This window comes from Gambusia affinis, linkage group LG09 (genome assembly GCF_019740435.1).
Source record: "Gambusia affinis linkage group LG09, SWU_Gaff_1.0, whole genome shotgun sequence".
NCBI classification, from domain to species: Eukaryota; Metazoa; Chordata; class Actinopteri; order Cyprinodontiformes; family Poeciliidae; genus Gambusia; species Gambusia affinis.
The window spans coordinates 12,043,745-12,115,236 of NC_057876.1; the positions used below are offsets into that span (position 1 = coordinate 12,043,745).

Genomic DNA, 71,492 nt, shown 5'->3' on the forward strand with positions numbered 1-71,492 from the left:
TTTATGCTGTGCACAAAATATTAGTGGATGAAAAAAATCCAACAATCAAAGAGAACATAAAGACAAATACTTATAGGTATTCTACTATTATGATTATTAACCAGCTGAAGTTGCAACACTTCATTGCTTTTTTTTTTGTCAAGCTGGAAATAGAAGTCAGCCTGAACTGATTGACATCGAAAGCAAAGGGGCCAATCGCTCTGACTGGAGCTTCAGACTGTGACCTGAAACTATAAAGACTGTTATCTTTGCTAAATCTAACATCCACCTTACCACACTCCACCACTTCTGATAAAGTGTACATGCACTTTTGCAGCACCAAGTGACAACAGTTTGAGCTCCATCTGGAGGCGAATGTTAAATGTATCAAGACCTACTACAGTTTATTTAAAACTATGACACAGGACAGGACAAAAGGGCCCTCTAAGCATTTAGTGACTGGAGACTGTGAAATACAGTTCATTTACATTTTTTTCTAACTTAAATATTTCTGATCCAGCAATTTTTAATTCCAGACCAGTATAATCTGAGAAAATAGGATCATTTATGAAGGAAGAAAAGATGCTGTTACGACCCAAGGTCTAGGACTTCAGGGGTTGGCAACGTAAAAATTTTTACAGAGAAAAATAAAAGGTGGAATTTAAAATGAAACAAAGAAATATTTCAAACAGTACACTTTAACCCAATTAATACTCAAAAACAGGACCGACAAAACTATTGGGGGAAGTAAGGGAGCGGTCAAGTGTAGCTTCAGCAACTAAATAACCAAACAAGTCACTCTAAAACTAAAAACAACCCAAAGGAAAACACTGAAGCAGCACCAAACTTTCCAAACACAAGCTTCTAGATTGAATTAGAGTCGGTCAGTTTCAGAATCAATCTGCTAAACAGAGTGGGTCAGCAGAACAAAAATACTCAAAAGCTGTCCTAAACAGTGTTCACAAACAAAGTGGCAGTCGGCTGCACAAAACCTCTTCCTAAAGCTGATTTGATGAGCATTTTATAGTGTGCAGGTGGGCCTCATCATCGTCTGATTGGGTTGGTGATCTGCAGCTGGTCCAATGGGGTTACTTCTCTTCAGCCTCCAGCAGCCAGTGTAGAGTGTGCTACCACGCCTGAATCTGCAATAACAAAAAGAGGCTGCACAGCCTCTGGGGGCCAGGGGCCTGAACAGGTGTTCACTTCCTTCCCTTTTTAAGACATGAATAAACTTGGGGGTAGTGTAGTCTGTGGTTCAACTTTTGTTGTACATTTCCATAACTGAAATTTTCTTTCATCATAATGAAAGATTTGGATATCCAGAAGTGACAAATTCCTCAGAATTTCAGATACCTCAAAGTCCTTCTTCCTTGGATGAATGCCATCATTTTCCCCCCTCTTGTCTTGGACAGCAACTCAGGTAAAGCACTGCTAGCATTGTCTCTGTTGTAGGAGTAGCTTGACAAAAGGAATGTAACATTTTCAGCCTTTTTGTAGGATTGTCTGTACGCTGTGGCTCTTGATGTGCTGACCTCAACCCCAGTTCACTCCTGGGGAACTTTACAAAATACTTGAGTGGATGTTCATTGACATTCCTTCTTGTGGTTATCAAGTTTACATTAATATGTTTGAATACATCACTAAGTGAAAAAAAAGCTCCTTTTTTTAAAGCAATGTCCTCTAGTGACCTTCTTTTCTTGTCTGAAATGTCAGCTTTATCAGTAGTCTTTCTGTCACTCAGGGTCACCTAACACCACCACGGTTTAGTTGGCACGAATAAAAAAGTAACAAGATAAAATGGGAAAGTCCCAGTCATGCTGAATGAGTGGACATGCCTCTGATTACATACCATCAAAAAAATAGACCATGATTAATATATTTCCAAACGTTTTCCACCTTTAACTTGACACCTGACAACTTGACAAAAAAAAAAAACATGTTAAAAATAAAAAAGCTGCAGTAACCCGTTTCATAAAATTTAGCAGACAGGATCAAAAGCTTGTGAGCATGCATGTAGGATGTTTTATGTTTAGAGGGAAACAAGCTCAACTTCTGGGCACCATCTCCAAACTTTGAGTTTGGCATAGAAACAACTCTGAACATCCTCAAAAAGACCATTCCCATATGTGGGGACAGATTGATTTGGGGTTATTTTTCTTCTGTTTAGGTCAAAACTGTTTGACCTAAACAGTTTTGACCTAAACAGTCAAAACTGTTTAGGTCAAAACAGTTTTGACCTAAACCTTTGGGAATAAGCTTGAAATGTGAAGGTGAAAAAACATCTAATTTTCAGCATGTCTTTGAGTCCCTGCTTCAAAAACACATTGAAAAGGGGCTCAATGACGTTTCTGGCCAGCCACATTCAACAGAAAAACCGAGGGAGGGTCACAAATTTTCACTGACGAAAGTTGTGAATAGGAAAAGAGGTTGAGATGTTGAAAGACTCCTATCTAGAAGACTTGAATCTGAAGTTGAATCGAAAACTGCATTAACAAAGCATAGAGAATGTGTGTGTGTGTCATGCTACAAAGGTATTTCACTTTTTCTTTTTTTTTCAATCTAGTAAATTTGTGTAGAATTGCACATGATAAATGCCACATTGTATGCTTTGAAATGTTTATCGTGTTACATCCCAGAAACTGAATATTTTGACAGGTGTGTGAAGGATTCAATGAGCCTATGAATCATCAGTAATATAACAAAATTGAATAGAATTTCACCTATGAAGATATATTTATTTTGCGAATATATCTATTTCTGTAGCTGATTAGTAGTAAAAAGCATTGCAATGTAAAGTGAGTGTGTGGATAAGATATGGTATGTTGCCACTGATTAAAAGTTACACACAATTAATTACCCTAGGTTTTTTTTTTTTTACAGTATTGATTCGATTTAATGTGGCTTATGTCTGCATAAAACATGACCTTCAGGAAAAGTGTCATTTTTCAGTTCTTCATCAGCAAGGTGAAAATACATGATTTACTAATGATAGTTTAGCTGGTGTCTTATCAATGGGTTTCTCAGATTGAATGGGACTTCCAGCACTTTCAGGCTCTCAGATCACTGGGTTTAAGTATAAAAACAATATGGAAAAATAGACAAAGACTGGGCATGATATGTCCATGAAGGAATCCCGTTATGTCTGAATGACTAAGAAGAGGACTACTGCGAAACCCGGCTTGAATCACTAGTCTATTGTCAGAGTTTATTGTGTGACAAATTGACTTTCCTTATCCAAACAACACTATCATCTTTGCTCTACTTTCAGTGGAAGCTTTTGCTTCCTTTGGGCTCAGCCAATCACATCCTCAGAGCCCCTGACGCTGCCAGCCAATAGGAATACTCGCGCGGTACAGACTGGATGCGCCATTTTACTGCGTCCACAGTCATCCGGCAAGATGGTCCCTTGCTTTGTTTCTTCTCAGCGGAGTTATTTCGGCTTTTAGCCCTAAATTTTAGCTTCACCACCATCGAAATTTAGTACATTGGGTTGAGCGGGGTTTGCTGAAGTAAAACAATACCTCGCTGCCGTACGTCAGGAAATGACGACTGCTGAAAGCAGGTATGGAGGTTGTTTATACTGTTTGTTTTAGACGAGCCATCTTTGCATTGATTAGTGTGTTGGCTTCGTTAGCAGCAAGCCGGGCCATGGCAGCCTTGATGCTAGTTAGCACGCTAGGCTAACTGTGTGCTAACCGTTAGCTGCGCAGCCGGCAACATTGAAGTCCACAGAGATAGAGGGTTGAATGCTTGCATGCATACACCCGAAATGTAGCTCAATACAACAAAAAACGTTTTAACATAAATTATTAATGAAATGTCTGGATTTTTGTTGCAATGTCGATAGCTTAATGCAGCATAGCTAATAAGTATGGATGCTACACTAGTTCCAGGCTGCAGGGCGCGGGTTCGTACCATGTTATGTCCACGTAAAGGAAATGAAGGCCTGAATGCATGTCCATGCAGAGGACCTTGCATGCAGAACCACCAATGCAATAGGGCCAATCTCAAATGAGCCAAGGAAATTCTGTTTTCAGTCTTAACCGAGTGCTAAACACGCAAATTGACTCGACGTCACGATGGTCATGGGTTTGTGGGCTGTCAAAACTGGGACATGTTTTAGTTGGACATAAATAAGCTGCAAACGACGGAAGAACAGAAAACCGGGCCTGAACTTAAATTTTAATCATAACAATTTAATTTTTGATCTCTATACTGAGCGAGAGTTGCACTCATTTAATGGCATGCAAAGTAGGTCGATGGTAAACAAAATGTGATGCTTCTCCGTCTCAAGTACTTCCTACTGTAAGACACTGGATAGAAACTTGACCTATATATAGAATATAAAATCTTTTTGATTATAGTCAAACTTTGGGGAAAAACAGCTTTGATGTTTAGTTTTTATAAGATTTGACACGTAGGTGGTGAGTTCGTTGTCATTTTTTTTATTCATTTACTTGGTCTTTAAATAACTTTAATTGGTCACATAAAACAAGTCTCTTTGCTTACTGCTGATTTCATGTTGGAAATGGATGTTTCTTTGCTACATTTGGGAAAGTGTAATCTTGCCATTGCCTTTTTACACAATTCTGCTCTATTCTCATCTCCCAATTCAAAGCCTGTTGCTCAAGGGGATAGTTTTTTTTTTTTACCAGACTAGGGAATGTGTAAAACAAGCAAAAATAACCCAAAACAAAACAAGGGAGTCACTGATCAGGCCATTCCTAATCGATACTGATTTCAGTTTTCTTAAAAGCCAGACCTACCAATTCTGAAGTTATCCAACTTTTATCCAGTTTTCCTTCATTTTGTCATTAAAGGGAAGAGTGTGCTGCAAAGTTTAGATTTGTTGCATCTGATGAAGAATATAAAATAGCTACATTTTTTTTGGTGACTTGACAGCATTATGTGTCATCACTGCACACACAGAAAAAAAAAAGTCTGATGTCTCTCCAGGTAAAATGAGTCTGGCTTCTTCTGAATCAAACCTAGATCAAATGGAACAGAAAGGAGAGGAGGTGAGTGTGCCATTTGTAAGTTTTAACCCTTGTTGTAAACATATTTTTCATTGTTTATAAACTTAAAATAAATTTATGGTTTCTGCGCAGCCTGGGAGCTCATCAGAAAGCATGAAACAGTCTTCTTCTCGAAGCAGGAGGTTAGAAACTCACTTTTAATTTATGAATATGGCTTTTATTTTGCTGTTGTATTTTTATGGTGCAGATACTGCTTAAAGTACTAAAGATGCATGTCTACACACAATATAGGAAGCCCACCAATGTAACAAAGCACACAGAACAGAAAGAATCTGACGCCTTGACTAGTAGCGAAAACGAAGGTGCCACTTCTGACAGTAACACAGGTAGCGGATCTAAAGGTAAGAGTTGTGCAGTGTGAGTTAGACTCATTGTAAGTTCCGCTGTAGCTGGAATGAAGTGGGATCTCTGTGTTTCTGCCGTTTTATTTTCTCAGGCACGTTAGTGATGAAACCGATTGGGAATGAAAGCAAAGGTGCCATGAAGCTCAGAGTGGATTTCAAACAGAAAAAAACAGGTGATCTTCTGCTTTTGTTCAAATGTTTGAGCATAAGTCTGATACATTGATATTTGAAAATAAGTAACCACTTAATTTGTTGGTCACAGATGATACTCTGGAGAAGAAGGTCAACTGCACAGCCTGCGGAAAACAAGTAAACCAGTTTCAGCGTAACTCTGTGTACGAGCATCCTATGCTCAAAGTACTCATTTGCAAGGTATTCAAATTTAACTTTATCTCAATGGCCTTCTTAAATATTTGTACTGTTTACGCATTGCTGATTATAGTAATTTCTATTTCTGTAGTCATGTTTCAAGTACTACACAAGCGATGACATCGGCCGGGATTCTGATGGGATGGATGAGCAATGCAGGTGAAGACAATCGGAAGAACACTTTTGTGACATGCTGAAGTAAAAAATATATCGGAATGTTAACAGAAAAAATAAATAAATAAAAAGGACTTTCACCTAATTAACTATCACTCTTAGTTACCAAGCAGAGATTGGTGAATGCAAGAATTATGTGACCAGCTCTGTGTTTGTTCAGTCCATTCTGTTCTAACTAGACAGTAACTACTTTCTAATACTTAAGGCTTCTTAAAAGGATTTTGATAACCAACATTTCTGGCTCAGATCAGCTGCAGTGTAACTATTAGCCGACCTTCGAAACCTTGAAAATAGACGGGAGCTTTTTCCCTATTTCTAAACTCCCTAAATTCCAGCAGAGTAAAAATACAATAACCTTTATATAAATCTAACTACAGCTGCAAGAGGCAAAGTAAATACTTTTTTTCAGGTTGTACAAACAATTAAATATACTTTCTAAAATTCCTCTTACACAGAATTAAACAGATGCGTTACAATGCCTTGCGAAAGTATTTACACCCCTTGACCTTTTAATTTCAACCACAAACTTCAGTGTATTTAATTGTGAGTTTAATTTGATAGACCAACATAAAGTAGTGCCTACTTGTGAAGTGGAAGTAAAATACGACAAAGTTTTCTGCTTTAAACATTTCCACCACTTTCTCCCTGACCTGTCGATTGTTCTTTTGTCTTCATATTTCTGCAGCTTTTTAGCAAACCTGTTTTGCCTGCGAGACGCACTGTATAGATGCTAGTGTTGGTAGCACTGGAAACGACTCTGTTTGAGAAAAGATCTGTATCTGCAGCAGTGAAGTATTAGGCCTCCTGGATAGTATAAGGTAGTGTGCAAATTAACGCAGAAAAATTTGCATCTACCTAGAGCTCCATCAGCTACTGGATAGTGAAGAAATGATCAATACACAAGCCTTGGCTAGTAATGTAACAATTGTAGCAATCTAATGGGATTCAAGATGACCAGAAACAAAAATATTGAACAAAACTGATGCTGAACATATTTGCATGAGCCAAATCCTTGTCTGAGTGTAAAAAATTGTTTTAGAATGGAATAGTCCTTTATGAGTCTGGCTTCTTCTGAATCAAACCTAGATCAAGTAGGAGAGGAGGTGAGTGCCATTTGTAGTCAAGTGGCGCTGACATATGTAATAACAGAAACATTATTGCTCAGTTAATTTAACTCTAGAAAGGTATATAAATATTAATGCCATTAAGTTTTAAGTTATGTACTTGCCTCCTAGTAATGCTCAAATGAAGATGATCAAAATAATTTCATACTGTATTTTAAAAATATTTTTCTTTTCATTAGAAAGAACCCCATTCCTTAAAAATAGTATTGAAATTGGCAATGAATATTTATCTTAATTAAAGTTTAAAATTTTAGTGTTGCTATGTTGGATTGCTCAGAGGTGAATTAATTGGATGGTTTTTAAATGTTGAAATTTTATTTTGGGAGTATCAGAATAAAGTAGACTGAATATAAATGTGTGCCAAGTCTTTCAGATTGTTCCTTGTAAAAAAAAATTAACTTTTCATCAACTTTACTATTATACATTGCTTGTGTTGGCTTGTCTCATAACCCAATAAAATGCATTGAAGTTTTAGTGGCAAGGCGAGGAAATGTCACCCAGTTTAAGAGGTATAAGAACTTTTGCACAATACTACAGTGAGAAGTTTTAGAAATATACATTTCTGTAATGAGGGGTTGAAGTCATGGTCAATTCTCTTCCCTGTACTGGTTGTCATGCGATTGATGTCAGGTTTAGTGTATTTAGATCTTTCAAAAATGTTTTAAAAGCAACATGTAGAAAAGTTTACCACAGTTTAAAATTTACCTTGAAATGTTGTTTAAACTTTGTCCTCAGATGGTGTGCTGAGGGTGGGAAGCTAATCTGCTGTGACTACTGCAACAACGCTTTCTGCAAAAAGTGCATTCTGCGCAACCTGGGCAGGAAGGAACTGTCCAGCATCACGGATGAGAACTCCAAGTGGCACTGCTACGTGTGCCGGTCCGAGCCCCTCCAGGATCTGGTCTCTAACTGCCACAGCATCATGCAGAGGAAAGAAGAAGTGGAAATGAAGCAACGAAAAACTGATAAAGCTGAGGAGCGTGAAGAGAAAAAGAAAGAGAAGAAGAAATCCTCCAAGGAACAGAAAGCAATTGCAAATGGAAAAGAACACAGTGAAGGCTTGGGGACCATGACTTTCTCCTATAAAAATTTGCAGATACCCAAAGATCTAATCAAGAAGACAAAGAAGCTTGTTGAAACTACAACCGGGTTAAATAACACTTTCATTCAGTTCATCCAGCAGGCGACCGACGACCAGGCAGACACTACCATCAGGTATCGACATTTGAAAGCCTTCAAGGCTGTGCTCTCAGATCTGAGGAAAGCCCACAATGCCTTGGAGGAGGCTTTGAAGCCCGAGTTCAGAAACATGGAGCTGCAGAATGGTACTGAAGGGCAACATGCGAGAAAGACTGGCAATGTTGTGGAACCTGCAGAAAACAATGAGATGGATTGTTCTGCAGATTCACTTCCTGGTGAGGACAGAGAGCAGTATAATGAAGTCAAGCCAATTTGTGACACAGAAGAAATGAAGGAGACTAAGCAGTCACCTGATGAGAATGATTTAATTTGTAAATCTGACAAAACCAAAAAGGTGTCAAAGGACCAGGATAATATAGCAGATTTAGTTTGTAAAGCTGAAACGGGGGAGACGGTTGAAGAGCTGCCTAATGAAATAGAGGTTTCAACAAAAGAGTCGCTCAAAAAGCCGTCTATTGAAACAGATCCAGTTGATGAAGCAGAATCGATGGACGAAGGGGTGAAAGAGTTGGATAACCAGCAGGTCATGAAGTCAAAAGACGAAGTGTCCAATAAGCCTGAAATGGAAGACCACCAAACAGAAACAAACATCCCCAAAAAGATAATTAAAAGCGAGGTCTTTGACAGTGAGCCAGTGTCGACTGCTGAAACATCCCTAGATCACGACATTATGTCTGTTCCTCCTTCAGTCCCTGAGGAGCTTTTCCAGATGGTGGAGAGCCTCGCTGATTCCTCCATGCTCTCACAGTCCAATACCAGTTCAGTGAAAGAGGTGGATACGAAGTCAAATGAACATCCTCCAGAAACCCAATGCCCCCAACCCAGAGTTAAGAACCTGATAGTCAAACTGACTCCTGTACCAGTTATCAAAAGGAGCAGTTCTAGGTCAAAGGACAAAGAAAAGGATGCAGAAGAACCGAGCAAGAGTAAGGACAAAGATGATGATAAGAAAGACTCTGATTCTAGTCGAGCAGAAGAAGCCGACAGCCCACCACCAACCCGCCGCTCCAGTAGGGTGAAGACCACTCCTTTAAGGAAGCAAGGAGAAAATAAAAGCAAGAAGGACTCCTCTGAGTCAGAATCTGATGGCGACGCCAAGGCCAAGCCATCAAAGAAATCCAGTAACACTAAAAACGAGACCAAAAGTTCAGAGAAAACATCAGAGGACTCTGACTCAGACGAAGTTCCTCCTGCTCTACTGGAGAAAGCTGCAACAGGCAACAGCAGCACAGACGAGGAACAGGAAAGCACAACGGCGAAAAAGCATCTCTTCAAATCAGACATGTCCTCAAAGGACACAGAGAAGCTAACCAAACGCAAACGCAAGTCCGAAAGCTCAAGTTCAGATGCAGAGAGTAAAGACAAGAAGACGTCCAAGAAAAAGAAGCAAGCCGGTTCGGACAACTCGTACTCTGATTCAGATGGAGAGAGTAAAAACAACAGGACATCCAAGAAGAAGAAGAAGAAGCAAGCCAGTTCGGACAACTCGTACTCTGATTCAGATGGAGAGAGTAAAAACAACAGGACATCCAAGAAGAAGAAGAAGAAGCAAGCCAGTTCGGACAACTCGGACTCGGATTCAGATGGAGAGAGTAAAAACAAGAGGACATCCAAGAAGAAGAAACAAGCCGGCTCGGACAACTCAGACTCCGACTCAGATGTGGAGAGTAAGAGCAAAGCAGTCACAGCTAGAAGGAGGTCTAGCCGCGTCAAGAAACAGGAGAACTCCAAGGGCAATGAAAAAGACTTGTCTGACAAGAAGCAGAAGCGATCTTATGAAAAGAAGCGGAAGGGAAAGAGCCCAAAAGCTGCCTCCAAGCTACAGTCTTCATCCGAGGAAGAAGAGGAAGAAGAGGAGACTGGAGGCGACTCCGGAGAGGATAGTGACCAGCAAAAGATCAAGCCCATTGTGGAGGATAATGTACTTGGAGGCAGTGGAGTCTTGAATCAGTCCTCAGGTAAAGTTGTTCAGTGTAGAAATGTTTACATCTGGTTTCTACTTTTATGCAAAGACGAAGCCTTTCCTTATCGCTGCTTTCAGTTTCCACAGTTTCTTTCAGTCTCATAGAGCCTCTCCGGTTTGCACTAAAACTTTTCATTTTTTACAGAAATGCCATGATTTTAGTTTTTCCCCCCACACAATTTCATGTAATTACAAAATTTCATGGCAGTGAGCTGAAGTACATTTTACTCTTATAGAACTTCATAGTAAAAGTGTTGTTGGCTTCATTGGGAAGTAATGGTGTTTTTTGTTTCGTTGCTAGGAGACGAGGTAGACACTAAAGGTGATTCTCAAGTTTTTGAAGACGACGACGACGACCCCGAAAACAGGTACTGGGGAAATGCATTGAAGATATGTAATAATTACACGCAGGTGACCTCTATTTACTCTAGGTGACCTCAGGTGACCTCTATTACGTAATTTGGGAAGGAATTAGTTGGAATGGGTTTTATTTATGGGTATCAAAGTATTGGGGTATGTCTTTTTCTACACACTTAAGATACCCCAAATGTTCAAACCATGTAGATGTTGCTGCCTTTGTTGAAAGTCATTTATCATTTTTCTTTCCATTTCATAATTATGCACCAGTTTGTGTCAGTCTGTTGCATAAAATACAAATAAAATGGTTTGAAGTTTCTAGATGTACTGTGACAAAATCAGAGGAATGAAAACAGTGAGGCAGTGCTGGTTCTAATTGAAGCTGCAGGTTAAGTAGAAATGTTAAACCTTTTAGTTGGGTGCTCCTGGTTCAGATGGCTTATTGCTTTATTTAACTTTAAACATTCAAATGCTGAAGAATAAAGTTGTTTTTATTTCCCCGGACTCCTTCAGTTAGGCAGCTTTAACTGCTTGGACCCAAACAGTTTCTCTGCTGCAGAATTTTGTAATATTAATATTTCAGTAAGTAAAGGTGTTTTTTTGTTTTTTTTTTTTCTCTTTTTTCCCCCACAAATAACCAAGTGGAATGACACCTACAGTACAGACCAAAGGTTTGGACACACAGTTGTGTCCAAACCTTTGGTCTGATCACTTGTAGACTAATTTGTCTACAAGTGATCTCTTCAATTAGGGAAATGTTTGCTCATTAAAAGTGTACTTAGTAGTTCTAACTTACTTTAAACCAACCGATTAACTATGTTTCTACTTTAGACTTTGATAGTTTGTGGGTCTAAAAGCAACACTTTGTGCTTGTTTTTGCTTGTTAAAATGCATGACATCTTAATGGGGCTTTTGTTTCTCTTTTTCTCAAAGGATTGCAAAGAAAATGCTTCTTGCGCAAATAAAGTCCAGTTACTCTTCAGGAGCAGAAAGCTCCTCTGACAATGAAGAGGAAGACACGAAAAAGAAAACCTCCAAGAAAGCTAAAAAAGAAAAAGAGGATGACGAAGAGGAGCAAGGTAGAGTACAAACTGAAATATGCTAGTGCAGAAATATTCAAGACCAACTGCCTCCTATCCTTTAACGATCTTTGTTTCTGTCCTGAAAGATGATGAATTTACAGAAGACTCCGAGTCTGACGTTGATGTGAAGAAGCGCGGCGGTCGGCACAAATTGCTCCGTCATAAGCTGTCCTTGAGTGAGGGTGAATCTGGAGACTCGAGCAAGGAGAAGAAGAGCAAGGGCAGCAAGAAAAAGTCTTCACGTAAAGGTAGATTCTGGCTTTTATTAACGGGACTCTCCAACTGAGAAACCAGTAAGTGACTTTGTTGCGTTGCTATAAATCAGTTGGCAGCGACGACTCTGAAGACTCAGACTTTGAGAAGTCAGCGTCTGGTTCTGCCTCGGGGATGAGCGAGGAGGTCAGTGACTCAGAGGTGGACAGCAAGCGTCGAAAGACCAGGTGAGAAAGTGGGATCTTGTTCAAGCAATTTACTTTCTGTTGATCAGACCCGTTTTCTTACATTAAAGGAAAAAAAAACAAAACATGGTTCCTCTTTTTATTTCTGTAGATCAGCAAAGAAGAAAGAAGATGAGAATCAGAGGAGCTACAAGCAGCAGAAAAAGAAGCGACGTAGAATCAAAGTTCAGGACGACTCCTCAAGCAATAATGAGAAGGTATTTTAAATGCAGCCTTATAAAATTTCTCATTTCTGGAAGGATTACTTTGTGGTGGAGGCAAACTCGACCAAAGTTTACTAGTCAAGTCATGCAGAGCTTCTAAACGTTATTTAAACTTACCCTGCAGTGTGTTTTGAGAGTTATTGGACCCATAAATGGATCTTGGGGGATTGCTCCCTCACTGATAATAAGGACTAGCTCTTTGCACCTCAGGGCTAAAGATCAAAGAGCTGAACTTGATGTCCTTTTTCACAGAGCGGAGAGGAAGATGATGAGGATCAAGATGGAGAGGGGCGCAAAGGCCGGAAAAAGATCCGCAAAATCCTCAAGGACGACAACTTGAGGACGGAGACGAGAGATGCTCTGAAGGAGGAAGAGGAGAGGAGGAAACGTATCGCTGAGAGGGAGGCGCTCAGGGAGAAACTCAGAGAGGTAAGCATGCACATTCCTGCTGTTTTGGGGAAAACACACCTTACAAATAAGGTGTGTGCTGTGACATTTACCATAGCAAGATAACATGGTCAAAAACCTGTAATGGTAATATGAGGTGTATTGTCTTTGAATATTACAACTAAACTCAAAACTCTGGGGGAAGCATAGAAATTAATATGGAAAAATATTTAAGTTTTTAAATTTATTTTTCAAAAAGTAAAAAAAAGGCTTTTAATATTTTTATGTTGAATTTTTCTCATGTTTGTGTAATTTCATGCTCATGCAAAAAATAAATAAATAAACAGGGGTGCCCAAAGTCAGCCCTCGAGGACCGACTTTGGGCACCCCTGTTTTACCTCAAGGTTTTTAAACTGGGTCCAATGGGAAATGGAAAACTGAAACTCTGATTTACTAGGATTTTTACAAACTAAATGTTTCACAGAATAAAATTAGTGCTGTAATCTTAATGAGAAAAGCTCAAACTTTAACAGGTCAACAATCTGTTTCTTGTGGGCATCAATTATTGGAAAAAGATTGTTGTAAATAGAATGTAATACTGCTACCACAAGGTGGCAGCAGTGGGAGAGCCGAGTGGTTCAAAATTTACAAGTAGAATCTCACTAAATACAACTCCTGAAAGTACGACTGGACTGTCAAGACAGCTTTGAAATGCTACCGGAGTAAGAACTAGATTTTTTTTTCATTTTTATCTTTTAATCATTTTCATCAATTTGCACAACTTGCTTGAAGGAACAATTTACAATTGGGGAAAATTTCAGGAGGTGAATACGATGGTTTCTCACCACTATGACCAAAAAAATCTAATATGAAAAAAGGTGTTTGTGAGACTGTCTCTCTGGGTAAAATTCAGTAGGACAGGTCGCTATGGACTACTTTTATTAATAGAAATTAACCCAATCTGTGGGTACAACTGGTACATAAACGTTGCAGTTTTTTTCAACTTGGAACATGGTTAATATCATCCAGGAACTACTGGCCTCTGTGCTTTACCTTTTAATAGAAAAATGTTTTAAAAGCACCATTCTCACTTTCACAAGAGGAAGTTATATTTGGTGCTGTTAGCTAATTGTCATCAGTTTTAGCTCAACACTGGAACTAAGCTAATGTTCCTAGCTGTATCAGTCTGCCTGATCAGCTCATTGAGTCCTATATATTTTTTTTTCTTCTGCAGGTAGGAGAGCCGTTAGTGATAGCATCACAGAACCTGTCCTGGAAAAAATCCAGTCATGTCCCATCAGTTTCTCAGAATGGTTTAATTAGCCTTTCAAAATGGCTTAGAAAACCTTTCTTTTTCTAATTATTAGATTTTTATCTTCCTGTAATCCGCCTGCAGGTGGTTGTAGTAGAAGAAGCCTCCCAGGTGGCCTGCCCCATCACCACCAAGCTGGTCCTGGATGAAGACGAAGAAACCAAGGAGCCGCTGGTCCAGGTGCACAAGAGCCTCGTCACAAAGCTCAAGCCTCATCAGGTGGACGGTGAGTGAATGCCGTTGGGATAAAAATTGGAATTTCAGGCCAGTTTGAAACGATTCCCACTCAGTGTTTTGTGCTTGTTTTCAGGTGTTCAGTTTATCTGGGACTGTTGCTGCGAGTCTGTGAAAAAGATTCAGAAGTCTGCAGGCTCTGGCTGCATCCTGGCTCATTGCATGGGTCTAGGAAAAACTCTACAAGTAAGAAATGGATTCATTTGTCTGGATTTTACTGAAGCTGCACTGATGTTAAAAGCTACATTTACAGGACATTCAAATTTGTATCTTTAAGATGTTTAACATAAAGAAAGCTACATTTGTCTTAATTTGTTTCTCCAACATTAAATGCGATCTTCACTGCATGAGATTGCTAGAGACTTTGTTGTTAATGTCACACTGGATCCAGTTGCTGCACAGAAACTTCTCCAAGTAATTCGCAGAGTTGCATTTTTCTTACCACGTTGCTACATATTCCAAATACACAAGACAGAATACCTCTGATAAGGTGCTTTTTTTTTAAAATCTCCTAAGCTGTGCGATGTGGCCGTTTTTAACTGTTCCTGTCTTGGCCTGTAGGTGGTGACATTCCTCCACACCCTGCTGCTTTGTGAAAAGCTCGACTTCAGCACAGCTTTAGTGGTTTGTCCCCTCAACACTGTTCTTAACTGGCTCAATGAGTTTGAGAAATGGCAGGTGGGACTGAAGGATGAGGAGAGCCTCGAGGTAAGAAATGTTCCTGTTTATTTATTTTTTTGCTCCTATTGTCAGCCTGGCAAAAAACATGTTTACAGTTGATGATTTATGTATTTCTGCCCCACAGGTAACAGAGCTAGCCACAGTTAAGAGGCCTCAGGAGCGAGCCTATGCTCTCCAGCAGTGGCAGGAGTCGGGCGGCGTTATGATCATAGGTTATGAGATGTACAGAAATCTGACGCAGGGACGAAACATCAAGAGCAAGAAGCTAAAAGAGATATTTCAGAAAACGCTTGTGGATCCAGGTACGATTTGTGTAAACAATAATTTAAAAAAATGTATCTCTTGTGGCTTTATTATGGCTGGAAGGTTGGTGGTTGGCATGGAGATGTGAGGTAACCTAAATTTGAGGTTCTCTAAGGTCCTGATTGGATTTAACAATAAGGTCAAAGCAAATTCCTTTGATTTGATTTAAAATTACATGAAAAGTGCCATCAGAATTGATGGACCATAATCTGTTCTAGTTTTTGACAGTAAAGCACTTGAAATTTTTTTAAGGAATCTTTACCTAAATTTGACACATGCAGAGGTTATGTAGGAATTTTCTTTGTGAAGTATAGAAGTCTTTTTCTAACAAATTTCTTAATTCTGCATGATTCCATATTTTACAGTGATTTTGTGCCCAAGTCCATAGTTTGTTTTGTGGCCTATAAATAACTTTGTTCTGGGTCAGAATTTGAGGATTTTCTGTTTTACTGTAGCCTAAAAAGATGTCTCTTTAAACATGTGTGAAGCTGATGATGTATAATTGTCCTAATTTTAGGTCCAGACTTGGTGGTCTGCGATGAAGGCCACATTTTGAAGAATGAGGCTTCCGCCGTCTCCAAAGCAATGAACTCCATCAGGACGAGGAGGAGGATTGTCCTGACTGGAACCCCTCTGCAAAACAACCTCATTGAATGTGAGACATTTTTGTTTCTTTGAGACCAAAATTGAGATTTAAAAACCTTTTTCTCTGCATTTTGCATGAGGATTAAAAGTTAAAGTCTGTTGCAGCGGCTCAAACTGAACCGGACGTTTCTATAAATTTCTCCTCTGTCCCCTCGTGCTTGCTCAATACTAATGCATTTTAATTAATTTAAGGTGTAATGTGTCTTCTTCAGACCACTGCATGGTGAACTTTATCAAGGAAAACTTGCTCGGGTCGGTCAAGGAGTTCAGAAACCGCTTCATTAACCCCATTCAGAATGGCCAGTGTGCCGACTCGACGCTGCATGACGTCCGGATTATGAAGAAGAGGGCGCACATCCTCTACGAGATGCTGGCCGGCTGCGTTCAGGTAAGAAACTCTCAAACAACGGACTCGGCCTCTGCTCGACCTTTCTCCTTTTCACCTCTTAGAATAACATTTTGTTCCTTCTCCCGCTCAGAGAAAAGATTACTCAGCGCTCACCAAGTTCCTGCCTCCCAAATACGAGTATGTGCTGTCGATCAGAATGACCCCGCTCCAGTGCAAACTCTACAGACATTACCTGGAGCACTTCACAGGTGAGAATGTTTGGGAATCTTTTTAATCTTTTGCAGCAGGGTATCGTGTTTCCAATAAAAGTTCTCTTTACCTGATGTCAGTTCCACAGAGAGGGATTTCAAACGAATGCAAAGCCCTTCTGGACGCTCTCTCTTTTGTCATGCATTAAGTAGTTTAGTGGACTTCTCTGTCAGATTGTGGCCCAGGACGTGTGTGTGTGTGTGTGTGTGTATATATATGTATTAGAGTTGAAGTGGCAGCTGGCACTGTGCCGCAGGCAGGTTTTAAGCCCACTTTCCCACGTTTCTCCCTAATGAAGAGCTCTGGGAGAGAGAGGGGGACCAGAGGAAGGGGGGAGATGGGGAGGCATAAAAAGGAGAGAAATCTAGCTGAAGTAGGGGCCAGAGGTTTTACACCAAAACCAAAAACAAAGAACAGGAGAGCTTGGTATGCAGGGGGGGATTGGTGGTATGCGCCCTGGCTCGTTAGGCTGAGATGTCCACAGTGCTGATGTTGTGGCTGCGGACCCTTCACAGTGGGGTCTTCAGGCCAATTTCAGCTGTAAACTGTAACCTTTCGCTTCCTGGGGGCACTGCAGGCCATCTTGTGACATAGAAGAAATGGGGAAAAAAATCAGAACAAAAAATTGGATTTTATAGTTTCAGGCTGGAAATAAAAGAATCATTTTGGTTTGTTTGCTTGTGAGCAGATTGAGATCATGCTACATGTGAGGTGAACACACATTCATCTTCCTGCTTGTGCTTTTTTTGTTGTTTTGTTTTGTTCTTCTTTTCCCCCCTTGCGTGCAGGTGTGGGGAATGCTCTGGAAGGGGGCCGGGGCCGAGCGGGAACCAAACTCTTCCAGGATTTCCAGATGCTCAGCAGGATCTGGACCCATCCCTGGTGCCTTCAGCTGGACTACATCAGTAAAGAAAACAGGGTACGGCTGGGAAAGAAAAGCATTCAATTTTATATTAAAAACTGGGTACAAATCACACGTGGACAGTGGGGAAGCTGTTGAAAGTGTTTTACTGACGGATCAAATTGCCCTTGTGTTCTTTAACACCAGCACATATAAAAGTTTGACACAAGTCCTGTTTTGGTGCAGGGCTACTTCGATGAAGACAGTATGGATGAATTCATCGCTTCAGAAACTGAGGAATCCTCCATGAGTCTGACCTCAGAGGATGAGAAGGCGAAAAAGTAAAGTTGGATTCACTCCCCCCCCCAATCACTGTCTGTACGCCAGCTGTTTTCTCTATGACTTTATCAGTCCCTCTTTGTTTATTGACGGTTGTGGCCTTTTGTTTCTGCACAGCATTTTTCAGGTCCCAGAGTAAAATCTCAGTTGGGTTGATATCTAGATTTGATTTGATTCTTTTTTTTTTTTTTTTTTTCTTTCCCCCATGCCATTCTGTACTAGATTTGCTGCTGTTTGTAGAAAACTCAACCATCAACTCTTCTTGAGTCAAATGTGAGCTGACCTGTCATAAATCTTTTTGGGCAGCAGAAAAATTATCCCAGTGTCTTTTTAAGCACTTGATTTAGTTTTGAGTGCTTTTAGAACCGCAGAGAAAGAAAAGATGTACTTTTTTTTCCTCTTTCTTGTTAGCCGTTTTGACCTCTCTCATCTTCCTTAACTTTCTCGTATCTTGGATCAGTAATTCAACCTGACTGTTGCGTCTTCCACTGCTCTCCATTTCCAATAGGAAAAAGAAGCAGGGAAAAGGGAGGAAGAAGGGCTCTGACGACTCGGACAGTGACGAGGTGGAGGTCATCAAGGAGTGGAACAGCAGCTCTCGTGGCAGGAACGGAGAAGGTCGAAGTCAACCTGAGCCTGTTGAAGAACGTACGTTTGTTTTTGTTCATCCTTGCTGTGAGATTAGACCCAGAGTGTAATGAAATAATGCGATTATTGAGGCACAGAGAGCATGGCCTTGTCTGAAACTAGTAACAAAGATGTCCACCATCTTCTTTTAATTATTTGTGGTCCTGAGCTGAGTACTCGGGACAGATGAGACGAGAGCTTCATAAAGAAAAAAAAAACCCGTTGATTGCTGCAGCTGTCTAATAACACAGATGTTGATGTCTGATTTGCAGTTTGTGATTCGGCACTAAACTAAAGGGGTAATTCACCGAGTGTTTTTTATGTTTTTGTTTGAAGGATTCTGGACTGCTTTTGATAATGTCTTGTTTACCATCTAAAATACTTAAGCCACACCTGGATTTTGTCGTTTTGGCCAGTCATCCACATTCCCATTTATAACACTTTCCACGTGCAGCACAGGTGGCACTCACCAAAAAGGAAGCAAACATGTCGTTTCCAAGCAAATGCGTGGTTGAATTGAGGGATTAATTGCTGCAAAATGTTACGCTCGCACTTCAAAAAGGACAGAATATATTTCACAAATGCAAGTCGGCGTTGTTTTTTTAGGGAATGCTCTTCTGCGCCAGATAGTTCTGCTGTCAGTTGTTGAATACAGGATTATTTTATCTGCAGGGAATGTCCTGCACCTCCTAGTAAAGACATAAACTTCAGTAAGAAGTACTTGATGTCCGAATTCTTTTAAGACGTCTGATGTATACAGATGGAACTGAGCCTTAATCTGTGTTTCTACCCCAAGCAGCCCGGGCAGCCAACTCTACGCCAGGGAGTCCCTGCTCTGCCGACTGGTACAAGGAGTTTGTGACAGAAGCTGACTCTGAAATCCTGGAGCACTCAGGAAAGATGATGCTGCTCTTTGAGATCCTGCGCATGGCTGAGGAAGTAGAAGATAAAGTGTAAGGATGTTTCTGCTATGTGGAACATAAAAAGCATGGTTTTATTGAATCCCAGTGTTTGTGGATGTTTTAAATTAACATTGAGGCCGCTTTTGTCGTCAGGTTGGTGTTCAGTCAGTCGCTCATCTCTCTGGACCTGATAGAAGATTTTCTAGAACTTTCCTGCAGAACAGATGAGGACGCAAAACTTTCTCCTTACAAAGGTTACCTTTCACTCGTGTTTCTGTTGCGTTTTAATAACTGACCGTATGTTTGTCTATGGCTACCTGTTCTATTTAAAAGCTGCTGAAATTACATAATATTTCTGATAGTAAACTGCTACTGACTTTGGTTTAAAGTAGAGCATTAGACTTAGAAAAATAAAGCAAACTTAAGAGGATGCTGAAGCTTTCCAGCATGTATTTTGCTGGTTGTGGTTTGCCCTTATACACACACACACACACACACACACACACATGCATGTTGCTGCTGTTGTTTTAAGGTCATGTTTCTAATTAAACGTCAGCAGCTGTTTTTGCTTTCATTTTGAAAATGATTAGAGCTCGGCTTTTTTTTTTTTTTTATTCCGCGAAAAAATGTTTGCTCAAGGGTTTGTAATTTTGTAATGAAAAGATCAGAGTGCCGTAATTAAAAACATGCCGAAACGTTGGTTATTAAGGCTGGTGGGTGGAGCAGGCCATCTTCAAGACAAAACATTGCATTTAACCAACGCAGCCATCTCTCTGCGCTCTTATAATTTGTAAGATTTTTATTTATTTGGACAAGGAAAAGCCAAAGTTGATGTCAGTTTTAAATTGTGCATGCCTGCAAAAGAAAAGCGTAGTTTCTAATAATATGTTTTGCTTGGTAAGGTGAAGGAAAATGGTTCAGGAACATCGACTATTACCGCCTCGATGGCTCCACCAACGCCCCCACCAGGAAGAAGTGGGCCGAGGACTTTAATGACACCAGTAACACAAGGTGCGGTGCTTTGTTGATCTTTAATAAACACTAAAACACAAAATATCACATTACTGTAATAATCTCTCTGTCTCACTCAGGGGGCGTTTGTTCCTTATATCCACCCGAGCCGGTTCTCTCGGCATCAACCTGGTGGCCGCCAACCGGGTCATCATTTTTGATGCCTCCTGGAATCCCTCGTACGACATCCAGAGTATCTTCAGGGTGTATCGCTTTGGCCAGGTCAAACCCGTCTACGTCTACAGGTTTCTTGCGCAGGTGAGCTTTTTTCCCTGACTGTTCCGACTAGGCGGGTGATATAGACTTCGTTTTATCACAATATCGGGCATTATTGTTGTGATGTCATTAAAAGTGACGATAAGAACTATTCATTGGATCTTTATTAGCTAGATGTATGACTGACTGTGTGTCACAGTGTATATGAAACATAAATACTGCATTAGAGAAACATTCATGGCATTCATTGATGCCTTCATTGATAAACGGTGGAGATGAGGACAGTTTTAGACACTCTTTGAAGTTGCCAATAATCCCAAGAAAATCTGACCGCCTATTGAAGTCTTTTTTTTCTGTCAGTGCTTCTCATTTCTGAACCTCATGGACCACTTGCCCTGCATGTTTTAGGTGTTTCCCTTCTGCCACACACCTGACTTGAGTAAGTGGGTGATTAACAGGCTTCTGCACCACTTGATGGCATGCAGAGGAGGTCATCATTTGAATCAGGTGTTCTGAAACAGGGACACAAATAAAATACCCTGAGCAGCGGGGTCCAAGGACTGGAATTGAGAAACACTGTTCTATGTCCTTTGTTAGCAGTGCAGTGTTAAGGGGAAGAAATTGCAAGGGTGAAATAAAATTTGGCCATAAGTGCTCTTGATTGAAAGATCTTTTAAACGTTTTAGCCACTTGTTTCTGGTTAACGAGTCAGTCAGCCATAAAAAGACTCCTGAACCCAAAGGACAAATTGGTGGTGTCTACGAATGGAGCAGACCAAGAAAGAGGAAACTTTGTTTCCAGCAAGTTTTTCTCAGACTGTGTCCATTTCTTTAGTTAAATCTTTTTTAATGCATTACCAAGGACTGCTCAATAGAAGGAAAGCATGCAAAATGCAATAAAATTGGTAAATGCTGCTATAACGGCGGATTGTGACAAATGCAAAAATAAAGTATTACCTCTGATCTTCATAAAAAGGTTTTGTTGTTTAGACTGTTTTCTGATCAGAGCAAATTATTTGTAGTTCCTGACATTACCATCTCAAACTCTTCTTAAAAAATGTATACCACCAAATAAATTAGTCATTGAGATCCTGAAAGCATTTTGCTTAATTACTCAAACACTCATGACGGTCTAGGAAGTTGTTGATAAAATGCTTATTGTGCATTCTTACCACAAAATGTCATTTACCTCCAGCAAAGTTTGCACACAGTAGACAATCAACTATAGGAAAATACATTTGTAGTTTCTAATCACATGATGTTCTGATATGGTCCACTCTAAAAAAGAAATAAATAAATAATAAGTACAAGAAAGTCTGACTGCCTAATGATGATATATAAAGAAATTATTTGAAATCCATTTCTGACATTACCATTGTTTTCTTTAGTTGTCCAGTAAATCTTCCATCAGTTTTGCCAAAATAGATATTTTCACAGCTGTCACCAATACTGTCATATATTTGTTCTCCCTGCTTTGATTCCCCTCTTCCAGGGCACAATGGAGGAGAAGATTTATGAGCGGCAAGTGACCAAGCAGTCTCTGTCGTACCGAGTTGTGGATCAGCAGCAGATCGAGAGACACTTCACGATGAACGAGCTGGCTGAGCTCTACACCTTTGAGCCGGACATGCTGGATGATCCTTCAGAGAAGAAGAGCAAGAGAGCAACTCCGATGCTTCCAAAGGTTAGCATGCTTTAACTTTACACTTCACATCTGAAGCAAGCATCTATTTTTTTTTTTTTTTTTTATTAGATCAACTTTTATAAGGTCAAACTTGATGATTTCTTTCCATCTTGTCCAAGAACATAATGCGTTATTAATTTTTTATTTTTTTACTACGAGACGGAAGTTTTTTCAGACCCGCAGCTAATGGCATGGTTTCTCTTTTGAAGTTGAGCATTTAAGTTATAAACTAAACTATTACTTAAACTCTGCCAGCTTGTATCGTAATCAGCCTTTCTGGAGATTTCTGCTCCTTTTTTTTGTTTCCTTTCACACCCCTGCACTCGCCTCCTCTCATTGTAGCGCAGGTGCTGTGTCACTACTTGGGTCTCCTGCGGTTTAATAGGAACACACAAATCCAACATGGGTCATCCAGGCCAGCACAGCTGCATAAATCTGTGTGTTTACTGTTATTTACTAAATAGTCGTCTCATTGCAACACGGCTGCTTTCCTGCTATAAACTTGCAGTCCTCTCTCTCTATTTTTTTTATTTTTTTAATCTTTTTTTTTTTTTTAATCTTTTTATTCATTCCTTGAGGTCTTTACCTTCCGTTGATCCTTGAGTGGGTTCCATCTATTTCCACCCATTACCTTTCGCAGTCGGTGGTTTATTCAAGTCTGTTTTTGAAGTGGTTTTACCTCTGAAATCTGTAAACAGAATGAATAAAAGAAACACTATATCCAGCTTGGTGGCGTTTTAAATGGATTGTAAAAACAGTCAGTCTTTACAGGAAATTTGTTTTCCATTTAGATGATCAAAAGATTTTTGCTGTGGCCTTTTACTAGATCTACTGAGTAACCCAACCTCTTTTCTGCTGTCTTCACAACAGTCCAGATGACCATATTTGAACCTGTCATAGTTGTTGCAGGGGAAGCCGGGGTCGTTTATTTCATTCCTTTAAATAGGCCACTTTCATATTTGGACTAAAAGTTGTTTTAAGGTTCCACATCAAAGCTTCTCCATCACGGTGTCAACACACTCATAACAGTTTACACGTTGCTTCTCAGTTATACATTTATCCGTGACGGTTTCCTGAACTGTTCAATTCAGTTTTAAACAGCTGGTGAAACATGGAGTTCAAAGGAACCAATTTGTGAAATTTCCTGAAATATTTGACTCTTTGTTGTTCTTTAAACTTGCTGATTAAAGAGTAAATTGCTTCCTACAGAGAGTCAGCCTCGTCTTCAAGAAGAGAAATGGGAGAACATTGTCGTCTCTCCAGGATGTTCCAGTGTTTTCATGTAATTGTTGGGGCGTAAAATTACTGATTTTACCTTTTCAAAAAGTTGACGTTGCAAGACATTTTTTGTTTTGTTTTTGCCATTACATGGCTTTGCAAAAAAAAATATTAAAATTTCTGCAGATAACCTTTCGAGAAATTATTTTAACATAATTCATACTTTAATTTTTCATTCATTTTCACGTAACTCTTTCATACAAATAAACTCATCATGTACTGATGAGCTGTCAAAGTGCAAAAGAAGATTTTCACATTGGTCATTCAAGTTAACATGAACTGTCTACACAGTACAAGCAAATCCTGTAGAACATACTGAGATGGTTTTTACAACAAAAGTTACAAATGTTACATAAAGGGATAGTCGGGTTGTGGCTTCATCTGCAGTACTGGGGTTGGTTCTCTGGTCTGTTACAGTAAACAATGAGTTAAGCCAAAAAGTGAAGCTCTTGATTCACAAGCAAGTCTTTACTCTCTCGACTCTCTGCCATCACTACTGAAAAAACCAAGATCCTGGACACAAAGGTTTAAATGTAACGTAATCCATAAAAATGGCACCGATTTGACTGCATTTAAACATGATGTCTATAATTGTGGGATGCAGATGTGTTCACACAGTTGCTGATAAGAGTTCATTAAACTGCTGCATGCAGGAAGCTTGTAGTCCTTAATGAGCCAGTTGATCTTTATGTGCTGTTATATTGAAGACACAGGCTGGTGAGTCTATTAACAGACTGACCTGTTGTCAGTGGGGTAACTGTAGTGTGGCAGCAGGACTACAGTACAGTGGAAGGAATTTGCTATTTGGGATGATGTGAAGATGAGTCAGACACTCTTCTTCACTTGGAGCCAACAAAGTTCAGTAGGAGAAACTCTTTGAGCCACAACAGTTTTGCCCTTTTCACAGAAAATACTGATTTCATTAACAATCCCACCACAGAGACCGCAAACTTTGCTTACAACCAGATTTTTTTCGCTCTTTTTTTTTTTTGCCAGATTTTTTTGGTTTTATTCCATCTTGAATCGGGCAGAAAACCTCACTGATGGTTAATACTTCCTCTCTGTCGCTGTTCGTTTTCTGCTGTGGTTATTTTAGCACCTGTTATCCCACGTCTCCACGCCGCCTCCTCTTTACTCATGTTGCCTCTCTCTCTCTCTCTCTCTCTCTCTGCCAGTACCCCACGGCATCGTTTCCCCACCATCTTCAAGAGCATCTGTTGTTATGACTTTGCACTTTACAGCACTCACTTTGAACACTATCTGCCTCTGGCCTTCCCTGCATGATGAAGGGTCATTATTTTAAACCCCCTCTTAAACATGTCTGTGTGCTTCTCCAAAAAATCTAATTGGAGACAAAGGAAGCAAGCGCACTTCCCCTTAATGACAAAGAAGGTACTCGTAGCCCAGACGCGAGTTTGACAATACCCTGCCCACCCTCTCTGAGATTATATTCCACCTCTTCGTGTTCGTCGTACGTGTCTTTTCCTCATCTGACGTGCCGCCGCATGCACAGTGAGAAGGTGCAGGAGGCGTCCTTCTGAGAATTTTAATCCAGATCTCCCAGCCTCTGCAGATGGTTGCTGCTTCTGCATGCCGTCAGGAGGCTCGGAGCATGCCCGTGTCCTGCTCTCAGCAGGTAATGGCTGCAGTGGTCATTAGGCTGCGACAGGAACACTTAAATGCTGTGGGCAAGCTGAAGTCGAGCCGCGGTGCAGACTGGAGCAATAAACCACTCCGTGCTTGGCTCATTATATGTAGGAAGCCGTCATTGGTTGGAAAAATCTCATTATATACTATTTATCAGTAGTTCATGGGAGGGTTTTTAATGACAGTATTAGAAATTATTTTTAGATCTACTCGACCGTTTCTTCTTCTTAACTGCATTTTGTCACCTCTGAAAGGACATGCCTGATCTTGCTGGGTTGCCGGTGGAAAGAAAGAACTAATGATGGCAAGAGCCAAAGCTTTGTGGCTCAGCTGTTGTGGGTGAGAAAAACCAAGAGGTGTTGTTGGCTCATTTTCAGCTTTCTGGTCTCTTGTGGCTCCACAGATTTGATGCTGGTTCTGAGTTTAGGCTTAAATCAATCCTGCAGTGCTTCCTCATGGTTTTTTCAGAGAACAGTGGTTTATTTTTTGCATTTGTGCAGACTTTTCTGATTGTACAGGTGTGCACCTTTTGATTTAAAAAGCAGCAAAATCCCTCTGTATTACCCATAATGATATTTTTATAGTTATATTGAGTTGTAGTATTTTAAAGCAAAGATGGAATAATTCCAGAATAGCTAAAGATCACATTTTCTAAGGCTCACTTTTAATCACAATTAATTTGTCTGGTATTCGGTGCACAAAACTAAACATGAGCTCTTTTCTCCGTGTGTCTTTAATTTGTGTAGATTAAAATTTATTTGTGTTAACTGAATGTTCGTGTCCACCTTTCTCTTTATCCTTTTGTGGCAAAAACGTTTTTGTCCACAAGAAAGAAAGTCACCAGAAGTATGCTGATGAACCTTTCGGTATTTAACAACTTTGCATTAAGTTATAAACATCAATTATTAGAAAATAACATTTAGTTAACCTCTAGTGGTGTCTAAAAAAAAAAATTACCACCCAACCTTGTTAAATCCTTTCTGAATCCCTCCTGACCTACCAGTCACTCCATCTGGCTGGCTGTTGTGATGAGCTTGTAGAGAAGTAGACCCCCATAATGCTGCTAGCCGAGGCTTGTTTTCATGGAAATCTGGTATGCGTGTTGTCGTTCTTAGGGGATTGTGAAATGCATGATTTTGTGTCTTTGTTAACTGACTGACAGGTGGATAAACCGGTGGACTTGTACCTTGGGCCGGGAGGGTGTGAAAACATTGTGGCTTTGAGTTGAGGGTTGTCCTGAAGCTACAAACAGACGTAAAGCATCAGAGGGTTTTCACTGAGAAAATGTTAGCAGCAGCCATATAGAGACGGCACGTATTACTGGTTTGCTGCTGTTGAACGGCGTTTGACTGCTTGCTACAGATGATGGACATTTTTATTAAACCTGTCTACTGTTGTCTTCATCTCTTGATACGTAAAACAAGTTTAAAGACATTTATTATGGTCTAAACACGATTATTATTAAACTTATGACGGACTAAAGTCGCTTTCAAGAGTGAAAAATGTTTAAGAAATAAAGAGGTGCAGACAGGCTGAGTACAAACTTCAAAGGAAACGGCTGAAGTCTTTGCTATCCACGGTTAGTTTTACATCAAGTTTGCCTCCATTACTCCCCTCTTCACTTTGGATAGTTCATTTAAAAGCACCTCTGTAAAATGTCTCCGTTTTAAGCTGAACTTTATTGTTGTTGGAATGGCCTGATTTCTTCATTTATTACACATTAAATGGTTATTTTGTATTAATGGGGTCAACATGTTTTAGACAAAATGCTTAATAGTGGAAAAAAAAAAAATCTCTATCATGTATTTCTCAGTAAAGAGGGATGTTCTGTTAAAGTACTCGTCAGATGCCTGTGCCAGGCTGTACAGTGTACATGAGGCCCACTTGTGTTTATTTGCAAGTTTTTGTCTTTGTGATGTGAGACCTGTTGTGCTTAGATCAACAGTTTATATCTTTTATAGGGGGGCTCGCAGGATTCCCCCAAGAGAAATGCCTTCTATTGGGAGATCATTTTCATGTTCAAAAATCCTGTTTTTGGAGAGTGTGGGGAGTTTCCAGCAGCAAAATAACTCCTATAGTGGTTAACAAGTCATATGGACAAAAATGAGCTCAAACAAGTGAAGCTGCATGGTTTGCTGCCTAACAACCTGGTTTGTTTATTGCTTTAAACTCTAAAATTGGTATAAATTCAGCAGAGTGTGCTAAAAAAATAAACTGAATCCATTGGCTGCATCACTTTATATGAACCAGGATATCTTCTGATGCCAAATGTGGCTTTTAAAGCGACGTCATGTAAAAGCAGGTGAAAGTTGACTTGAGGGTGAGGTCTTAGCGCCTCCTCTCTGTGCATCTGCCCACCCACTGTCTGTGTCCCCTTCTTCCCCCACACAGCAAATTGATAGGCTTCCCTTTGCATGTTCATGAAGATGACAATGGTGCAGGTCAAGTTACCTACATCATTAGTTCTGCCTCAGGACACACACACACACACGGAGCGCTCCAGGAGAGAAGATGGACCGGACCACCCCAGAGCCATCGCCGGTGGGGATTGCTTGAGTATCCCAGAATGCACTGTTTACCAGCAGGAGCGTCTGTACTGTCATTTGACCTGCAGCTCCACTGACCCATTAACAGTCAGAAACTCTTCTCTTTCACGACTTTGGAGGAAAACGATCTTTTTGCTTTAGCGATAAAAAAGTAGTTGCGTTTCCTGTCTGGTTTTAGTGTAGATTTCAATTTCCCCTTGGTCAAAATGCTGCACTTAAAGAAATATGGACACCAAATACCAGTTGGAGGGTTTATGTTTTCATCTCATTCACCTCCATACTCCTAAACTAAATCTACTGCAACAAATTACCTGCAGACATTGTATATTTACTAATGGAAATGTGTGTAATGTTACTGCCAATGGAAACATGCAATGCTGTAAAGGTTGAGGTTTGTTCAGAAAGATTAGTGAGCAAATGGCCTCCCGAGGAGCAAAGCAGACGGGTCGGGGTAAAATATGTGGAGAGGTTTAAAGCAAGGTTAGGTTATAAAACATCCCAAAGTTTGCACATCTCATAGAGAAATGTTCAGGCATAATCTGAAAGTTAAGAGTATGGCACAAACTGCAAACCTAGAAAGTAATAGCAGCCACCTGAACTTGACAGGCCATTAATCAAGGTGGTTAACTTTGGTTGAACTGCAGAGATCACCCAATGGTTCTGTACATCAATCTGGACTTTATGGGAGAGAGATGAAGAAAGAATTGTTGAAGAAAGCCAGAATTTGTTCTGTCTGGGGGTTTGTTACAAGACCTGTTGGAGATGGACATGCATGCATGTGGACACAGATGTTCTGGTCAGATGAGACCAAAGCGGACCCAAATCTGTGGCGGAACTTGTAAATTGATGTTTTCCATCTAGTTTGACTGAGTTTTATTTACTTATTTTTCAAATTATGGGCAAAATGTCCAGCCAGTCTCTAGATTTGCAGAGTTGGAGTCCCAAAAGATTTGCAGCTGGAGTCGCAGTCATAGCTGGTTCTATGAAGTATTGCTACACTTTCCAGTTTTTCTTTTTAATTTTCTTCTTAAAAACATGTATAAGTTTTTTTGTTTTTTTTCTTCTTCTTTTTTTTTTTTTCACTCCACTGTTGGACACAGACTTGTTGGTCTGTCATAGAGGTCTGCGATCTTTTACAACCTAAAGAGCCATCTTTGCTTTCAGGCCAGTTAAATATAACTAGTTTAGAGCCACTACAGTCACAGTAAATAACCATTTACAGTCATACAGAAAACGCGTGTTGGTAAATGGCTCAGAAACTTTATTGGCCATAAACGTGACATGTACCATTTTATCCCTGATGTTGTGCTTCATCTTACAATTTTAGATGTCATTCTAGGAAATTTGGCGTTATATTTATAGAACCACCATTTTATGCATATTTTTTAGGATTTATATTAAAGATGAAAAATGTAATTTTGCAAGAAAAGGATGGAAAACATATAGATCCCAATCTGACAAGAAAAAAACTGATCTTAAAACATATTTTTGGCACTTTTGATGTCATTCTTTGCAAAAAATGAAGTACAATTACTGCTTACTGCTAAAACCTACATTTATTAAATCTGGATTTAAACACACTAGTTGGTTCTTTGTCAATTTTAGCCAAAGTTACCAAGAGCCATTGTAGAATGTCCAAAGAACCGGCTCAGCAGGTTGAACACCTATGGTTTAATCATGTAGACTCTCAATTGAAGCTGGTTGCAAAGGGATAAAATATGCTAAAGTTCATTGGGTGTGAATATTTTCAGAATTATGTAGCGTGTTGGCCTTATTCTCAGGGGGTAAAATGGGGCCCCACTACCTGTTCAGTGTTCCATCACTCCCACTGCTGGTGGCACTGGCTGCATTTTATTTGACCTTTTCTTCCCCTTTCTTTGAGAAAACAAGCCTGGCCTTTTATCCTAATCGGGCCATCAAACCCCTCTGTGCTTTTATGTCCTAATTAGAGGGTAAAGCTGCAGTGGAGTTGCTCGCTGCATGCCGCTTCCAAATGTTTGGTTGTTTAAGGGTGGCCCGGTTTTGTCCTGATTGAGAGCGATGGCCAGGAAACATAAACACACGTCGCCGAGAAGCACCAGTGGGTTCAAGATCTAAGTCCACGAGTAGCTGCAGCGCGTGTGGGTGAGAAGCTCCAAAAGATAGCTCTTATGAAGTCGTCCTGCCGATCGCCCGGCTCCCCCCCCATCCCCCTCTGCGCTTCGGAGGGTCCGGTTTCACGCCGTCTAGTCTGGTGTTTATTTTAAATTTATTCACCACAGGTTTGCAATCACTGCTTAATTTCATGGCTTGATGTTTCAGTTTTACCCAATGCCAATAGCATTCATGGCTTTTGTTTTTTAAACTAAGTTCACACGCATTCTACTCAAGGAAGGGTGGTGAACGAGCTCTGAAGCCCTGTTTGAATGCTCTGGTAAATGAGCCAACCTGACATTGACGGAGTTTCAGATTAAAGCAAAGCTGACTTGAGCGAAGGGAATGCATCAGAGAGCGTAATTTAAACCATGTTGTCTTAATTTCACTCTGCTGTTGTTTTCAATAACAATGCAGGCATGGAAACCAGAAAACTACAATCCAATTTGCGCCTGGAATTGACTGAACAGATTGTTTTGATTTATAATGAACTCATTTGGATTATCTGACACTGGACCGGCCGATGTCTGATTCTGCTTCTGTGTCCTCTCTAGGATCTGTTCCTCGCCGAGATGCTGCAGAACAGCAAGGACCAGCTCGTGTGTTACCACGAACATGACTCCCTGCTGGACCACAAGGAGGAGGAAGCCCTCAGCGAGGAGGACCGCAAGGCGGCTTGGGCCGAGTACGAAGCAGAGAAGAAGGTGAGAAACATCAGCTCACACATAGCATGGTCAAGAATTAAATTTGTTTGGCGTTTTCCTGGTATGGAGAAATAATATACAGTATTTCTTTTTGTGCTCCAAAACTCGGCATAGATTTTTATTTTTTACTTTATAAATTGTCTAGAAAGGACAGAACTCTGCAAACAAATGGGTAATTTTAAAGCCACAGTCGTCATCTCCTCCGTTGTTGAAAACCCTGACGTCAAAGCGTGCAGTGGAGCCATGGAGAACTTGTTTTTGTTTGTGAATGTTGGATCGCTAGATCTATCATCGCCTAGATCAAGCAGACGACAGGAACTGCTGCTGCTGCTGGTTTGGGTTGAGCTTTTAAAATCTCTAAAGTTGTCTAAGCGGTGCCAAAGCTTGTCAAAGTGAGGATGTCGGTTCACAGAAGGTTAGAAACTCCTCGCTCTCTGTCTCCATTGTTCTCTTCTCCTTTCGTGTGGGGCAATTAGTGGAGTTTATTTGGAGGAGTGCAGAAAGGGGCTAATGTTGTACAAGGGCAAATCTTCCCTCTCCTCGTAATCCTAGATTCTAATTCACCCTAATGATTATTTTTCCAACACACTGTTCTCTCTCTCCTGTCCTGTGTGTGCAAAAGCAGCTTTTCCCTCAGAGCTTTTGTGCTTGTCACTGGAGAGTTCCCATCTGCAGGGAGAACATGGATTCTGGGGTCAAATCATTATTCCTCACATCTCTACCATCTCTCTCATAATAAAGATCCATGTATTGGTTCCTGCAAAAACCAATCACGTTTATGCTGTGGAAACCTGCTTATTGTATGTTTAGGCAGCTAAAATCAAATTGTACAGCTATTCACAAGTAGTTCCTCTGTCATAGGAAAGAATATACTTAATGAGGGCTGATTTGAAAACAGGACTCTAATTTGGCTATTAGGCTGTCGTTCACTGTAACATTGTAGGATGGTGTTGAAACCTAGCATAGTGATATAGGCATTAAAATTAGCTTTACTTGCAATATTTAGTTAAATTATTGAGTTGTTTCTTGAAGAAATCCTGGAATAAAGCCATCTCTTATCCCAACTTGTGCTTAATGAATCGGCTTTTAGTGGAGGGTAATTCAGTCCAGGTTTGCCAAGTCGTGGTTCTATAAATATTAAAACGTAGCTGATCTGAGTTGGTCCAGATGCTTAAAAAAAAAAAAGAAACCATGTAATAGCCCTGTACCACTTTGCTGAATCAAAAGCCAAATTAAGCATCATGTTGTTTTTTTATGACCTGTGAAATATATAGCTAATAAAGCCCTGCTAGGTAAATATTTTCTTATTACATTTCTAGAATGTTGGGAAAACGTAGAAATTTGTGACTGTACGAGTGACATTTTGAACTGGGAAGTGTAGAAGCCCTGAGAAGTGTTTGCTCTTCATCCACTGCAGGCTGTTCATCAGAGGTTCATTCAGTTTTTGGTTTTGAATTTACGAGAGCAACAACTGTATAGAAACCCAACCTCTCACAATGTTATAATGTCTTCTCAGTGCAACGTTCGACTGGTGCTGGCGAGAAAAAGCCACATGTATAAGATCAGATTTACAATGTGAACAAAACGGGGGGGGAACCAAGAATGTGATCTAGCTCTTGAAATAAGATTGAAGCTATGAGTTCTTTGTTCCTCTAACGCACACACCAAAGATGATTTTAACATAATCTGAGCCCAATTTGAAAATTGAGTCTAGATTGTTTTTCACTTCATTGAAGTGATCTCCATCCTGAACCTCCAGAATGGCTGCGTGTTAAAAGTGAAGAGTGTGTATTGTGGTTGTTTGGAGGGTTTGTACTGTTTAGATTTGCACACCTGTCTCTGACCAGGTCCAAAGGCCCCCGTTGTCCCCTCCTTCACACACACACACACACGCAAACACTCAAGCACACACACGCATCCTTCTACATACCGGATGGCCAGATTACAGGGCATGGGGAAAACCATCTGCAGCTGAGACTCAATTACATACAAACATTGGCATTCTGCTGGCCTTTACTGAGACAAGACTGTTTACTTCAGGTCATTACACACACACACACACACACACACACACACACACACACACACACACACACACACACACACACATTTAATACAGCAGGAGCTGTTTGATACTGGGAAACTTGTTGCTCTCACCGAATGAATGTTCAGAATTTAATGCTGTAACATTTTTTCGTCTCCAGATGGATTTTGGAAATTTTTGAAAGATGTGTTGTATTTAGTTTAAGGAGCAGAGCCGTGTCCTTAGTGTCCTAGTCACTAAGGTTATCTTAACCATGATTTGTTTCTCTTTCTGATCTGCTAGCAGTAAAATAAATAGCATTCTGTGTCTAATCAGAATTACATGGTTGAAGTAGTGATTTTGTCCCACTGCTTTTATAGGTTGTTGTAAATGGCTTTTTTGAGACGTACCTCGACAGATACAGCTTCAGTCTTCAGCAGATCCGTGCTGACGTCTTGTTATACAAAGCACTTTGCTGAACTTCTAGAGTAAACTTGCTGTTTTTAATTGCTCTGTTTTGATATGACTCATTGATAACATATTTCTCTAGTTTTAGTTAATTGTGTAAACAAACCTCAGTGTTTTTTTTTATTAGCGTCATGTGACACTAAAGCAAAGAGAGTCACATGACATGGAGACCAGAGGCTGCAGCAGCCTGCATGGTCTCTTTCACTGTGAATGTGATTTTGAAGGGTGGAAAACACTTGGATTGTCGGGGTAAACCTTTCATTTTAATATTTGTGCACACAAAACATTGGCCATGAAAATGCTATGTCTTTGTTGGAATTAATAGCCACTTATTCAATAAAGCGACAAATCTGTTGACGGTTTGTTTTGGTGCTGGTGGTGACATTTGAAGACTGCCGCTAACTTTTTTTTTTCATCCTAACTTTTGTCCAGCTGTGGACCAAACCCCATTTCTAAATCCCTCACACTTGACCAAATGATCACAAAGCAGCCATACCATCTGTAGACTGCGCAACAGAAACGTAACATTTTCCCTAAAATAATTCACTATTTCCATTGTCTTCTAAACGTGTCCAATTTTTTATTGTAGATTGTAAAAAGAAAACGACGTTTAAAATGACTGCTTGTTAGCTCTGAAGAGGCACATAAAGTTAACACCTAAGTTACACTGAAGGAAATTCAAATGTATAACAAAACGGTTATTGAATACCTTGAATACTGCTGTAAAGGTTGTTTTACAGCCACTTCACCTGTATTCAAGGCTGAATACAGGTGAAGGGTTTGAATTGGCAGATGAAACCACATTCATAGTTCTCAGCACATTTAGATTAATATTTAGATCTCCCACACTGTCATTTGTCTGTAAACTATGCAAATCAAAGCCATTCAGAAGCTTCTTGTAACTTTACTGAAAAGTTGGAAACAACATCACACAGGATGCAGATATAAAAAAAAAAGTTACAAATCTAAAGCAAATATCAGGAGGGGAGTTTCATCCTAGATTTGGTATCAATCCCATCATCATCAGTGCTAATGCAAAGCCTTATTAGTGGTCAGCTAAGGGTAAAAACAGGCGCCATGGAGACCAGAAAGCCCTGATCAGGCATCTCAAATCTGATCAGATTTTTAATATTGTTTTGTGAGAAACCTACTCTCTCGTCAACCACAGGGCTCGATAAACAGTTGTTCTCTTGGTCCCTCTAAAGCTCAGTCTAATTGATGGGTACCTCCTCCACGCCCCTCCCCCGCCTGTTTCTCCGCCTTGTTTTTCTCAGGGCCTGTCGATGAGGACCAACTACGCTTCGAACTACGCTCAGCCAGACATGGGCACATCTAACTACTTCTCCTTCAATATGGCAGCTTTGGCCACCATGACCAACCAGCAGCTGGAGGTAAGTAATGAGCCCCATATGCCTCCCCCACAGCACGGCGCCCCACATTCCTCATCCCTCCCCTCCGCCAGCCCCCCCCTCACTCCTAATTGTGACACCAGTCTAGCAGCGGCTGACCAGTTCATAATGTCTGGGGCGGCTAATAATACACAGTCACTGAGGGAGGAGAGATGCACACTGCAAGAGGCAGCTTGGTGTTTAATGCGAGTCAAAAATACTTCAAACTTCAACCAATTTCCATGTTTATAGAAGCTCTTTTTATTTGGAATTGCAGGAAGTGTTGAGAATAAGAATACAGATCTCCATGGGAGACATTTACTGTTGGTTTTGTCACTGTGTGAAGTCTTTGTACTATTCTTATTTACTGTTTTAAAAAAAAAAAGATTAAAAAAAATCCATGGGCTCCACGATTGTCTTCACCCCTTTAGACGTCCACTCTTTGCTGCGGTGAAAATCTCACCTGTTTCTAATTGAATGTTCCTTTTCTCTTCTACATTTCATCCAGGACCTCATAAACCAGGGACGGCAGAAAGTCATTGAAGCAACAAACGCTTTGAAAGCCTTAGCTCGGGAGTCGATGGAAGACATCATTGCCAGAATAGTGAGTTTTAAAAGCCGCCCAAGCCGGGCTTTAAATCGGTGCCGATCACGGCTCCTAATCTTTAATAAACCTTCTCCGTGCAGTGGAAGGACAACCCAACGCTCACAGAGAGCCAGGTCCAGGCGCTCTCGCTGAGGCACCAAGCCACTGTGGAGATGGAGCTCAAGCGCAGGGAAGGCATTTACAGAGAGGTCCTCAACAGGCAGCAAACGGTGAGAGAACGGCTGAGAAAATACTGTGTTGTAGTTTTGAATCTCATACCTTGGCATTTTTACATTTGTAGATTGATCTGAATCCACTTTACCTTGGAATAATAACACTTTTTAACTCTCTCAAATTATTGTACAAAATTGTGTAGATCTAAAGAAAGCTGTAGGTTGGGCTCTTTCACGTGTTCTTTAAAACATGGTTTAGTAATCATTAGATTCCCCAGCGTTATAATGCCATGCAAAATAGACGACAGGCTAAGAACACTTCAGAATGACATGGTTACAGTAGTAACCATTAAACAATACTGCACCCGTTACAAGGTCACTGTGGTAACCGTGTAGTTTGTCATATTAAAAATACAAATTTTATTTGAATTATTTCATAATTGTATATTTTTTTATAAACAAAGATTTCAAAAAAATCTACAACAAATACAAATCTGCTGTTGTATTTTGTGTCCTTCACTCGGATTCCCTTAAATCTAGTGCGTCAAACTCTTTCATTTCAGGCCACATCAAGATCACAAATGTTGGTTGTGGCAGATGTATAGATAAAACTATTAACCTGTTGAACTGTTAAAATATTATAGCTTTCTCTGCAATCAATTTGTACTTCTTAAAATTAAATAATATTGAACATATGATCACACTGATGAAATACGGCTCCATACAGATTGGAACTCGTGTTTCTTTGCAGTTTTCTGGAAGTGTTCTCCAGGTTTGTGGTGTGTAGAAACTGAATTCTCCTTGTCCGTGGCTCACCTTGTTCTGGATTTTAACAAACAACCTGGATGCTCCCTCGCTAGCTGTGTAAAGCAGAGAGGCTTACTTCAAAAAACTTGGAAATGCAAAGATGGCAAAAATATTTATTCATGGCAATGACTATATATATATACATATATAAACAGGCTAAAATATTGATATAATGTATTTTATTTCTACTTCACAATCATGCACCACTTTGTGTAGCTGTGTCACACAAAAACCGACCAAACAAAATCCGATACTTTTACTATCTGTGTACATTTTATGTCTGTGCGCCTGACTTGCAATCAGCTTCATATATTTTTGCTGTAAACGCTGACGTCTCTGTCTGCGTCTCCCCAGCTGATGGTGTATGTTCAGAAGCTGATCACCAACAGGAAGGTGCAGGAGCAGCAGCTGGCCATGGCCAACCAGGCCACTTACCTGAACCAGCTGGCCCTGCAGAACGGCATGATGGCAGGCGGGATGAGCCAAATGAACCTGCTCGGGCTTTACCAGCGCCTCCACGGCATGGGCGGCAATCAAGGCGGCGGCAAGAACCCGGGCCCCTCACAGGGCATGTAGGGTCAGCTCGGGCCCTCTTTCATCCCACTAGTGGACAATCTGGTTCCCAGCAGCCCCCCCTGCTGTCTGACAAACTCGCTGTGAGACCGCTCAAGAGTTCAAACGTAACCCAGCAGAGACTGCTGTCTGCTGGGGCCTCTGATTGAATAGTGTTGTGCTGTGATTCACTGAGAGACAGTAAATATAATGTATACATGACTGTGTTAAAGGTTTGTCCAGAAGGTTGACGGGAAAAAAAAAAAAATGTATATACCACCTTTATGTTATTCAAGATCTGTAGAATCACTTTTCATGTATTTAACAAAACAAACCTGTTTTATCCCCCCCCAATGCTTTTTAGCATTGTATTGTTTTCCCCTTCAAAAAGGGTTTCCTTGTTATTTAAACTCAGTTTTTTATACGGTTTTAAATGCCTACCAACATCCGAGTGGGACCACAACCATTGGTTACAGAACTACAGGACAAGATAAGCTCTGATTATTAGTGATTCCTCATCAAATATCTAACAAACTAGAACAGCTGTTGGTGCTGCAAAGTCCTGCTTATTTCAGGAGGTAGAAGAACCTAAAAACATCAACAATAAGAAGAAAAAAATGGCCTTATATAATTTCCTAAAAAAAAAAAAAAAAAAGAATCTCTGTAAAAACTTGAGATTTGTTGTGAATATTTTCTATTCTGCTTTTAAGTGTTTACATTAGTTGTGGCTGAAAACGTTAATGGAATGCTTGTGTCGTCCAGAACTGCCTGCTGGCTTCGATCTTTTTGTAACATCATTCTTATTGTTACGTGTTGCTTAGCATAGCATTGTGTGTTACTGCTCATTCATTTACTTGTTTGTTTGTTTTTGTTTTTGTTTTGTTTTTTGTTCATTTGTTTCACTTGTGTTGATTTTTTTCCCCCAGTTGGGTGGGTTTGCAGGGCCTTGCGAAGCTCGGGGCCTCTTCAGCTGGGTGTCACAGGGCCCAAACTTTGCTCCGAATCTGTCTTTGACATTTCGAAATATTCCTTTCAGAATGGACTGGACAGGAGGAGCGAACGACTGGAATTCTTATTATACGCGGTTGATTTCGTCCGGTGCTTTGTGAGTAATGCTCTCCTGGACGCTGAAGTTTCACCAGGCAGGGTCCCCGGACGACTTGTATTCTACTTTGGCACATTCTTTCTTCTAAGAGCTTAAACCGGTGTCGCCATTTAGTAAAAAAGAAGGTGGACTGTTCTCACCAAGAGTTGACTTCTATGTTTTGCACAAGCTGTGTTTTCTAAATGTAGAATAAGTTACTTCGCCCATTATCGAAGAATGATCTTGCGTTAGCGGATACATCAATGTGTTTTGCCATTAACGAACTGCTATAATCTTCATAAGTATTTAATATAACATTTAATAAAGTGACCAAAACAATGAACCGTGAGTGTGGGAGTCCTGCTTGTAGACGGCTGTCTGCAGTTCCCCTGGAAGAATGTCGGAGTTGCAGTTTGAGTTACTCCTCGGTCATTTCTGCTCTTCCAGTTTAGTCATTTATTTCAAATTGGGGGGGAGTTTCAGGTGGAGATGTGCAAAAAAAAAAAATCAGTAAGGAAACTTCAAGGGTTCACTCCCAATCTTGAAATGTCAACTTTTTACTTTCATTAGTTTCAAAGTCTGCATCAGTATGGAATGTGGGAAAGAAAAAAAAAAATCTGGACTTAGATTCTGTTATCTAAAAGATTTTAAAAATTAAACAATCTTTCACATCTTAAATTTACATTTTTGTCTTTGAAATGCCACATTTAATCCATAAACATTTGTTAAAACAGTAAACATGGCAATTTTTTTGATATTTGTCATTTTGACCTTAGATTGGAGTTTTGGTCTGGAGACAAATGTGGTTTTGAATCTGGGTCTGGTTTAGATCTCAAACAAAGCACTAAGATTTAGTTTTATGAACAGAACAAAGATATTGAAAATTCACAAAGGTTGCTTTAAGGAATTGAAATTTAGTGCGGTATTATTCATTCCATATTTGGCAAATGTGTTAGTGATTTTAAAGGTGATGTACCGTGCCAGAAAGCATAAAAATAAGTAACCAGTACCATTTTACCATGCTGCTGGATCGGAAGCCATTCCTGGCATCCTCTTGTAACGAGCTTTATAGAGCACGCAAATAATAAAACCCAAATGGCTACCTTTTTTCCTTTTCTTAAATCCACCTTAATCTCACCTGCCTAAGCCACTAACAGTTTTTTTTTTCTAGAGTTCTTTCTATGGATCTCTTTAGCTCCTTCAGAGTTACAACATCTGATTGATGTTTTCCTTGCCCAGCCTGTTTTTTCCTCGGTTTCCCGGCTCTGAAGACCTTCTGTCCTCCAACACGCCTGAATCAAATGAAAAACTAATTACCAGTTTTTTAACTGAATGACTACTGGTGAGTGAATTCATCTTTTTGGTTTGGGCTATATTTTATTTTTTCAAACAGTGCAAATTATATAACGGGACATAGTTTTTGTCAATTCCAACCGGAATTGCTCACATGGTAATGGTCACCTAACGTTTTGCCAACCGCCAATAAATCTCAAGAAGAAGCCGCTTTGATTCAGCGTGTTGGCACGGTAATCCTTGAGGACTGGAGTTGGAGACCCCTGGTTGAAGTGGAGTGTCTAATGGTAGGTTTATAATTATGCTATACTTTGTTGGATGATGGTTTGACAAGTGCTCTGTCAGATGTTCTTGAAACATTGTTTTATAAGCTAACTCTGCTTTAAGCTCTTCCACAACTTTCTCCTTGACCCGTCGTCTGTTTCCCTTGGTCTTCATGATGCAGTTTGTCGCTGATATTCTCTGAGGACGTCGCAGAACAACTGTAGTTCTTCTGAGATTAATTGGGGTGTTTTCACACCTGATATTCAGTAGACTGTTTAATTGGAGACCAAAATTTTGACATTTTCTACATTTTCAGCTACAGCAGTTTGACTTCACACTGCAGTCAAACGATCCACAAACCTTTTGAAAGACCTGTTCTCCTCCTCGCCTGCGGGGGGCACTGCACCAAGAACAATCGAAGCGAACGACATGAAAACCTCCGAAGACATGAGCACAGCTTCCTTCTTCATGTAAACAGAAATGGAGTGGATTTTGCGGTTGTAATATTTCGCTATTGTCCACGTGCTGTTTCTCCCATTAGCGTGTTTGTTTGTTTGTTTTTTTTTTTAATCCAGAATGCCCACTTTCTGCGGTGTTCCGCTTGGCGTTCATATGGTTTTGGTTATCGTCGGAGTTCTATTGCACATTCACACCTCCCCAGTCTTTATAGGCAAACAAATGAGTTTTATTAAAGTGGATTAAATAGGGTTGGCGGGATTTAATTCCCAAAAAAAAATAAAAAAATAAATTGGACTATATATCCTGCATTATGGTCTACTTGGCGCACAATTATGTTGGTCAACCCTGGTTCTCACTGCATATTTTGGTAAGTAAAGTTTTATTTGTACAGCACCTTTCACATATAAGATCACAAAGTGCTTCAAAAAACATGTAGGAAAAGGACATCAAGCATAACATGAAAGTAAATTAGTTGTATAACATTTTTTTAATTAGTTAGCAGCAAGGTGTGCAGCAACAAGGTGTGCGGCAACAAGTTGTCTCCTTGTTGCTGCACACCTGATGTAAATAATGACTGATTACCCTGCTCCAGCAACACTAGACAGCATACAGAGGAGGTCAAGCAGTCTGTGGAATCAGGTGTGCTGGAACAGAGATGCATCTAAAGCCTGTATGATAGGGAAGCCAGGATTGAGGAACACCTGTCTGACACATTACGGGCAGCTATTTAGGTTGCTTATGCCTTGGACTGGCCCTGCCTCAGAGCTCGAGTCGCCAGTTGTTTCTGATACTCTACCAATTAGAGCAAAGACTTTTAAAGAGATTAAACAAGGTTTGAGATGGAAATTGACGAGACGTGTATATCCTGTATTATGCACTACTTGGCGCACAATTATGTTGGTCAACATGAGACATATTTTGAAATACTGCATCGTGTAAGCCTGTTTTATTAGACACACCCTTCATCCTGACACACTGTCCACTTATTTTACATTTCATACTCAAACCTTTCTGTCCCAGTCTCTCCTCCTGTCCATCTTTCATCTATTTTTCCCCTCGCCCGGTATTGTTTTCATTTCTGACTCTGCCAGGGTTTTCCCCCTGCATGTCTTTGACTTTTCCATTCCACCCCACCCCCCCGGGAGAGCTTGCTCTCACAGTGTACTCGTATCTGCCAGTAAAGAGAAACATTACAACTATTGCAGATGTTGAAATGTTGATCCCATCCTATCGCAAGCCCCGGATCACCACCACCAGCTCAGGTCTGTGGCACATCCCCGCTGGCTGTCGGCGCAGCGGGCAGCTGCTTCTGTCCATTCAGAATAAAAAAAGAAAATCTCTGCAGCAGAGGCCCTCTGCAGCGAACAGCCAATCACTTCGCCTAATCCACCCTGATGTGTAAAGCCAATTAGAAGCTGGGATCCAGTTGCAAAAGGAATCTGATTTTGTACGGTGGATGTATCTGGGCCAAAGCCTGTGGAGACAGAAGGAGCCTGTGTGTATCGCTTCACAATAAGAATCTGACTTTTTAAGGGGTTTATGAGGGCAAACTAGCATTGTAGTGGTTTTCGCCCCTGGGAAACTAGTGCATGTTGTTTGGCTTTTAACAACACTTAGTTTGATGTTTTTAAACAGGAACACCACAACCAGATGTTGTTCATAGCACCAGATAACAGGGTTCATATGCAGCCTTGAAAGGCTTGGAAATGTGCAACATTTCATTTCAGTATTTTTATGCTCCAGATAAGAATGAAAAAGACGATCACATCATAAAATAATTTGGGTTTTCCCTCCCAGATAGATAAGTCCCTGAAAGAGTTGGTGCAACAAAACTGGTTGTCCGAGAAGTTTACGTCTACTTTGGACATAATTATCCTAATGTCAGCGTTCTTCGTGTACCAAATCAAATCTTGAATTTAAGAGGCTTAGCCATCTTGGAAACCATATGTTTGACCTGTAGATGGTCACTGACAGATGTTAGAGAGAGAGAGATGAAAATGAGGGAGAAGTATTAATTCCTCTTTTACGTTTCTTACAAATAGGGCTGTGACAATATATTTGCCCCTTTTCAAATGTTTTGGGATTTCTTCCCTTTTGACTTCTTTGCTGTGTAAAACAAGATATTTAAAAAGGTAAATGCAAAATTCAGTTTTCAAAATATGATTTTATTTATTAAAGTGAAAAATTTCCCTAAGCCATAGGTGACAAAGAAATTTCCTTCTAAGCTTAAGTTGTACTACCCCTGCTATTGATTATTTGTGATTACTGGTAATAAATGTTTGTCTCAATGGAGTGATGTAGAGGCCCACTCTTTTGACAAACTGTCAATTCAGCCACATTGCAGGTTTTCCCAGCAAGAATGGCCTGTTGAAGCTCGTTCTGCAAGATATTAATTGGTTTTAAGTTCAGACTTGGACTAGGCCTTTCCAAAACTTACACTTTCTTTTATTTTGTGCCACAGATTTACTTTGGATCATTGTCCTGGAGCATAACCAAAGTGTGCCTGACTTTAAGGTCTTAAGCTGGCCAGACATTCTCCTGCATTGTTTTATGTTGGAAAGCGTAATTCATGGTTCTGTTAATGACTGCACATCATCCAGATCTTGGAAGTGGCAAAGCAGCCCCAGACCATCACACTACCACCACCATGCCAGAGTCTTTATGATGTCTAGATTTAACAAGACTTGCAACATCCAGTCAGATCATATTTTGTCTCCTCTGTCAACAGAAAAAACATTTCCTCAATTCTTGGAGACCAACAATATGCTTTTTACCAAATGTTGGATGGACCTTTGTGTTCTTTGCAGTCAGCAGTATTTTTTACCTTGGAACTTTCCCATGGAGGCCATTTTAGCCCACTCTTTTTTTTCTTCTTCTTCTTGTTGAATCGTGAATTTTGATATGCTGGCCGCACCTAAGAGGGTTCACCGCTGTCCCATGTTTTCTCCATTTGTGGAGAATGGGCCTCACTGTGGCTTTATTGAGGCTTTGGAAATGGCTTTCCAGGCTGATGGATGTTTAATTTTTATAGGCCAGTAGGATGACATGATGTGCTACTTTTTGATATCATTAAACCTTACTAATTTTGTTGGGTTCTTCTTAAGTGATTTCTTAACTTTACAGATCTTAGATGATCAGCGAAAAATGAAATGATTTGAGAACAGCTTTTCAGATTTACTCACGTTCTGTTTGGCTATCACGATTTGTTTTATGATCTAAAACATTTAAGTGTTAAAGAAATCACAGAACTGTAGTCTGTGGTTTTCCACTTACATATTTAAAATCTGAGCAAATTAGAAGCATTTGGTGTAATTTAAAATTAAATTTTTGTATTTATGTTGGGGAAAGTGACCAAAAATAGAGAAACCGACTTTTAAAAAAACCATAACGAATGAAAACGCTAAGGTAATTAGCAGTATTTGAAAATACAATGAAAAACACTTCTTCATACATAATATATCTGGTTTTAATTAGTACATCACACTTTAATCCAAGCAAAAATGGTCTCTCACAGTAAGTTCTCGATAGCAGGACAATTTTATTGTCATGTCTGTTGCAGTTCTTCACTTTTTTTTTTTTTTTGCCTCATTTCAGTAGAATCTGCAGTCCAAATATCTTCACGTTCATTACAAAATAAACTCTTTGCAATAAATAAATATATAGATTTACATTTAAACTTTATATGTAGAAAATAAATATATTGTACATCTCATAAATAGGAACACCCATATGTACACCTCAAGACACTTGCATGTTTTTTTTTCGTTTTTTTTTTTCTCTTTAATAATGTTCGCCGCACTCTGAACATTACAAGTCACCACTCTTTAACCAAACGTATCTGTTATTCCCTTAAACCGCAGTCGGTGAAGTGCTTACGTCCAGAGCCTACTGAATTTACGCTTTCATTTAAATGTGATGAATGTGATGTTTAGGTTCAAACCAGACCCACAGCTGGGACTTTGGATGTTTAGGTAAGTGCTTCATCAGTCCTACAGTCATTGCAAAGATGTTGCCCTCTTTTTCCATCTGAGACGTTCGCCTTGTGGTAGTTTTTAATCTGCATACAGATTGTGAAGTACCTGATTATACCAAACTTAGCAAGCCAAACCCTTCTTGCATGTCATATCAGAAATGTCTGTAGCACTCCTAAAAAGGGAACTTCCTGGAGCTTTTCTAGCCACCAGATTTAGTTTTTCAGGTTTGTCCTTTCACACACAATTAGCCCCCACTCCGTGTGCTGTTGCATGTCACTCAAGTGTCTATGCGAGGAAAAAAAACAAAAAACCCTGGCATCTTGGTTTGGTTTTCCTGATTCACCCCCAGCTGCTCAGTCCTCCACAGAGGAAGCGGTCTCCTCTTCGCAGAAGTCCAAAGCAGAGGCAGACGAAAGACATCCAGGATCGAGCTGAATGTTTATGTCCTGGTCACATGTGACCTCCGTGAGAGCTCAGGGGTAAACAGTTCTCCACAAGATCCAGAATATCCACAACACCCCCACTCTCTAGTCTTCCGCCTCTTCGACTTTGTTTATCTCTGGGTCTCCAGATGTAACCAGTTCTCCCAGTGTGAGCGCTGGTCACCTGTCCTGGAGCAGATCTCTGTACGCCTGAGGCACCTTCCCCATCTACACCGACCGTGGCAAGAAGTGGGTGAGTTTCTGGTGTTTCTTAGTCCTGCCACCCTCCCTGGGTGATCCGTCCTTGTTTAACGCCACGTAGTAGAAGCGTCCCGTGTCCGTGTGCTTATACAGCGTCGAAGCGTAGGTGTTGTACCAGTTCTCCTCAAAATGCTCCCTGAACACGCACTCTGCTGTAAGCTTACTCTGCAGAACAGGAAACATGATGTTAGCCCAAGAGAAGAGACAGAAATGATGTTCACAGTTTTCACTTCTTCACCTTGCAGTCACTAATGTATTTCATTGGGATTTTATATGTCAGAGCAACACACAGTGGTGCATAACTGAGAAAAAAGTTGTGCATTTCCTTTAACTGGGCCATTCTAACAGATAAATATGCTTTGGTATAAAACCGGTGTCTTCAATCCAGATCTCTAGAGCCAATGTCCTGCAACTGATAGACCCGTCTTTGCTTCATCACCCCGGAGTCAAATAATCAAGTTATCAGAAGGATTTTAGCAAGATATGGAGAGCTTAAATAAAGATTGAGGAGGTAATTCAGTCATTTGCTTCAGGGAATAAAAGTCGCAGAGTTCTGGATTTGAAGTCCCCTGATTTAAACCATTTAATATTAGCCCTTACTAAATGTTTAGACATTGTTCTGCTAGATGGTGAAAGCTTTGCCTTGGTCTCAAGTATTTTGCAACGTCTAAAAGATTTTCAGCCCAAAAGTCTGTGTATTTAAATGCATTCATCTATACATCCACTCTATCATAGCTGAAGAAAAGCTTCGCCACAGCATGATGCTTCCAACACCAACTATCGTCGAGGTGATGGTGTCCCCATGGCACTAAAAACTAAAATATGGTTTGAAGTCGCACAATGAATTCTACCAAAATCTTCAACCTTAGCCTTATTTATGGTAGTAGATAACTACTAACCAGACGTCTTATGCCTTTCTTTTATAAAAGCTAAAGGCTGTCTGGTTTACAGTGGTCCTCAGTCTTCATGATGGTGTTTGTTCCCTGTTTTTTCTGAGGCCTTCACAGAGCAGATATTTTCATACCGTTATCGTTTGCAGTCGATCTTGCTAAAGGCTATTGGAGGAAAGAAAGAGTTGCTCAAAACATGTGCTGCGTTTACAGATTTTTGTTCATAAAAACAGTCAAAATCCATGTAGAATTTTTCTTCTAAATCATTGACATGCAGTGAAATTTGTAGTGATAAACTAAGATGAGAAGTTTCAGGGTGTGTGAGATCCCCACAGTTTCCACTCCTGACATGAACTCATTGAAAAGCTTAAACAAAGCAGTACAAGCTCATTTGGGCTGGAGCTCATTATGAAAAAAAAGGGGAAATCATTACATGCAGCTTTTCACTTTACGCTCCACTCTCACTCCTCAGACCTGCTGACCTCTTTCTGTGCATGGAGAACCATTTCCCTCCCTGTGATGCAACGAGAACAGTCGGCATACCAACACACTAAAAGCTTTAGTCTTTACTGACAGAGCAATATGAGCAATGGCTGCAGGTTCAGCAGGCGAGAGGGAGCAGGAAAATGTTAAAGCATGAGGAACATGACAGACGTCAGAGCTGCCTGTCTTTGCGGCCCTCTCTTTCCCATCAGGCTTGCCTTGTGCTGCTTTTACGACTCTTCACTTCTACAAAACTGCTGAAGCAATCTCGATGATTGGCTTTCAGGCTGTGCTTGGCTGCTCTGTGCAGGAAGGCTGTTGTCTGTAAACACAGCCTAAAGGGCACATGACTGGGCCAGCTCCATGCTGACACACATCCTCATGCACACACACCTCATCGGATCAAAAGCTCGTCAAGGTCTGCTGCTTGTGGGACGGAAGCACCCCTCTACCTGTTCAACTTCCCCTCCCCACCCCCTGGACTCCCACATCCAGACAGACATGTCGACATCTTCCCTGCTGTCAGTCAGGTGACTCAGTCAGGTGTGCAATTTCCCCTCCAAACCACCACCTCCGACCTCCACCCACATCATCCTCTCGGGGCCAACCCCCCAGGATGCCAGACTCCGATAACGTGCAGTAACAATATCTGCACTTCCAGCATAATGGCCTACTTAAAGGTAGCCTCTTTTCAAAAAAAAAACGACGAGAGCCGGGGCCGGCCCACGAGAGGCCCCCAGGTAAAGCCCCGGGACACCTGATACAGGATTGCCCTAGCATACTTCCCCTTCCACTGCTTTTATCTCTTCCCTTCCTTATCTCCCTGTCTCGAGGTATGTGTGAGAACTGAGGATGTACACCGACCAGAGGAGGAAGCTTGACCACATTTACATCCAACGTGATTCTGGCCCCTTCTCTCTCCTCTTTGTGGCACATTTAAAACTACAGGAAGACACAGGGTCTGTATCCTCCTTGAACCCTTGCAGACAAAGAACAATCATGAAGAGAAAGGAACACACTTGTTTTGTATCGCTGTGGTTTTAGCATTAGCCACATGACAGCTTTGATTAAGATACAAATAAGCTAGGATTCTGTTTAGAAGACTAGATCCAAGAAATGAAGAAAATCCCATCTTCAAAGCATGACAAGAACATGGTGTGTTTAACAGCACACGGCTCCTAGACAGCCTTGAAAGTATCTTGGATAAGAATGGAAAAACAAAATAGAAAATGGAAACAATTTTCAGGCTTTTTTTCTTTCTATTTCCCATTGTATCATCCATCCAGTTTACATAATCTGAAACGTAATATTTGTGCCTTAAAATTGCTTTACAAGTACCAATAAATGGAAATTTGTACGGAATAGTATGAAATTATGTTGTAGGAAATTGTTCAGCACCCCAGCTGGAGGTTTTGGTTTGTATAGAGCAGTGGTTCCCAAAGATTTTCTGGGGCCCCCTATGGATTACAATAAAATCCCCTCCCAAAAAAAAATCAACTGGGCACAGACATCATTCAACCAGACATAAACCCTTACACATATTTTGTTTTCAAACTCCATTGAAGTATATTTCACTCTTCAGGTTGCAACAAAACACACTACAAACCATCTTTACAGTGAAACACTTTTGTGTAACTGTTTTTGTTTTTAGTATTCATCCATACTGCTTCCCGCGCCACCTAGAGGGGCCTCGCCCCACACTTTGGGAACCACTGGTATAGAGTGAGATTCCATTTTTATCAGTAGAAACTCACCGATCCATAGAGCTCTCCTTTCTCATTCATGCCCAGGTAGAGTCCAGCATCCACCCCTCTGATGCTGACCAGCCCCACTGCCAGGCTGATGAATTCCAGGATACCTGAGGTCAAAAACTGAGACGTCAACAGAAGCCCACAGAACCACTGTAATAATTTTAGGAATCTACTCCCATTACTACAAGTTGTTTCTGTCTGGTACACTATAACACTGGTTATTTAAGTTAAATTGAGGACATTAGCTTGGTTGAAAATGGCTAAACTGTTACAAAGTTAGCTATATTTTTGGACGCTAACCCCATTGCAGCAATTTTAGTAGAATTTATTGCATTTGTTGGTTCAGTCAACCACCATTCCACCAGACAACCATAATACCGCCATGTTTATGGGGGGTAGTGTGAGTTAATACAGTATATCAACATCAATTTAGTAAAAGTGATGAACTACAATTACAGTTTTGGTTGAGCTTCTGTGTTGAAAGAATTTAAGATTATGTTCACGTTTTGAATGCTAAAGTCAAAACTTTAGGCAGCTGTTGCTAATGAACAGCAAACTTGCTCATTGACCTCTTAACTCTGAGCCAGATGTATTGATGATGAACAGCACATTGTGGCCGTCATTGTCAGAGGATATGCTTAAATGCAGTGTTTTGAAGTAGCTACATTTAAAAAACTTGATTGCTATTTCAGTGGCATTGTGTTTAGACCGGTTCAGTGTCAGTGTTAATGGTAAAGTCAAACTTACCAAGTTGGCTTTTCAAACTAAAGGCAGACTTTGCCAAAGAACAGATATCATCAACTAAAACAAGAATGTTTTACATTCAGCTTTCTTGGAATAGATTTCATGTTAGATGCTTTAATACCAAATCAGTTCTTATTTTTTGTTTTCTGTTAACTTGAAAGGCAAACCAAACGGCCTCTTTGGAAATCAAGGAAAAGATTCTGAATTTTCTTAGTATGGAGCTATCGTTTCATTAATTGTTTGTTCTATTTTCTGCATTAATTTAGGTAGTAAAGCATAACTTGACAAATGTTGCCCATTTGTAAAGCATAGATGTATTTAGAACTAAATATTTAGAAACTAACTAATTTATCTGACAATATTAAAATGTGAGAAAATGTAACTAACTTTTTGGCAAATGCACTTTAAATACTGGTTTGAATTTGTTTGGTGTCTTCAAAAGTTAAACTTTACACTCACAAATACTGATAAAAAAAAATCTACCTCAATAAAACAGATGTTCAAATTGTTACAATCATGTTACGGACTAAATTTTGACCCCCAATAACACTTCCTGTCATCAGTGTGAACTGTTAGAATTATAGAGTTTAGAGGAAATGATGAACCCATCTACAAAATTCAGACTCAGCAGAAGCAGAACAGCTTATATTGTGACAATAACTAGGTTTAAAAGTCATGATTGAGTAAATAAGTGAAAAATAAGCTGGAAAAAAACACTATGGTGAATAAGTAAGACTGTCATATTTAAACTAGTAATAGTATAAATATGTAACTTGTTTTTCATTGATTGCAGCTCCTTTCCCATAACTGCTATGACTAACTCACTCCTTTCTAGTCTATCATAATGACGTGAGGTTTTCTGTAAAGTCCGATATTCCCCAGGGACTTCCAGCACAGCCTGGGAAGACACTTTAATGAAGCTGGTAGATGGTTACAGTGAAGGCAACTTCAAAGGCAGGGAGACAAGTGGTAAAATTAAAAGCCACTGGGTGTTGTGATGTAGAGGTTACTCAGAGAGGATCCAGCTGGCTGCTGTGACTGGCAGAGGCCAGCTCTTCCAGCCACCTGGCCTCCATCTCCCCGACCTCATCAGATGACAGAAATCATCCCTCTAATTTTTTTTTTAAGAGAGTGTGTTTCATATCCTCTAATCAAAGTCTCCTCTAGCTTGGCGCAGCGAGGACGACCTTGCATTTTCGGTCATTCTTTCCTCCCTTCTTTCTTCCTTTTTTCTTTTCTTTTCTTTTCTCTCTTTAACTTTAAGTGAAGCCAGACAGAGACAAACACGCGGACCACCCATCCCCTGCAAAACACCGACTTATTTTTTGGCTCAAGCATGAACATTAAACCGTAGCTTGGATTCCGCGGTGGTCACGCTTTAATTCGGAGTTATTCTGTCCCGCAGCGAGCGAGCGAGCCGCGCGGCCCGCACCTGTGACACATGCGGCGCCTGGACATGTGCGCGTCAATGCCCTGTGACCCCCAGCACCCGAGACAGACTTTATTTCACAGGTGACACCCGGGCTTTGGCCCCGCGAGAAAACAACAGCTGAGGCTCAAAACATGTGAGATAGATAGTCTGCCTATTAACGGAACGGGCTTATCAGAGGGGGACGGGCACGCGCACGTGTTGAAGCTGGTTGTCACGGAGACGCGCACGCGCACACTTTATTTAAAGCGTCAAGGGGACACCTGCTCCCGGGTGCCCGCGAGCGCAGAGATTTCTAGAAAAAAAAAAAAGAACCGCGCGGCTGTTCACAGCACGAGCGAGTTCACCGAGGAGGATGCGCCGCCGGTGAAAAAGAAACTTGTATCCAGAACATGGGATTGTTTTACAAGATGAAACTAATAAATCCGTGTCTATTTAAACTCGGACACGTTTCGAACCACATTCAAATGTGTAAAAATACAGTAATAAAAGTGCCTAAAGTTAAGGAAATCATTAAACGTCTATAAATAAAAAGCATAAACACGCCAAAACAGAATTGAGCTTCCAAACGGTGAGACTTTAACTAACTTCAACAAATATCCTAAATGCAAAAGAAACTCACCGAATCTGCTGTGGTCCTGCCGTGTCCCATGCACGGTGCCGTTGGGGAATATCTCCAGCTGAAAGCCAGTCCTGCAGTAGAGCTGACGCCGCCTCAGGATCCCCTTAAGGTGGCCGAAGTCTGTGGGCGACCCCTGCTGCAGCCTGCCTTCGATCTGCCCCAGCCGCTCGCTCAGCCCCGCCGGAGGCTCCGACAAGGGCGCGCTTGCCAGCGCAGGGAAGCTCTGTAAATCCAAGTCGAGCGTCCCCAGAAAACTCCCGACCTCTGCCATCGTTTGCACAGCTGTCACATTAAGCGAAGGCATTTGAGATGTATGTGCAGCGACTTGCGGAGGGAGAAAAGTTTACACACAAGTCCGGTCCATGTACGCAGAAAAAAAGAGCGTCCCCGGCGCGCCTTGCTCCTCCAAAGTCAGGGAAGTCCTCTCAGTTTATTGATAGTCCTTTGCTTTAATCATGAGTTTGATATCTGTGTTTATCAAATGGAAAGACTCTAATATATACATACTCCCCACGCATTCTCACATTGGACACTCAGATTCAAGCCACGCCTGGCTGGCATCCCTTCTTACGCGCATCAGTTTGCTTTACTTAATGTTCACTTTTAGAACAACGTTTTGCAACTCATGACACAAATTAGTTAAACGCTCTTCTTATAGAAAGTTCTCTTTTTTTAATGATCCGATCACTTCAATCCATGCGCAGAAATGTCTCCAGAATGTATCCTCTTCCCTCTTTGCGGTTTTCCGCTGTCTGTTAAAACCGCAGGGCTCATCCAGTGGCAGAAAAACCTGGCAACACGCGGCGGTCCATTAAACTGCGGCGCAGATGCAGAAGTGGAAACTATCATGATGAAAACGCACACATATCAACTGACTGCGTCTATTTAACCGCTAACCCCTTCAGCCACTGAAGCCAAGCCTTCTTTATGTCGGCTTTTGGGTCAGAATCCTGACCCAGTGGGGGTGGCGGGGGGAGAGAAGGAAAACCGCAAAAGAAACATTTACATGAAAGGATTATCAAAGTAACCTGTGCACACGCTCACAGTAATCCAACCTCCTGCACACACGTTTGAGGGACCAAGCACTGCAAGTTGGAGCTTTTCACGGGAGCATTTTCCCCACCTCTTCGCTGGAAGCAGGTGCTTTCTTACCCTCTCTGCACGCAGTTTGCAGTAAAGCGCCAGCAAGCCAGCAGCTTAAACCACTGACTTCTGCGAGGAGGAGGTGTGGGAGGGGGGCGAGGACAATCCAGATTCTGATGATGTGCGGAATTTAGTTTGACTGTACAGAATTAATTTTCAAATTAAAAAAAAGAAGATGTTTTTTGTGATTGGCATAGACTGACCTCCATCTATCTTTTAACTCTCATCGCATTTTCTGTCCCTTCTGGACACACAAAAAAAAAGCATATCCACAGCCTAATACTGCCACCACCATGTTTCACAGTGAACATTGTGTTGTCAGAGTGAGATGTAGTGTCAGTTTTCTGACAGAAAGTTCAGCTTTGGTCTAACTGATCCTCATGTTTGCTTGTGGCCCCTGGTTTGTGACAAACTACTAACATGGCTTCTCTTAGATTTCTTCCTCCCTGACCTGTCTGCTGTGTGGGTTTTTTTTTTGTTTTCTTTTTTTGGGGGGCTCCATGATGCCATTTTTTCACTAATGCTCAAAACTCCAGTGCTTTAACAAAACAGCTGTAGTCATCCTGAGATTAAACTATAAACATGTGGACTCTTATTTAATTTTATTGCACTTATTTGGGATATTGGAGTAAAGCTGGCTCATGATATACATACAAATGTGTGTTTGTAACATGGCAAAATGTTTTTGAATGCTTTTAAGATGAAATTTAGAGCACAGATTTTAAAAGAGCTTTGGAAAAGGGTCAAACATGTGAAAATTGAGAACACAAGTTTGTTTTAGTTTTTTTTTTTTTTTTAGAAAATGAGAGTTAATGTTGTTGGATAAGAATGTTTGATCTGTGCCATCGTGCACATGAAAGAGAGCACTAAGAAACCCATAACAGGACTAATATAATAATCATAATTTATGACTGATTGGGGATTTTTGCACTTCTTCTGTGCACAATGGGACAACAAGTTCCAACTTGTGTTTGTGAAGTTTCAAAAAAAAAAAAAAGAAAAAAAGAAGAAAAACACAGCTGTTTTGTCGAGGCCTTTATTTCTGTGTGATGATCCAAACGAAAACAAACTCCAGGAGTGTTTTAATTAGTTCGCCGCTCCTTGGATATCAGTGACAGCGGGTCCTGATGGGAGGAGGGCGCGATTACATCAACAGCACCGTTTAACTATTAGCGTGTTATTTCAGACCTCCTTCGAGCTGCTTTCTGAAACCCCCGTCCTGAGGGGGAGTTCTCACCTCGGGGCTGCTCATCGCGGGCTGCTGCGGCTTCCCTGCAGAGAAACGTGGATTTATGACGGAGCCTCGCTGCCTGAGAAGGCTGACAAATAGCGAGCTTTAAGTGTGTGTGTGTGATTGTTTTGATGTCACCGTCAGGATTTAGATGAATTTCCTGACTCCTTGTTTAGGGCTAATTTATCAACTTTTGTGGCGGCGCTGCAGTCTATTCTCAAGCAGATGTTGGCGGCTCAGAGTGGAATACACGGTGATGGACCCTCCAAAGCACGCAGGCCTTTTTTCACTACTACTAATTATGCCACTATAAATCTTAGGGGTGTGTCATGGCTGCATTGAAGTCAGAGGAGTGACGGTGGCTTTCAGCTGGTGCGGTATATGAAAGGTGGTGGGGGTGATGGATGCCCCGTGGGCCTCACGCTTGATGAATTGGGCAAGGGGTTGACGAGGAGTCACCGATGGTCAGGCTTTGTGCGAAAAGACACCAGGGCCCTCGCTGCTGAGGAGGATGAAAGGAGGATTCGTCTCAGCTGTAGGTTGGGAGGATTAGAGAAAGCAGATGAGAGGGGCAAAGAAAGAGCAAAGTGAAACAAAAATGGGGGGAAGGAAACCCATCTTCCTTCTGATTTTTGCTCACTGTCCATCAAGTTCATGCAAAACTTAAAACCCACCTCACAGTGGCATTCTGACTTTTAATTTCTTATATCATTGTGACGATTACAACTACATCTGTTTGTGGTCAGTCATATTTAATAGATGACATGGCAGATATACAACGCCAAATAAAAAAAATAAAAAAAAGCAACCGAGAGTTAAAATGTTCCCATATGCTGAGAACCTGCGGAGGATCCGGAGAAGAAGAGAATAACCTCAAACGCATGGCCGCGGCTTTGAAGTTGCTCTCTCATGAGTCACTGAGAGAGTTCACACTGAAAATGAAGTTACACTTGCACTGGGAACTGTGGACTAATAGGAGCCTCACCTGTTTGTTTGGATTAGACAAACTTCACATGTGTCCTCCTCAGAGAGGGGAGCCAAGGTCTGCCTGGAGAAACCGAGCCAGGATTCAGTTGACTCAATAATGAAGCCTTGGGTAGGAGTTGGTTACTGAGGTAAAGAAACCTCTCAGCAGGTTGGGAACAAAACCTAAGCAGCTGTGGCAGTGCCTTTAAAAGTTAGCACACCCCTTCCTCAGTTTTGGTTTTTCTTTTGTCAAACTTTGATGTAATTTATTAGGATGTTCCAACTCGGTGTCTAGAAGTGTGAAGGGTAAGACGAAGGATTCAAGCGCTCAAATATTTTAAGAACAAAAATTGGAAAAATGTCTGTTTGCGTTTATATTTAACCCCTTTATGCTTCCTTTAGAAGCGAGTAAAGCGAGTCCGCCTGTGTTTAATTTGCTCTCTGGGCTGAATAGAGACAAAACCACAAGATCTTTGGTTTTTCAGTTTGTCACTAACGAGATGCACCAAACGTGGAACAAGGTGCTCTTGTCAGATATAGTCAAAATTTAACTTTCTGACCTACAATTTATTTAACTAACTTTGCATGTCAATCTAAACCACACCTTCATTTGAAACACGACGCTGGCAACATGATGCTGCGGAGATGCTTTTCTTCAGCAGAGACGAGGAAGCTGGTCAGGGTTGATTTTGAAAACAAAATACTTTAAACTGGATGAAGGCTCACTTCCCAACAGGACAACTACGCTAAACGTCCAGCCAGAACTACAGTGGAAAAGATTTTGTTCAAAAAGCATATTCATCTGTTAGACTGGTCTAGTCAAAGTGCAAAGCTAAATCCAAACTAAACGTATGTGGCAACATGTGAAAGATGTTCACTTTCCAACTAATCTCATAAATGAGTGAGCAAAAAAAAAAAAAAAAAGCAGTCTGTAAATGGACACAACAGGAAAAGACATACCCTGAAAGACTTCTGGATGAATTTGCAATTAAAGGTGGTTCAACAAAAGTATTTATTCACAGGGGTTGAATAAAAATGCATGCCATTTTTTAAAATTTTTACCTCTAGTAGATTTAAAAAAAACATGTGTCCTTTTCCTTCTGCAATACAAAACTATTCCCACAACATGTAGGGCAATATTTGTACCTGTGAACAAATCCCTGCTCTTTTTCAGCACTTTTGAGTAACTATATAAAGTGCTATACACATACAGGTCATTTATCATGTTTCTTCCACTACCATGTTTTTCAATTGAAATGTGTGCCCATGGCAGTATAGTCTTTTTTCATTTCTTTTACTTTTTTTCCCCCCATAAATATTAAATATTTAACTCTATTTTTTTATTCGGTAGTATTCCCTAAAAAAGACTTCTAGAGTTTTCACAGGACATTTGTTTATACTGAGTCTGAGTTATACACAGTGCTCCATTCCCAGTGATTTATGAGGACAGTCAGTGGTAGTGAGTCAACTCTTGGTGTAAATGGGGCAGAGTACAAAGCATACAACGTTCAGATATTTCTTTGGAATACGTGTAGAAATCTTTTATCATTTTCTCTCAATCTCTTGAGGACATATTGACTACCTTGTGTTGATCCGTGTCATAAAATCCCAGTGAAATGAAATGAAGTTTGTTGTAACTTGACAAAATGTGAAAAGTGTAGTGTGAATACTCTCTTAAACTTTATCAAACCGCATGACATAAGGTCAATATGAGGGGTAAATTGAGAGGTCAAAGTTCAACTTTTCACGTCAAGATACAGAATAAAACATCCAGAATGACTGCAGCTGTTGGAGTTTACAAAAGTCTTTACGGGTTAGGCGCTCAATTTTCCTTCTGATTTGCTCCAAAAAGGTGAAAAATGTCCAGATTCCAACATCTGCCATAATAGCAACAGAAGAGTCAGTGTTTGCCATTAATCTTTGATGAATGCCCAGTTTAGAAGACAACCCCCCGCTTTTCCTAATCCGTCTCTTCTAATCATCAGATCTGGGATCAGGTCCTCGAACCCCTCTTAACCTCAGCCTTAAGAAGGCAGAGAGTAGAAAAAGGGCTGACTCAGTGTTAGCGGCTACCACCAGGTTAACAAGGCTACTAAAGGGGTCAGAGCCCCTCCGCGTCCTCCCTCCCTCCACGTCCGCCGGCCAGCAGAGCTGCACCTCTTCACATTAAGACAGTTAGCTGCAGACCAGTGGGAAAGGGAGGATATCATCTGTTCTTATTTTACCTTTTGTCAAGCAGCATTGGAAAATGATCTTCGCTGTGAGTTATTTGCAGAGCTGGATTCCGTGTTATTTCATTCCCAAGCAGAGACATAACAGAGAGGGTCTCTACTTTCACGCAGGTGGTCCTCCGGCCTTGTTCAAGGGCGCCGTGTGCGTTGGGGCGGGGGCTGGGAGAGGGGAGACACAGACAGATGCATGCGAATTTAGGTAATGGTGTTACATTTCAGCGCTTGCTTTACTTGGCCGGCCCGTGTAAAGATAGTGTTAATTAATTTGTTTGCTTTGCTTTCAAGCACCAACAAATGGAGCCCTCCAGGTTTAGCGAAGCCACTTGAATGCAAAGAACAGCGTCTAAAACCAACATTTGTTGTACAAATTGCTTGCATATGTCCTTGGAATAAAGGGGTGGGGGGGGGGGACTCCTTGTGGCGACACCAACAGAGATGTTGTCTTTTTTTTTTAACTCTAAGGGAAAACCGTAGCGGGAACATTTGAACTCTGTCTCGAGGGTTTTGGTTTAGCAGCTAATTATCCGTACTCTAAACTTGCGGTTTTACTCTTCTCATCAAACAGTTGACTTGAACTGAAGCACAAGACATATTTTATTTTTTAGCTTGAACTTCCCCCTCCGATGGTTTTTCTTGTGTTTTTTTTTTTTAAGACGCTTCTCCTTTTATGGAAGTCACATTTCGAGTGGCGAATGCACATCTGTAAGGCTGTACAGGGTGTGATCCTGGCGTGTGACTCTCATCGGTTCGTGATTTTTGAGCGAGAGGTCACAGATGAGCGGTCGGAGTGACGTTCCACCTGTCTGTCTGCCCACTGGTGCAACGACAGCTCAACTTTCTCAGCTCTGCAGGGCTGCAGTCTGAAGTTTCAGAGTGTATATGCGTGATCATGATCCCGTCTGATGAGGGAACAGGCCCGCAGAGCAAGACTATTTTTCTTACTGCAACACAGAGCAGGAATCTACCCTCAAACAGATGTTAGGAGCCTTTGTAGAGGCTTTGGCACGGAGCCCAACTCTACCTATCTGCACAGCTATTTACATGGCAATCCAGCTGCTCAGCCTTTTTACTCTTCCCTCCACCCTTCTCTGCTCGCTCTGCCTGTGCCTTTAACCCCCCCACTGCCTACCCTTGCCCCAAACCTCGCCTTTTGAAATCAAATACCTGCTCTTATATAAACTTTGATCAATCAAAGGCAGTAATTTGTTTAGCCGGTGAGACAGTGACATACTGGTGCAGGTTCGGTTACTCACAGAAGAAAAAGGCCAGGCTTCCCGTATCTGAGAATATCTCGGGGCTGACGCAAACTTTTACCCCACACTTTATGTTTAACTGGTTTCTTTCTGCAGAAGAGACAAATGTATCCGAAATATTTCAGCTTCGCCAATTTGATTTATTGTCAGATGTAGTTCAAGCAGATGTGGGAGAGAGGGATTTATAATTAGACCGATTCCAGGAATGAGGGTTTATATTTGCTTGCTTACTAACAGGGGCATTAGGGGGTTTACGGCAGAGGTAAAGGGTTCTCAGCAGTAAAGACGGACTAATGACATTTAAATACTTCACTAGCTGCTTATGCAGCACTATTACCTTGCAGCAAGAAGGTTCTGCATTCCTGGAGTTTGCATGTTCTTCCTGTGCATGCATGGGTTCTCCCTGGGTACTCCTTGTTCCTCCCATACTCTAAAGCTGTAACTGTTAGATTTAATAATTACTCAAATCAGATTGTGTGTGTGTGTGCGTGCATGGTGGTTTATCCTCTGTTGCCCTGTGATGGACCGGCGACCTGTCCAAGGTGAATGCCTCCTGTCGCCCAATGATCACTGAAGATAGATGCCAGCCCTCCATGGATGGATTTTTCTTTCTTCCAGTAAAATTAATGTATGAGAATTTAGAAAAAAGCAAACTCAATCATTTACTAACTTGTCAAATTGATTGCAAGTCTCAGATTCTTCCCTAATTGCCCCAAATCTCAGAAACAGTGTTTTCTTCTTCTACCTGTTTACCAGGTCTTACCATCAAACTGGCTTTCTTTCATCAATCTCTTTCTTCTTGTCACTCTTCCATAATGGCCATATTTGTCGAGTGAACAACTAATAGTTGTTCTGTCTACAGATTCTCCCACCTGAGCCGTGGATCTCTGCTGCTCCTCCTGAGCTACCATGAGACTCCTGACTTTTTCTGCAACCTTGCAAAAATGTGCTGCTTTGTGTTAGTCCTTCAAATAAAATCCCGAGAAAATACACTGAAGTTTCTGTGCCAAAATGGGGAAAATGCAACATTTTACCTGCCTTAAATAGTGGTCACCATGCCATACTCTGTGAACCAGAGCACAGCTCCAGCATGCTGACACTCGGCCTCATTTGCCTGTGATTTATCAGGCCTCCTGTGATCTGGGCCAGTAGATAATCTGTCGACAGAAGTGTTGTCAGATTGTGGAGTGAACTTTAAAAGCTTAATTTGTAGGACAATCTCACAAGCGTCAAATAAAATGAAGAGGTGCTCCTAGAAAGTCACAGTAAACAATTTATGACCTCGTCTCATATGTTCTCTAGCACATATTGAACAACAGAGTTATGCTGGCAGAAAACGGTAAGAATACTAGGCATAGATGCTATTTATTAACTGATTTATGAAAGTTTTATAAGCCCTGGAAAAACAACCATATTGAGTTTTACGATCCAGAAGAACACAGTCTTCTCACTCTGCTATGGATCTGTTCCTTATTAAGACGCAGCTCAGTGGCTGCATCATCATAAGAAGATAATTAGACAAGCAACCTTCATGCAAATGAAAGGAAATGAAATCAAAGTCCACTGGGGCCCTGAAGCTGGCCGGCTCGTCAGTAGAGGGTGCTGATGTGTTTTCCCCTCATAGAGCTTCAGCCAACATCTCGGATTGCCTCAGAATCATGCAATGTCACGCCATGACAAATGGAGATACATTAGTTAATTAAAATGGGGAGTTCAAAACGGGGTGACGCAGGTTGTCATTTTTCTTCCCGCCCCACATTCCTCAGAGTCACGATGTAAAAGCGGAGCCAGGTCCAGCTCTGACTCTCCTGGCGTGATTGGTCGACTTCTTTTCTCCGTCTCTGTAATCAAGGCCGCCACAGCTTCTGACGTCGTTTTTTTTTTATTTTTTATTTTTTTTTAATGTTTTTTCTCCCTGCTTTTCCCAGGTTGGTTGTTGACTTAAGTGGACACTCATTTAAAGTGTTCACGGAGATAATTTATTGTCTGAAAATATTACTGGTGTAGGTTTGTATAGGCCTGCACCTAAACAAATGAAATCCCTTGACATTATGCGGTTCAGAAACATTCAGCAGCTTAAACCAATTCGCCATAAATAAAAATACAGAAGGAAGCCAAAAGTGTCAGTGGATTCATAGTAGAGGATTTGCACTTTCAGGGTTAAAGTGGAAACAAAGCAGAAGAAACTCATAGTTCTCCTCCAAGCCAATTTAGCATCTTCAACTTTGATGTTGTCGGGGCAAATAGTTGTTGGGTTGAGACAGTTTCTGCCTTCGCTGCCAGAACCGAGGCTGGAGGCAGAGACAGGTGCACGGCGTTCATCACATCCTGATGGAGGAATCCGAGGGCCAAAATGTCCTTCTCGACATATTGGAAACGTTTGTTAACAGATGGAGACTTGTGCTGGCAAACGTTCCCTAACTTTGGCCAAAAACGAGGGAGGAAGGGAGAGGAGAGCGGGTGGGAAGGAACGTTTAATTTCAAATGGCACGAATGACTCAGATAGAGAAAGAGGAGGGAGGGAGATAAGACATAAATCAATCAATTTTATCGTGTACTTGTCTAGGGTTTAGAGGGCCTTGCAAAAGTATTAACACCTCCAGGGGTTTTTCATCTTTTGTCAGGTTACAACTACAAACTTCAATTTATGTTATCAGGATTGTGAGTGATAAACTAACCATAAGCAGGGAATAACGTCCAGATAGCATTTCACAGTGGATGGTATTGGAGGAAACCGCAATATTCGATTTCCTCAAATTTTACAGCTGGCATCAGTTTTCAATTCAATCTTACAAAAATTAAAGTGAATTCAGTCCAGTCACACAAACATGTGTGTATAGTTCAATTTGATCCCAGTTCAATCAATGCAGAGAAGTTCCTTTTATTATTAAAACTGATCAAATGTTTTCCATCTTAGGAAACTTGAGTGCATCAAGTTGCTTTCTAACAGATTAAATCCTCCTGCATGAAAACCAGTGATGGCATAGTTACTTTGACAAAGTAACTTTAATCGGATTACTGATTACTCCTTGAACAAGTAACTTAGTTAGATTACTGATTACTTGATTTGGAAAGTAACTAAGTTACATTAAAAGTGACTTTTTTTTTTTAGTTACTTTCAGCAGCTGCTAACAACACTGTGAAAATCACATTGATCTTTGCCAAAACCTAATTGTAAGTTATTTTATAATAGTAACGTCAACAATGTGTCTCCACTTATAAGGTTGAACTGAAGGGGAGATTGTTTTAAAAAAAAAAAAAACTTTAGTAATTTGTGCGTGTTTTTGTGCATCTCCCTCGTCCTTCCATTGTTTGCATTTCTGTCGTTGCTGATACTGTCGCATAGAAACGGTGGTCACACGATAAGACGCCTTAGAGGAAATACAATTCAATTCCAAAAGAAAATAGTAACGCACAGTAACTGTAGTCTGACTACTGGATTTGAAATAGCAACGCGTTAGATTACTCGTTACTGAAAAAAAAAATGTTTCGACGTCAGTATGAAAACAACAACAGTGAACTGTTGCTTGCATTTACATAAAGGTCAAAAGGTTCAGTTTTGGTCTTGTGCTGGCAAACGTTCCATGAACAAACATGTTTTTGGGTCCCATAGATGGCTTGAGGTAACCTCCAAACAGGACTTCTTCCAACAGTGACTTTCTTCTTGCTTTCCATCCTTGTGCAAGACAATGTTGTTTTGATAGATTCTCCCAACCTCTGCAGCTCGTCCACAGCTACTGTGGGCCTCTGATTAATGCACTCCTGGTCCAGTTTGTCAGAGGAAAGGCACGGACATGGTTTGCAGTCGTGCCATGCTCTTTCTATTTTCAGATGATGGATTGAGGATTGCTCAAGTCAAAGCTTGATAAATTATTTTTTTACCCTAGCCCTGCTTTTAAACGTCTACATAGTATTCTCCCAGACATGTTTGCGGTTTCCTTTGGTCATCGTGATGCCGTTTGTTCTCTAAAAGCTCTCAGGCCTTCACCGAACACTTGGATTTATATTTATACTAAGGTTAAATTATTATATTTAGTAATCCGGGGAAGGCAATTGGACATACTCAATTTTATTTAGGGGTATCAGTGTAATACAAAGATTCATGCAAATGCATGCTACATTTAATATTTTTTCTATGTAAAAAGAAAATACAGAATACTATGAATCATTTTCTTTCACTTCACTATGTTAGTCATAACAGCCCCTCTCCCATACTCCAAAAACAGACTTTCAGTTTTTCTTGTTGTAAAAATTGTAAGGGGTATGAATAGTTTTTGCGAGCCACTGTAAGGATGACGTAATAAAATGAGTTAAATCTGCAGCTGCAAAATGTGCAAAACCACAAACGGGTTGAAAGGTTTCCCCACATGACATCTTTTCTGATCCAGTTTCTGTCATACTTTTCAAGCATGTCTTAGTCGCACATGTTCCTCCCCAGTACACTTTCCTCTATCGGCTTCATTCCTCCTGTAAGGTCGCACAGCTACAGCTGGCATCAATATGTCGGGGGGCCTTTATTTTTATTTTTTTCTGTCTGAGCCCCAGTGCTGGAAAGTTACATTCATCTGGGTAATCAGTTTAGAAGATAATGAAAACAGAGATTGTTTACAGAGATTAGGCCCTTGGAAATGGGGTAATCAGTGCGTTGGAAGGGCACTGACAGCTACGCCCTGGATCTGTGTCTATAGAAACCAAGCAACGCCGACGCAGCCCTCCGAGCCTCGATGTCATCACAGATAGAAGATAGAGTGCCTTACCCTCCGCTGCTCTCCATTTGGTCCTCCTTGCTGGAACGAAATCAGTCAATGTTTAACAGACGCAGCACCTGTTGGCCAGATGTGTTTGAGTAATGAATAAAATGTAGTATGAAGTAAGCATTTTTGACAAAAATGTTCGGAGGAAAAATTAACCACAGCCTTGATTTCTTTTTAGCCCTGTTCTTAAATGCCCTGTTCTTATGCTGTACGTGGCAATGGATTTATAGAGTTACATCAGCGGGAGGAAGCCGGATTACCCCGATTCAAAGACAACATCTCAGGCTTTCATAGGCACGTGGATTAAATGCTTAGGCTGACATAAACTTCATTAAAACGGAGGCCAACTGTCATTTTCTCCTCCTTTGCAAAGGTAGGTTTTAATTTGTGGAGATCAAGTCGTGCTGTTTCTTGGCTGAACTGTTCAATCAGAGACAAACGAGGCTCGGGTTCAACCCGGGGGGGGGGTTGTTTTATAAGAGCTCACCTCAGAACAGCCATGAAAGTAATTATCAGTATCTCATATCTCATGCATCGAGGGGGAACATGTGTTTGGGATTTGGACTTACAGGGTTTGCCCCCCACCCCTTTCTACCAGACAAACTTCACTTGTATCATTGTGCTAACTGGGTGCTGGTGTGACTGTGGATTTATCAAAATGTCATCTGAAAAGAAAGAAAAAGATCTCCGATACAGATAGATGGTGGAGTTTCCTGGAAGAAGACGGAACGCTTAATGTGCCAAGACAAGAGGTGGAGCCGCTCGATTTGACTCGTTTCAACAGCTCTTGGCATTTCTAGAAAGATCTACATATCCAACCCATGCATCACATACCAATACAGTGCTATGAAAAAGTATTTGGTCCTTAACAGGTTTCTTCTTTTTTGGCTTTGCCACGCTGTAGATTGTTGGAACAGTTTTTTTTAAATACGAAACAAGCATACTACAGCAGTTTTCAAATTATTATTCAGTTCATTAAGGGAAAAATAGACTATCCAAACCAAGATGGCTAATTGTGGAAATGTTCCTATTTTAACCTAATAGCTGGTTACATTTTAAACAAAGTTTGATTTGGTTTTGCATGTCATTGGAGTTATTTTGGTTTTGCTTATAGTTGGTGGCCTTTGAAAGTCATTAATGTAAAATTTTCACCACAGTTCTGCTTTGAGGTGCTGTCATATTGTAATTTCAATTGATTTTTCCGAATTAAATAAAATATATGAAGCAAACACGACTGTGTTCAAGCACAGTAGAAGTTTTTCCGGCAAGTTCAGGCTTTGACTATGCCTCTCCAAGACAACTTTTTTGTAGTTGTCTTTTAAGTCGTTTTACTTGTTGATGCACTTAAGGTGATTGTCCTTTTTAGTAATTCCAACAAATTATTGAAATGGTTCTGTGTTTTCTCCATTGATAGAAATTGGCATTTTACAGTAGTTGCTGCAGCCTTAAAGCTTTATAAATGGTTCTGTAATCCCCTTTAGATAAGTGTTTTATATTTTAGGTCTTGTAACTTACTTCAAGCTGCCAAACTGGTTTGATTTGGCTCAGGGAGACATCAGACCTGAGTACAGCTGGTCAAATTGAACTTGGCTTTCCAGAAATTATGATTAAGCACAGTAATACACAGTGCAATAAATGTTTCACATGAGGGCGTGTTGGTTTATATAACGTCTCCACTTTAATAAATGAAATCATCATTTTAAAATCAGCCTGTTAGTCTAATATTAGAAGCGTTTGATCCAAAACATTCAAATGTGATCAAAAGAAGCAATAAAAAGGACTAAATGGGCAAATGCGGAGAGATCATGTTTGCTGGCTTGGTTCTCCCTCTAAATGGTCACATGTAGATCTTTCTAGTTAGGGAGAGGATGGGTGTGATCTTTAGTCTCGAACAGAGTCCACTCTTGGCGAAAACTTGCTGTCGGTTGAGTCTAAGCGCTGGTCCTCCACCTATGTACAAAGTCTCTGGCATCCTCTTCTCTGGCACAGCTACGCTCCGGGGGGATTTTTTATTGTGATCAGAGTTAGGGGCAGAAACCTGCTATAAAATTTCCCACAATAAAACGAAACAGAGACACCCTGGACTTTGGTGTGGAGGCGAAGGGGGACCCATCACCATAAAAATGTCGTTTATCTTTGGGGAGGTGACTCAATCGCACTGTCCTATATTCCCTACAAGATACTTCTCTGTGCTGCAACAAAGAGCAGGGATTAACTTTTACCCTGTTGGTGCTGCTGTCACGTTTTGAGAGACAAATGTTGGAGGCTTGTAAAGCTGTGAATGTATTCCAGTGTTATCCATTTGTGCGAGGCCGGGGTATTTTGATTTTGAAGGGAGACCCTGACATCCATTTCCCTCCCAAAGGACAACGACAGGGAGACCTTTGCTGCGAGCGGCCCCACTCTGTGCCTAAAAGAACTGAGAGTTGGGTGGTCTGTCCGTCAACAGCAGATCTGGGCCCAGGCCTGAGAAAAGCGGCTCACCCGTATCACTTTCAAAGAATGAAACCCAAAGCGCCGGCCGCTTTCTGCCCGCTGCAGCCTTGTATGCACAAAGACACCTGTTGTTCGGCTCCCACACAAAGGCTTAATCAATCTAGGTGTTTGTAGCCAAACAAATACAAATGCCATTTTGTGCTCAGTATGAAAAATTGTGCATGAAATAAAAGTCTAAATACGTTTAAACACTTTGTTTAAACCTTTTTAAGATGCTTGGATCAGTCTATAAGGCCTTGTGATCTGAAATACTGTGAAGCTACGGGAGATTTTATTGACGTGATACAAATGTATTTATTTTTTTAGGTGTTTTGTGCTGAACATTATCATTCAGATTAACGAGTGTTGGTAGAAACAGAAAACCAAATCAAATGATTTATGTTGGTTGTTTGTCCAGAGAAATTGTGATACTTCTGAAAAATGTTTGAGTGATTTCAGTGTCTTGCAAAAGTATTGACACCCATTGATATTTTAAGATTTTGTCCCCTTCAAAAAAACTAAAAAGTGTTTTATTTCTCTTTATAACCCTAAATCAAAACTTTGTGTTCTGTATGTTGCCAACTTTGCACATGTAGAGATGGAAGTTTTTCCCATTTTTATTTGCAAAATAGCTCAACTGTCGGGTTGAATGAGGAGCATTTGTGAACATTATTTTTTAATGTCTGCAGGACATCCTCATTAGGCGATGTATCTGGCAACAACAATCCCTTAAGATGTTTGATTTGATTTAGATTTGGCTCTTTACTAGGCCATTAAAAAACATGAATGAGCATCTGATGTATTCTATTGCCGTTCGGTCTATTAAGAGTCTCAAAGCTGAACTTCCTCTCCAACCTTCTTCAGCCTATAAAAGGTTTTCTTCCAGAACTGCCCTGTATTTAGTGTCATCCATATTAATATTAAGCCTGATCAGCGTATATATAAGTACAAGCTGTACTATGCTTCTTGTGGAAGTAAGTTTGATGTTTCTGTTTATTTTAAACAAATGTGGGTCCATGTTTACTGGCACCACATGTAGAACCACATGCCTTTTTTTCGCTGCTGAAAAAAAGGTAATGCAACATGATGCTGCCACCACCATGTTTCATCAAGGGGACGTGGGGTTTTTTTTTGTTTGTTTTCTCCGATTGCGTTTAAATATAGTATACAATGTAACTGCAGTTATATTAGAAATGACTTTCTTTTTTGTCACTCCTCTATACTAATCCTCATGTTTTATACTTTTCCTGTTAACAGATTCTCCCAGCTGAGCTCTAGATCTCTGCAGCTCCTCCAGTGCTCCTTATCCGGCTCATCAGTTTAGATGGATTTGGTAGGTAGACATATCCTTCTCCACTGCAGAGTGAGTTCTTGTTGATTAAACGTGTGCATTAAACCACCTTAATTAAATGAAAACTGCGAGTTTGCCAAAGTATCTGCAATAGTAAGATTATAAGGTTGTGATCCACAGCTGAACCCTGACATCATGTTTTCCCCCCCGACTGCTGATGCAAACACGTCTCATACAACAACTCCAATAATATGTGGATAGTAACATAGAAATGAAGACAAAGAGACAAAGGTGGAGCATTAAGTTGTTTAGATAATTTTGCCATTTGTGCCATGTTAGTTTACACTAGGAGAGCAAAAACCTTGCTCACATTGTGAGATAAATATTTGAGGCTATTTAATCCACTCATCGAACAGTGAACAATTAAGAAAGGCTGAAGACTGTTGAGGAAAGACGGGATTGCTTTTTTACCTAAGTCCTTCCATTGGAGCGGTGGCAGATATGAATAGCAGCGGTAATTTGATGAGGTACTGCCTCTCCTTGGGATCGCACACTGAGAGGAGGCTTTGTTTATGTGCCAAACGGATTTATGGAATCAAATAGAAGTTTTCATTTCCTTGTTTGAGTGGATGTGCAGGGGATTAGAAGTGGGGAAAAATGTGGGCAGAGATAAAAAGAAGTCGTCAAACGCAGTGATGGAACAAAGACTCCGGTTTATTCTGGTTTTCCATTTCAATTTGACCAAGATCTTTGCTTTTCACATCTAATCCAGTTAAATAGGAAATTACACCGATTTAAATGAGAAAGTGTAAACATTTTAACAGAGGTAATTAAGTACGAAATGTATCTAGCACTGAAGAGTGCCCAAAACTGAAATATATCTGTGAAATACGTCACCCGTGACTGTCATGCTGTCTTGGACTAGCATATAGACCAAAAAGCTCCAACAGATGCAGTTTTGAAGATATGATTTATTAACATATTAAATAAAAAAGCTATTCTTATGTGAAAAAGTAACTCTCTCCTATCTCTGACTACAGTTTTTTTAGTTTTTTTAAAGTTTTTTTTTCACCCTTAACTGCAACAACTCCCACCAAATATTTGTCATGACCAGCAATGAGTCTTATACGTCACTGTGGAAGAAATTTATCCCAATCTTCTCAGTTGTAGTGGAGTAGGACTCAGCCTCTCAACTGAATTGAGTTGATGAAATCTTTGATTGGTTCTCTACTGCTCCATGTTATCAATGCCTTTTTCTCATCTGTGCTTGAATTTTTAACATCAAGGCCCAATGCTGATGTTGAAATAGCTTTGGTCTACTTCATTGTGGTTAGATGGGTTCTGTTCACATTATTTTCTGTTTGTACAGCTTTGGCAGAAAATAGTTTACCTTATTTCTGGCTAATTTAAAAAAAAATGTTACACGATCGGAAAGGTTTAAGTCTGACAAAACGACAAAACCAAAGAAAATCTGTAAGGGGGGATTCCTTTTTATTAAGTAAAACTTCTCCGGGGATGTGTGGTGTAGGGGTAGACTGGCCACAACCTACCTGGAGGCTATTAGTCCTCAACGCAGCCATCTGAGGTTCATCCTTCTGAAAGTCTATGGAGACCAAAACTGGAAATTTATGAACTGAGGAAAGAGTGAAGTGACAAGCTCCACCACTCCACTGATGACAATCAGCTTTATAGACAAGATGCTTCAACCAGTGCTTCTCACTCGGCAACTATTGCAGCCTGCTCAAAACTTGCTTGACAGAAACTTGAATTACTCTGAAGCAGAATGTTGGTCTTCATTGGGAAAAGATAGAGACCAGTTTCTGTCTAAAACACTGAAAAAGACATTATGACCAGTATTGATATGTGTGCTCAATAATTTAGTCATTGTTAGAAAGCAGCAGTTTGTCTTATGACTGGTTTGACTAAATGTGATCACAGTACATGGTAAATGGACTGAATTTGAATAGTGCTTTTTTTTTTTTAGCAATACTAACCACTCAAAGTGTTTTACACTAGACCCACATTCACCGAGTACCACTGACTAATGCATACGTTCATATACCAACAGGCAGATCGGAATGGTGCTGGCCTGGAATTGAACCTACAACTTCTGAACTGAAAACTTTTTCTTCCATCTGATCCACAGTCAGACCTCTTCCTTCAGTATCCCTCAATTCTCAGGTTAGACCGGTTTTGTTACGTTCAAAAGTAACAAAAACAAATCGTCAAGATGCACAACATATATTATTGTGATATTTAGCCAAATTATTGTCGCTAGCTTAGCTATTGAGCAGGGACATGGGGCAACAGCTGAAGAATACTTGGTATATTACAGAGTTATTTTATTGATTTTGCCAATTAAAATTAGAATGATTGAAGACGAGCTTTTTTTTTTTTTTTTTTTTTACAAGATTTTGGTCTGTTTTAAATGAGGCTGCCTACTTGGAAATCTCATATTGATGTACTGTGGCTTTATTTTGCATTCTAAGACTAGAAAAAAGAAAATATTTTACCAGACTTTCTAATCGGATGTGTTTTTTTTCCACACATCTAACTCTTTGTATTCTGATTTCTAATATGATCCCTCCTGAAATGTACATGATGTCATTGAAGTGGTTGATGCCTCTAAAGACTTAGCGATACAACAACACTGAACCAACCAAGGCAGCTTGAGCTGTGATCAGAGTTGGCTGGGCTTTGTGGATCAAAATAGCAACAGCACAGATGAGAAGTTGAGAAATTAATCATGGCATTAGGAGTATTTTGAATCTTGCCTTTATCAGGTATTGCGTGTGAGGCACAAATTAAGTTATTAATTATCATGGTCTCTATGCTCTTGTAAAGGCAACAGCTGCATTTAATAGTTGACTTGAAGGCAGCTTTGTAGTTAATGAGACGGACAGAAATAGACCTTTGTGGATCAGAGAGAAGTGGAGCTCTAAAACGGTTGTTATGTTAAAGGACTGGTTTTGCATCATTCCCCTTTCTCGTTAAGATATATTAAGATGAAAAGCCTCCCAAATAAATCCAGGTGCACAGGTACAGTGCAATCAAGGTTGTTTTTTTTTTTTTTTTAACGCTTTTCAAGTCCTTGGCTTTCTGTCATGTTTCAGCTTCATTTAGAAGCCGCTCTCCTGGGACAGGTTTTGAACTATTTTCTTCTTCACTTAATTATATATTGAAACAGACCATGTTGCTACATATTTAATCTGTTGACTTAGGACTCAGTTAAAGCAAGCTAAAATGATCACTCTGCTGTTTCCAGATCCATGACAGTATTGGTCAGGGATGTATTGAAATGGGCAATATGGCTCACCACCCAGGGCAGCGTCAGGTCAGACATTGGCTGGCAAAATTATGTCAAACAGAGAAGATGTCTCACAAGGTTGTGAAAGAAGAGGCCAAGGAATAGGTTCACCTACAGACTTAATTGCACCTCCAATTTCTTCCAAATATAGGATATTAAAGAATGAGGAGAACATTTTTTTCTCAGTAAGATTTCCAGTTTGTGGACGGCCTCATATCAGAGAAGGGTATCAGGTCACCAGTCCCTCACAGGTCCAGTCACATGAAATGCCCAATAAAAATATTGAAATCATAGCTTAAAAAGTAACAAAATGTGAAAAAATTTAAAAAGTGTGAATACTTTTTTAAGGAACTGAAGCGCAGGGTCAATCACCGTCTGTAGCACATTGACGCTGACGACAATAAGGTGTTGTTGAATCTTGCTTTCTGTGGGTTTGGCTGAAAAAAGGATCTGTGGCAACAGATTTGTCAGTTTCCTCTTGTAGTAATAAGTTAATTTCCTTCTGTCAGTTTTATTATCAGGATGATGGAGGCAGAACACACGGGGGCAGCTTCTTCGGAAGAAATGAGCATGACCTTTGAAGTGAGCTGCAACAGAAGTTCATATATCTGGTGATAGTTTTGACAGGTGGACAGCTGTCCGTAAACACATTCCAGAGCTCCAGACGCGAGCCATTTTCCAAAGAAAATGGAAAGTGGCGATGTTAAGAATCACAGGCTTGTTTAGGTTTTGTCCAGAGATCACTGCACTGTTGAAGCTTTACATTCTGGCCCTGGCATGTGGAGCTACTCTAAGACATGTGGCTTTATCATTGTTCTTACAAAGTCTGTCTTGTGTCTGTCTCTTCTCTTGCTGCTCTCAGACGCTGATGTTTTTGCGGATGCACCTGTGCTCCTTGGGCTTCACTCACATGTCTTCTTCATTGGAATATAAGGAGCTGCCTTCTTTTTCAGTTTTCAATTCGGTCTTTATGCATTGTTGTTTTCATTTTAAACAACTAAAATGTGCATGAATTTGCAATTGAATCATTGATAGGGAGGAAACAGGAAAAGGAGTAAGTTGCTACAAGTGTAAAACTTTATTAATCACAATAAATGAACAAAATAGGACCAATTTGTTTTAAGTAGTTATGAAACCAAACTAACTTAAGGTAAAAAAAAAAACATTTTGTCTTATCCTAAGACAAAGTTACATTAGAAATCAATTCATGCAAAATTCGACTAATTGGAAATTTCAGATTTACTCTGGGGTTTTATTAACATTTGGTCTTAACAGTACTTTTTGAAAGACCTGAAGAATCTGGGTGACTGATATGACGCAAAGCAAGCAAATCTGATAAATATTTGAGACTAAGATGATTAGTGACTAAAAATTAATTGAAAGCTTGAGACAAACTTAACGTGTGCAGATTTGCTGATAACGTTCAACAAGATCTGGTGGTCATAAACAATTCTAAGCAATGCTGTCTCTGTGATTGGAATAAAAAGAAATTTTTAGTGTAATATCAACATGTAATCAATATTCATAAAATGTTTAGATTGATTTGACGACAGATCTATTAAACGTTGTGGCCCAATTAAAAGTCAAATACAGCCTCTTGGATGGGGAGGCTGTGTTTTTGTGAATATTTCTGAATGGAGAGACGGGGCGAGGCGTAGAAGTGTGAGGATGGTTGAGACGGAGCCTGGCCTCAGTGTGGATCGGTCCAGTCATGAGACAAGCAGATGTGGTCCTGTCTCTGTTCCCTGTCCAGCCTGCCGTGGCAGTAGTTCAGTTATTCGTGGAGTACGGGTCGGGGTCTTAGCATGCGCCCTCCTCAGTGTTTACTCTACTTGTTGACAACATGGCTGGATTCTGGCTAAAATCAGCCAGCAGATGATGGTGTCCAGATCTGATGGAGGTATCTGTTTTCATCAGAGAAGACTCCACTTGTGGTGTGAATTTAACATTTTGTTCTCCAAGGCCAAGACTCGGATGGATGAAGGTTTATCTATAGCCCTCTTATTGGAACCACATTGACGCTTGATTCTTTCCCTCCCTCTTTTTTTCCCTTCTCTCCACCTCGCCATGCCGAGTGATTTCATGACTTTTGTCCATCGCCGTCACAAGAAACAGATGTGAGCAAGCTTCCTGCTGGTTTCTGTTTTCCATTGAAGTCCTGGTAGTGGGTCGGAGTCGGGCCGATGACATTTTGTTTGCCTGTGAACATGTCTTTCATTGGATTTATGGAATGAAAACACCTGCTGCGAAGGGATGTCAAGTCAAAATACATCTTCTCATTGCTCAGGCTGAGGACAAGCCAAGGCAAAAAATGAGAGGAGAGTACGGAAAATAAAAGATGGCTCTTGGTATGATTCAAATCTATTATAGAGATAAATATGACACAAAGCAAGGATGATAACCAGCACTAACTATTAACTTGAAATAACTTGATTAAGAAACTATTCAAAGGTGACGCATATCACTTCTTACTTCAAGAGAATGAGCTAATCTATTTTAGATTTCACATGCTGTCAAGTTTTTAACCTATTTGACCAAGAAGGTTTTGCTTAACCTGATAACTCTGGAAAGTAGACCGACCCCCTCTATTCTTCGGCAGCTTCAGAGGCTGCACACCAGCTCAACCAGCCAGCTGCACCCCAGCCGGCTCCGTCTGGTGGTCAGCTGGAGAGCCTGTAACACCTGCTCGTGCTTGGCAGTTTCCATGGAATAATGCTGTAATTTCACCAGAAACTGATTGGGACGGCGAGGAAAAGGAAAACAAATACGTGTCTGCACATACACTAGGCTTG

The 71,492-nt window shown here is 40.5% G+C and overlaps 2 protein-coding genes across 4 annotated transcripts; one reads left to right on the forward strand and one right to left on the reverse strand.

Moving 5' to 3' along the window:
• Positions 1-1,074: 1,074 nt before the first annotated feature.
• atrx (ATRX chromatin remodeler) lies at positions 1,075-37,800 on the forward strand. Of its 3 annotated transcripts, XM_044127706.1 has the most exons (35): positions 1,117-1,399; positions 4,936-4,997; positions 5,088-5,137; positions 5,247-5,356; positions 5,452-5,532; positions 5,622-5,731; positions 5,820-5,887; positions 7,762-9,647; positions 9,729-10,184; positions 10,491-10,557; positions 11,480-11,625; positions 11,715-11,876; positions 11,954-12,068; positions 12,178-12,283; positions 12,542-12,718; positions 14,073-14,214; positions 14,299-14,408; positions 14,784-14,930; positions 15,028-15,205; positions 15,724-15,861; positions 16,064-16,239; positions 16,331-16,448; positions 17,238-17,368; positions 17,537-17,631; positions 18,138-18,277; positions 19,056-19,209; positions 19,312-19,412; positions 20,061-20,169; positions 20,250-20,427; positions 21,877-22,068; positions 30,227-30,376; positions 34,142-34,258; positions 34,764-34,859; positions 34,943-35,071; positions 36,176-37,800. In XM_044127706.1, exons 1-35 carry the CDS (start codon positions 1,354-1,356, stop codon positions 36,395-36,397), a joined length of 6,465 nt encoding a protein of 2,154 aa, XP_043983641.1. In that variant the 5' UTR covers positions 1,117-1,353; the 3' UTR covers positions 36,398-37,800. The 3 variants fall into 3 exon arrangements, with proteins under 3 accessions (XP_043983639.1, XP_043983641.1, XP_043983640.1); XM_044127704.1 differs by having other exon boundaries at positions 1,075-1,399; positions 7,762-10,184; XM_044127705.1 differs by lacking the exon at positions 1,117-1,399 and adding an exon at positions 3,346-3,541 and having other exon boundaries at positions 7,762-10,184.
• A 5,117-nt stretch (positions 37,801-42,917) lies between these two features.
• On the reverse strand, positions 42,918-51,184 carry fgf16 (fibroblast growth factor 16). The gene is made up of 3 exons (XM_044127707.1): positions 50,050-51,184; positions 47,258-47,361; positions 42,918-44,295 (listed from the first exon to the last, which is right to left on the reverse strand). Exons 1-3 carry the CDS (start codon positions 50,351-50,353, stop codon positions 44,098-44,100), a joined length of 606 nt encoding a protein of 201 aa, XP_043983642.1. The 5' UTR covers positions 50,354-51,184; the 3' UTR covers positions 42,918-44,097.
• Positions 51,185-71,492: the final 20,308 nt, after the last annotated feature.

What these genes read in the sequence shown, in the direction of transcription:
- fgf16 (XM_044127707.1), bottom strand. Translation starts at nt 50,353, where the DNA reads ATGCCTTCGCTTAATGTGACAGCTGTGCAAACGATGGCAGAGGTCGGG. An exon ending in GCAGGACCACAGCAGATTCG is followed by an intron (nt 47,362 to 50,049) that starts GTGAGTTTCTTT and finishes TTTTGACCTCAG; the next exon opens with GTATCCTGGAATTCATCAGC. An exon ending in AAGGAGAGCTCTATGGATCG is followed by an intron (nt 44,296 to 47,257) that starts GTGAGTTTCTAC and finishes CCTGTTCTGCAG; the next exon opens with AGTAAGCTTACAGCAGAGTG.
- atrx (XM_044127704.1), top strand. Translation starts at nt 1,354, where the DNA reads ATGAATGCCATCATTTTCCCCCCTCTTGTCTTGGACAGCAACTCAG. An exon ending in TCAAAGTACTCATTTGCAAG is followed by an intron (nt 5,732 to 5,819) that starts GTATTCAAATTT and finishes CTATTTCTGTAG; the next exon opens with TCATGTTTCAAGTACTACAC. An exon ending in GGATGACGAAGAGGAGCAAG is followed by an intron (nt 11,626 to 11,714) that starts GTAGAGTACAAA and finishes CTGTCCTGAAAG; the next exon opens with ATGATGAATTTACAGAAGAC.